General features: G+C 40.4%; 3 protein-coding genes across 5 annotated transcripts in view; 2 read left to right on the forward strand and 1 right to left on the reverse strand.

The window, feature by feature from the left end:
- Positions 1 to 945: 945 nt before the first annotated feature.
- LOC143714285 (uncharacterized) lies at positions 946 to 1902 on the reverse strand. The gene has a single exon (XM_077205438.1). The coding sequence runs from the start codon at positions 1900 to 1902 to the stop codon at positions 946 to 948; it is 957 nt and encodes a 318-aa protein (XP_077061553.1).
- A 3361-nt stretch (positions 1903 to 5263) lies between these two features.
- Positions 5264 to 53080, forward strand: LOC143708499 (matrix metalloproteinase-16-like). 2 transcript variants are annotated; one of them, XM_077200074.1, is made up of 10 exons: positions 5264 to 5688; positions 22048 to 22196; positions 28517 to 28636; positions 34752 to 35071; positions 40167 to 40328; positions 43506 to 43723; positions 43803 to 43941; positions 44997 to 45147; positions 45241 to 45356; positions 50836 to 53080. In XM_077200074.1, exons 1-10 carry the CDS (start codon positions 5569 to 5571, stop codon positions 51201 to 51203), a joined length of 1863 nt encoding a protein of 620 aa, XP_077056189.1. In that variant the 5' UTR covers positions 5264 to 5568; the 3' UTR covers positions 51204 to 53080. The 2 variants fall into 2 exon arrangements, with proteins under 2 accessions (XP_077056189.1, XP_077056190.1); XM_077200075.1 differs by having other exon boundaries at positions 5285 to 5688; positions 34752 to 35056.
- A 15122-nt stretch (positions 53081 to 68202) lies between these two features.
- pter (phosphotriesterase related) overlaps positions 68203 to 72089 on the forward strand; it is a 12618-nt gene continuing 8731 nt past the window's right edge. Inside the window, exons 1-2 of one of the 2 annotated variants that reach the window (XM_077200500.1) lie at positions 68203 to 68294; positions 70781 to 71225. In XM_077200500.1, the coding sequence (XP_077056615.1) occupies positions 70794 to 71225 (432 nt within the window). In that variant the 5' untranslated portion in view covers positions 68203 to 68294; positions 70781 to 70793. Of the gene's footprint in view, positions 68295 to 68412; positions 68470 to 70780; positions 71226 to 72089 lie in introns of those variants that run through there. The other variant, XM_077200579.1, reaches the window with a different exon arrangement.

The raw sequence follows: 72089 nt of genomic DNA on the forward strand, positions 1-72089 counted from the left end.
CTTTTGTCTGTGAACCTATACACACTTATTAATATATCATTAATCGTATCAATAACTCATTAATATAACGTAAACTTGCATAACAACAGGAAGCATTCCCAGTTATGGGAATGCAGGATTCATCAATAAACCTGTTCAGTATTTGTATAACTTTCCAGACGTACACAGTGTACACCTATACTGTACACATGGTATTTTAAAGTTGACATTTACTGAAATAGCTGGGCCCAGATGTAAAGTCGTTATATACTATATACGTAATAGTAAGTTGTGGGCTTGTCCTTTTTTATGTAGAAGCTGTAATGATAATACATGTGAACAATTTACAACACACACAACCTTTGAATGTAACGTGACTTGTCCATTTTTCTTTATAACTCATTCATTGTAATTATTTTTTGGGCAGGACGGAGGAAACGAAAGAGGGAACAGGAGCATCTGACTGTCCTGAGGGAGATGCAGACATCGGATGTCAAGCAGCTGGAGTTGAACCGGGCACAGCGGGAGCGCCATTTACAGATGGCACTCGATGATGCAGCACATGCCCGAGAACTAGAAGCGGCTTTAAGGAGAGAGGAGATTGCTGCAATGTCGTCCTTCAACCAGGCCTTTCTGGGAACCCTGGGCCAGCTTGTCCAGGCACTGAACCGGCGGGATGCTGTTCCACCGCCCCTGGACTGAAACCCCTTTGTTTATTTTAATTTAATGTTTGCACTACATGTAACATATGTATATAGTTGGATGTGTGAATTTATATTAATATTATATTTTTTTTCTATTTGTATGCATGTTTAAATAAAACCTCTTTGAAACTTATTACAAACAGTGTCTTTTGTTTGATGGTTTGCTTTTTTACAAGGGTTTGAACAAGTATTTTCAGATTTTATACTGTGATAACCTTTAATGAAAAACAGCAGAGACAACATTTAATGATAATGTATTTATTTAGCAATTAAAATAACGCATCAGACCCTCCCGTACATCTCTGCCCTCCTCCTCAACACCCTGTGCCACTGGCACCACAGGCTCTGCTGCTGCAGGTGCATCCCAGTCATTGTCATAGTCCTCTCCATGACTCTCACAAAGGTTATGCAAAGCACAGCAAATAAGAATCATAGATTTCACGATTGTAACATCACAGTCATTTCTTTTCATGAGGCAACGCCACCTTCCCTTCAGTCTACCAAAAGCGTTTTCAACCACTACCCGTGCTCGACATATTTTTTTGTTGTAGATCTGCTGTTCTATTGTCAGCCGTCCTGTGTCAGTGAATGGCTTTAGGAGCCAGTTCTGCAGGGGATAGGCAGAATCTCCCAGGATGTAGTAGGCAACATTCACCCCACCAATATTCCTAGTGTAAGCTGGAAAGTGGTTGCCACGGCTGGCTAACTCCCACAATGTGGACAGTCTTAAAACACGAGCATCATGCAAGCTGCCAGGCAGTCCTGCAAACACGTTCCAGAACAGTCCTTTTCCATCTACAACACCTTGAAGGACGATGGAGTGCCAACCTTTACGGTTGAAATAGTCACAGTGGTACTCCTGTGGTGCCAAAATGGGTATGTGTGACCCATCAATAGCACCAACACACTGCAGGAGCCCCCATCTGTTCTCAATGTAGGCAGCCATTTCTTCAAACTTCTCCTGGTCTGGGTAACGGATTTGTTCGGGAACCAACAACGTTTCTGCAGCAGCAGTGAACTCTTGAACACACCAGCAAACAGTTGTTATGCTTACTCCGAAAAGATGGCCGACAGTTCGGTACTCTGAACCAGTCGCAAGCTTCCATAGAGCGATGGCCACTCTCTTCTTTAGAGGAACACACTTGCGGAAGCTTGTGTCTTGTCTCTCCATCACTGGACGCAGTTTGTTGTACAAATATATGAATGTTTCTTCCGACATTCTGAAGTTCTGAACCCACTGCGCGTTTGTGAAACCAGGAACAATAACATCCCACCACTCGGTAGCTCGGTTAAAAGCCCAAACAGACGGTCTGCCGCGGCGACTTTGCAAAGCGAAACAGATCTGAAACACATAAACCATGCACATTTTAGTACGTAATACTGGTAGCTGGTAAAGTTGATTAAATACTTTGCATATAGTATAGTATTTACACGTATGCAAACGTTAGCTATGTTAGCATAACTTACCCTCTTGCGTTGGCTTTGAACAACCGGATTCGTCTCGTAGTCTGAACTCTGTAGTAATTCCCAAACTCTCCTGTTTTTTTCAGCAGTGTTTCGTTTTGCTGCCCTCAGCCTCTCATGAAACAACGTTTGTCTTCTTGATGTGAGAAACAGCCACATCCCGAGGATCAAAAACAGCATACACTCGATTTCCTCCATTGTCCTGTGTGTGTGGGTAGCGGATGTGTGTCGCTATGATGACCGGGTACTTTTTGTGGCGGTACTATCTGCAATGGAAAACAGAGCGAAAAGCGAGCCGAGGCGAGCCGAGGCGAGCCGAGGCGAGCTGTAACTGGTAATGGAAAAGCGCCATAAAACATGGGGGAAAATTATATAGTGGCTGATCAGGCCATTCTGACACAAAAGGGGGTAGACAAACACATAATATATAAACAAACCACAATAACTACAACACATGTTAAACCAATGCTACCTAATATGAACTAAAGATAAATCAATTAAATAATCATAACAACAAAGTATAACTAGCAAAGAAAAGAACACAACTCAAAAATGAAATACTCTGCCACCCCCATGATTTGGGAAAACATGGCGCAGTCCAATTATCCATTTCCCTACTTAAACAACTACGAGTCAGTTGAAAGTCCTTTTGCCTGTCAGCCAGCCAGAGACCCCCCGCAGCAACTCCCCGGAACTGGTAACTCAAAAAGAAAGGTATTAATATCACAGAATGTAACTTAAGATAAATTAACCTGAAATTAGCTAAATTGACAAAGTTAACTAAATGTGTGCACCCAAATGGAAAACTAAGTCAAATAACTAATAAAACTGTTTTTACAACTAAAGTGTGTCCAGTTATTTATTTGTATAATATATAATGTGCTCAAAACAAATGAAAGCGTAACCACCGTGAGTTGTTTCCATGTGTGGCTGCTAGTGCAGCCCTCACACCTACCCAGGAATCATAGCGGACACCCAATCAGATAAATGAGGGGAGGATTTTCTTGGCTGTTTGACTTTCGGTGGCATGATGTAATCAAGCCTGTCCCAAAATACACTCTTGTGTGCCCTCATGGACTCGAGGCCTGCGCCCCTTAGGTCTGCCCTTCCTGACGTCACCAAGTATGAACTTGAAGGAGGTCCACAAGGCCGGAGTGTGCCATTTGGGATCCAGCCTAAGAAGACTGAGGGCGCTTCTCAATACTCGTATTGATGCTTCCTCTTTTCCTCGCTCCTCCATCCTCTAGCCCGAAAACCGATCAAAGATAGCCATCTTGAAGGACATCTTAATCCTCTAATTGCACAGTGAGGAGGTGAGGAGGGACGAGGAGTGAGGAATCTTCCAGAGGAGTCACACGAGGATACACCGGTTTATCCTATTTGCGGAAGATTCTTGTTGAGAAACCTGACGCACGTATAATATATATACACCCCTTCACATCAGTCACACTTTTAATTTATGCTTTACTTTTGCCTTTTAAATAAGCCATATATCACACATATTTCAACAGGCCATCTTGCTTTATTATTAAAATCGCAACTACTGTTTCTTACAGTACGTTAAAGGTCAACTGAAGTGCCTTGGAACGCGCAGGTTTGTTTGATGCGTTGACGTATTTCCACTGAAACAGGAAGCTAAGGCGGGACGTATTGAATGGCTCCTCCCCTTTTCAAATAACCAATAGCGTTTAGTTTACCTCACAGACTGCAAGTCGTACTTGACAGCACAGTGGAAGCGAATCAGAGCGCTGATGATATTTCGGATTCTAGAGCGCATTTGATTGGACAGAAGATGTGATGAGAAGCTGAAGTCCGCGGTGATGTCATAAAAATCTGTGATCCATTTTAGCGGAAGTGAGAGAGTGTAAGTTCAATTTCAGTCGCTCACTTTCGACGTAGTCGACGTGTCGACTGATTGGGATCCCTCTTAGGGAGCGTGTCATCTTCGAGTTTTGATAAAACGAGCCAATGCACATTAAGGATAACATTCATACTAAAAACTAAAATAATTACATTTTGATTTTAGGTTGCCTTTAATGCTTTTTTTTTTTTTTAAAGACTACTATAGGCCCTACTCCTAAATGCAAACTGAAATTGTTCCACACAGAAAACAGTTTGTTTTAAGTATATATTTATCAAAGTATCCTACTTATCTATATGTTTTTATTAATGTGCAAAAATGATGACCACATAAAGTGTTAGCTGTTTTTAATTTTTTGCAAGGTCTGTCTGCTTTATATATGGCACTAGATGTATTGTGTATTAACTTTGAATTTAATACTAAAATTACTATCATGTTGGGGTTTCCATGTTTCATGGGGACTTTCTATAGACATAAAGCTTTTTTGTACAAACCTTATTGGGCTATATACTGTAACCCTAAACCCATCACAGGAAATTTTCTGCATTTTTACATTTTGATATTGCTATCTTTGACACACACACACACACACACACACACACACACACACACACACACACACACACACACACACACACACACACACACACACACACACAAAATCTGTAATTTTTTTTAATATAGTGAATCACCCCCATCTTGTGGTGGACATGCTAAACAGATATATAGGTCTACCTTTCAAATCTCACATTTTTCTATGTGATACAAATTAAATAATTAATTAGGTTATTTAATGTCTCCAAATGTCCAGAACATTTTTTGAATAGCACGTTTTTTTTTTTGTAAAATAACAAACAAACAAACAAAAATTATAATATATTTTACACATTATGTTGTCATTCAAACTACATCGAACAAAGGAGGAAAACATGAAATCAAATGGAAGCACGAGGTACATTGCACTCAAACATAGAAAATAATACATATGGAGATAAAAAATAATTATTGGCTGTTCTGCCCACTCCTCTGTAATCAGAGATCTAATGTTGTTATTATCATTATCTTATTAAACAGAAGGATAGGCTACTTGACGATTGGAAATACTGACGGTGTGTTTTGCCAGAAGTCACCGCCAGTGTCCGCCGTTTCAGAGTCCCGCCTACCTAAAACCCATTTTTACACCTTCATTGATCAGTGATTGACAGGTGAGAAAGAAGAATGAAGGCAGAATGAATGGTGCCTATAGTCAACAAGCATCACTGCCCAGTGAGTCAGAGCGCATGCGCAGTGCTTACGCTCTGGATGCTGCTCAATATAGAAAAGCAAGCTGCCTGTTTGCCAAAGTAACGATTTAAAGGAGAAGAAATGTCTCGAAATAGTGCATCAGATATGCAAGATGAAATAAGGATTGCCAGCCAAATGACAAAATGTGCGGACGCCAATGCTTCTCCGCGCTCCGATCGTTTCATCTTCGGTCCAAAATGCCACTTGCTTAAGTGACATACGAGGATAGAGGCATAAACAGTCATTGATAAAGGGATATAAAGCAAATCTACAAATATGAACGTTACGTTGCTTAAAAAGCGAAGGCTGGACTGTGTGTATGCGGTGCTGTTTTGGCTCCATCACGGTGTGTGGATGTGCTGTTCCGCGGCCGAAGAGTATCATTTTAGCGTTGAGGTAAGACTGGCCCAACATCAGCATCTTCTGCTTGTGTGTTGACAATAAGCTTTTACTAAGACCTATAAAATCATGGTATTGCAGCCAGGTCATAAATAAACCAGGACAGCACAGAATCACGTTGAATCACTTGGTGGATCTGCACCATGTGCCGCCTGATTATGTGATATTGAAGGCTATATATATATACAGCTGTTCTATTCTAGTCTAGTCTTATCTGTGCTCAGTAAACAGGAATGCAATTCTATTCTGTGATACCTAGTATAGTAAACAGAAATGCTGTGCTGTTCTGTTCTATTCTAGTCTACTCTGCTTTACCCTATATTCAATTATTCTGTGTACTGAGTTGACAAGAATGCAATTCTATCCTGTTATATTCTATGCAAGTCTATGCTGTTGTATTCAGTAATTTTGTATGCAAAGTAAAAATGAATATTCGGTTCTATTCTATACACCAAATTACAGAATAAATTCCATTGGAATAAAATGGACTATAGAGTAGAATTGAATAGAATAGCATTTTGGTTTGCTTTGTATTACTGAATAGAGCATATAATTCCTGTTTACACTGTATTAGAAATTAACAGAATAAAATATAATCCCTATCTATTTTGTATACTGAATTATGGAATAGCAAAGTGTAGACTCTCATTCCTGTCTTTTTAGTTTACCAAATTACAGAATTAAACAAAGTAGATTCGACTAAACAAGAATTGGAATATAATGCTTATTTTCTTTGATACACAGTAACAAGGAAACATGTTATTTTATTCTGTATTAAAAAGTAAATTGAAATCCTATTCTATTCCATTCAAGTCTAGTCTTATCCTATTCTGTGATTCAGTGTACTAAACAGAATTCTATTATTTTCTATTGTATTATGTAAAACAAAGATAACTGAAATGCTGTTCTATTCCATTCTAGTCTATTCGATTCGGTGTACTGAACAAAATAGATATAATGGAATAAGTAAAATTCCTATATATGCCATACATTGAAATGCTGAATAGAATTAAGCATATTTGACTAAACTAAAATAGAATACAATGATACAATTGTATAATACCATTCTTAGCCATAAGTAGACATGAATTCTGTTCTGTTAAATACTGATTTAACCAATTCTGCAATTGTGCACTAATTAAACAGGACTTTTATTATATTCTATTATATTCAAATATATCATATTCTATTCTGTGTACTGATCGATAGTATGAAGTATGTCTCATGCTTCATACTCAGTCGTACACTGTTATGCAATTTAATGCACAAACTCCTAACAGCTCCTAACACTGCACACTCATAGGCGAGAGAGAGAGAGAGAGAGAGAGAGAGAGAGAGAGAGAGAGAGAGAGAGAGAGAGAGAGAGAGAGAGAGAGAGAGATCAGGAACAATCAGAGCTACTGCTCCTTCCTCCAGTCCAAATCCATTCCCTCAGAGATGAAAATGACACGCCTCTAACGGGCCATGTGACAATCATTAGGGTGATGGAGAAAGCAAGACCTTGATTCACTCAGTGCTACTCAACTATAGACTCTTGTGATAATGTGAAGTACATAAAGATTTTGTAAGTTGCTTAGCAAATCTCCCCCAAACTCCTCTGGGGCGAAATGGGTGCAAATGTGATGTTTAGTGCTGCTGGCAGCGCTGGTTGACATTGAGAGAATTTGTCACCCGCCTGGTTCTGTTTGGCTGGGAGGCATGTAGAGATGTAGAGGGCGCTGTGCCAGGGGATCAGCTCGTGGTGGACATGCTATTGTCATGATAATATTGATGCTGTTTCGGAATAGGCTTTATTGATGATACTGTCCTTCACAAATTACAACAATGTTGGGACAGAACCATCAGAATGCTAAATGAATGGTCTTCACTCTCTCAGTAACTATAACCCCTTGTTCTTCTCAGCTCTCTGCCACCCATGTACTGTAGCTCCTGTGTGGGTTTTTTTGCTGGCAGGGCTGCAGTTGTTGGCAGCAGTTGTGAGTTGAGTGCACAGGTCAGTGGTCTTTGGGGAAGAGAGAGAGAGAGTGAGTGTGTGTGTGTGTGTGTGTGTGTGTGAGAGAGAGAGAGAGAGAGAGAGAGAGAGAGAGAGAGATGAGTAATGACTGCTCGGAGGGGGGACTTCTGATCCCCGAACTAGGAATAGACTAGAGAGCACAAGGTTCAAGGATTCAGCGGAGAAATCAAGATTGGGTCCCCAGGGCTTTAATTACTCACGTCTTTCGCATACAGGTGCAAATGTGCTTAGCTTAGTGCTAACTTGGTAATGACATTTCATGTAGCTCTGGGTCTTTATATGATTAATAGAGAGTCAGGGGTTGTTGCTACATGCTATGGACCACTGAGATACTGTAAACAGTCATACTGGTTCAGATAAGGCGTGTGGGTTTTGTAGATGATAAGTAATTCATTTTTAATGAAGTTTAAAATGCATTTGAATCTGTTATGTCATGACGGGGTCATAAAACCAGGGATCATGAATTATGAAAAAGGATGAAAAAAATCCATAGACGTTGGGTATGTTTACACGACAACGATGTATTAAAAACAGAGACGTTTTTTCTCTTTTCGCGTACAGGCGACAACGTTGTCAAAACAATCCCTGTTCACGCGGATCTGTGAAAATGACTAATAACGCTGTATTATTCATGCCATGCCAGTAGATGGCGATGTCACTTTGTAAAGAAACTACGCGCCTATAGACTGAACAGGTAATACGCATGCGCACAACGTCACCGGTTGCACAAATTCATGTTTTTTGTACACTGAGACGATAACGGTATTGTTTCCAAAAATTTGCACTTTGAAACCCGTTTTCAAAAGTGTGCATTTTCAGGCCCTCAAAACTCCGTCGTCGTGTAAATGAGTTGCAAAAACCCATAACAAGTTTTACGTTTTTAGTTGAAAACAGTGTCGTGTAAAATACCCTTAAAGGGATATTCCAGGATCATTAGAAGCTCAAGCAACAGCACTTGTAGCATAATGCTGATTAATATGAATATTGACTTGTCCCGTTAAAAAAAGCATTACAGTAAAGTATCAACACTCTCTCATGACAATTCGTAACTGTACATTTTGAAGAATTGGTGGCGAATTTGTGAAAATCTACACCCCAATGATAGTTTGGTTCAGGGGTGGATCTTCATGCTTATGTTTTTCTATAAATCATATGTTTTTGTACAAATCAAGCTGTACAAATTCAGATTGGGTTGGAAGTTATTAGGGCCAATCTGAAAATAGTCGCCGTCCCGTAAATAATATGCGTTTAAATGTTTGAATTTATATGAAATTGTACAATTGTAATTGTACAGATTCATAAAAATTTAACACCAATTTGCCAAAACTTTAAATAGTATGTTTTCTCAGGCAAGCACATGCAATGAAGGTGGATGGGGCCCAATAGTCAGGGTTGGGTTAAGGGATGAGGCGAGGACACAATGGTGCAGAGATGGGCTTGCATGTTCCAACGAACATTCGCAAACAGCATTGCAAACATACAGTATGTTGTTGGAACTACAGCTCTCGAGCTTTGGACAGAAGCATTAATGTCTTGTTAAATGATTGCAGACGGCTGTACGCATCGATTTACTGCAAAAGAGTAACACTTGACCTAACACATGACGCATTGATGAACGCAGAAGTACAGAGGATACAGCAAAATAAAATAAAAAATACCAGTCACAAATTAGAAGTCTAAAACAAGAATTTGTAAAGAGAAATGTCGGAGGAGCTTGAGTTTGTTGCCCAATCCTGTTTGTTTGAAGGCTGTCAAAAGCTTACACTACTCCTACATCATGGATATTTTTCTTACACAAACGCATCGCTTCACTTCAGAAGGTCTTTATTAAGATGTATGTTTGGGCATAATTAAAAAAATCAAACAATATGGATAAATTCCATATCTCTGTTACTTACTTTGTGGAGAACAGAAGATGAGTATCCTTAACTGAACAGAGCTTCTCACACTTACATGTTCTGTTAAACTAAATAGAGAAAAAGACATGATTGTTAGGAAATTATTGTTACAATATTTAAAGTTATAATTTATAGACATTTTAATAAAGACATCATTTACCTGTTGAGAGAGTATTTTGACAGTCTGTGTAGTAAGTGAAGTTGTATAGCTGAGCTCCAGAAAATCAGTAAGGAGGAGGCTTTGACAGTTACAGATTTGGAAAACAAAAAAGTGGGAATAAAGAACCCTACACTCTAACACAAAGAACCATTTCAGCATATCAAGGGTTCTTCAGGACGATACGGTACTAAATAGAACTGTTACTCTACGTGTAAAGAACCATCTTTTTTTAGACTGTAGGATGACTTGAGGGTGAGTATAACATGGGATAATTTTCATTTTTGGGTGAACTATCCCTTTAAATAGACATTAATAAAATGTATACAATTGAAATATACATTTGAATCTATATTTTAGCGTGTTAACAATTGATTTTTGTAAAATGTGCAAGGGAACTCTGGAGTGTAACGTATGAGGGAACCAGAGATTAATCAAAAATCAAATAAAGGAAAATGACATGGAACAAAAAACAGTGAAGTAGACATTGGGTGATATGTTCGTTACAGCAGCACCTGGAGATCTCGAATAGATTTATTATCAAAAGTTATTCTGGGGTACATTTTTCCCGCTTTACCGGTATGCTTTACTACCATATGATGCATCGTTGAAGAAATAAAGTAGCCAGTCACAACTGTTTCCCGAAACCTTATTGTTGCATATTGGTCGTTCAACCACGTTGGTTAATGATGTCACGCACATGGTGGAGTAGGCTAATAGGCTTACTACTTTTAATTAATCCGTTTGAGATTAAATTAATGCTAGGTGTTTTGCTATAAATTACATGCATGGCATCTGAGGACTATTTCTCATTTTCCTCAGTTATTTTTCTTTATTTCCAGATTCAATTAGGCTCATTCTTACTTACTAGAGCACGTTCGCACATGCGCACTCTTCAAAAACGTTACTTTAAATCTCTTGACAAACTTAAAGACATAAATGACATTTGTATGTATTCTAAATAAAAGATACAGATTGTAATGAATGTCAGCTTGCTTATTTGGCTCAAGATAAGGATTTATTAAGTCAATGTCATGCAAACAAGAAACTCTGCTTCTAACCACAGGTCGAGAGCTGTCATTCCAACCACACAACTTTGTGATGCTGTTTGCGAATGTTCGTTAGACCGATGTTTTCGGGAAACACCGACTCGTTGAACCACTGATAACGACGGAACTTGCGACCATAGATGGCTAACGCTGTTTTTTTTTTTTGTCTAACGACCCCAGCACGTGACATCATTAACGACAGTCCTATATTGTTGAACCGGTGTGGTGCAACCATGTTACTACATTTTCGGGAAACAGTTGTGACTAGTTGATTAGTTTCTCCAACCATGCATCTAATAGTAGTAAAGCAGCAAGTTATATAGTTGTACAGGAAATGTACCAAAGAGCATTAAAATATGTGAAAAATAACCTTTTTTTTTTTTACAAATCAAGCATGAAAACCTATTCTAGTAGACCCTGAAAACAAAATCAAGACTACCATAAAATGTACCCTTTAAAAACCACTTAGCAACTAAATAGCAACATTTTGGCAACCGTCCACAACAACCTAGCGTCATTGCTGTGAGCTTTGTATGGACAATCACCAAAAATCTGTTTGAGTGTTGTGAGAAGAGAGTGGAAATAAACCAGATTTCACAGTATCGCGTGGGCCTGAAACCTATCCTCATGATGTGCACCATACACTTACTCATGTGCTTGCTGATTAAATGCATAGAAAGCAGATAAAGGGGGTTGTTTGGCTCAGCAGGAAGTTGCCGAAAGAAAAGAGGAAGGAGGGAGAGATAGACAAAAGCAAGAGAGAGTGGTATATTCCTGGCTTCTGGTTAGTGGGCAGACTATGTAAGCAGCATTTGAGGTTTTACCTCTCTGCCATTGGTTAGTTTTAGCACTGACCCCTAGGAAACTAAAGGTGTTGCACCCGGGAAAATATAGCAGCTAATTTGCACAAAGAATGATTTGCCTGGAAACAGTAGCACATTTTTGGATGCAACTGCATTTCACATACCGTAATTGCCTGTAATTGACTTCATTGATTGGCTTTTGCTGCAAGATGCAAATGGGAGAGAGAGAAAGAAAGTGAGAATGAGCTACAGAGAAAGACAAGTGAGAAAATTCTGCAGTGGAAGGAGAGGAAAGACATGCTCCCTTAAGCAGAAACAGATGAAGTCCTGAGCAGTTCGTGTTCATGCAAAGCATGCAGAATAAAGTCAAATGTTTAAAGAAAATTGAATGTAAAAAATGATACAGTAGAAAAACCTGTCAGTGACTATAAGTGGTAACATTTTATTTTAAGGTGACGTAGTTACATGGTACTATACATGTACTTACTATAGAAATAACAGTAAACTATGCATATTTACAATTAATTAACCCTAAAAAAACGAACCATTACTGTACAGTAAGTATATGTAGTTAATTTATATTACTCAGTTCTTGAGTAAGTACAACGTAACTACGTCACCTTAAAATAAATATAACCCTATAAGTTACCTTTACTCACGGTTAAAACAATTTTTTAAAGACAATACATTTAATTTTACTTTAAAATACATAGGACATTTTAAAATGTATAAATTACCTTATAAGTTACATTGAACATTTATAGTCACATTAAAATTATTATATTCTATCATTTAAAGTCTCCCCTGTGGTGAAAATCCAGCTTTTAATGTTGTTTATATGTCTATTTGGTGTTTTTAATATTCTTTAAGACAAACCATGGGCAAATTCATAAGTTAAGACCATTGATGAGTATTTTCTCCTTAAAACTGCAGTGAACCAAAGACAGTCTCAAAAAATGCGATTTGAAATGTTTCTGACGTCACAAACTACCTTGTAACCAATCACGTCAATGTGTGATCGTCAACAAGTGGATCTCTGAGCTGGTGTGAGTGAGTGGAGGCGGGGCTAATTTGCATATTTATAGAACTGCGTATACTAAATGAGGCAAGGGTGTAGAGTTACATTCAAGCTATTTTAGAGCATGCTGATTTTTTTTCAAGGAAAAAAACATTTAAATATGCCATTTTGGTGATCAAAGATGAGTTTTAAAGGATACAATTATTGACTACACGGGGACTCCAAAGACATAAAACTGGGAACAATAAAATATGCAATACAGTCAAAAAGCCACATCATAATGACTGTAACACTGACAATTGTGTTGCACTCAAAGCTGCAAGTTGTCTACCATAAATGTATCAAAACCATTTACAGCATTGCAGACATTATGACAAAACAGACACTTTGAATGTGACTGTACTCATAGAATATGTAAAAGCACACAGTCTCGTCTCTCACTCTGTTTTAAGAAAACCTGTATGGGGTTTTCATCTTTAGTGGATACACTCAAGAGTCATAAGGTACTCTGTTGTTCCAGCGTCCTCCAGAACGATGTTTTCATCATCATCTTCTCGCCATACCCTTTTTCTGTCTGTTATCTGCCATCTGGTATAAACGTGGCAGCAGCTTCAGGGTACTGATCATTTTCATGTTGTCATGGTAGGGTGAGATGTGCGGCAGGATGCACTCCACCACCTCCGAATGACTAAGCACTCTGAACATCAAGAAAACCTGAGCTGGCTCGCTTTTGAAATCAAATCTCATGATTTAAAGTTCTGCTTGCATATGTGTTATGAGAGTTCAGCTTTAGCCCTTCACGAAGATTCACGTCATCTCTTTGTTTAGTATCTCTTCTCTCAGTGGGTAATATTCACTCTTGTCAGATTCTGTCAAACAGTGATGATTCAGGTTCTTTTAAAGCATACTCATTTCATTAAGAAAGCCTCTAATATTGTAAACACTATACAAATCCTGGAACAATTTGATTTAGATGAATTGGCTCATTTGGAAAAAATGTGTATCACTGTCTACATTTACGAAAATATTAATGGTCCATCAACTTGCAGTGTTGAGTGAGTCAAGGCAATTAGGCAAGTGGGTAATATACACAAAATAAATAATACCGTTTTCTCCATAACAATATATATATATATGGACAGTATAAGAAGCTTTATTATCTCGAATGCAGCTTAAATATGTTTTATTAAAAAGTGTAAAACAAAATCATTACATTCACCCAGAAAGAATAATGTTAGACACCCAGAGAAATATGGTAATATAAGACATGGAATCAATTATTAGGTAAAATATGTTTAAAAAAAAAAATGATTTTACAGTATGTTTATAAAGTAACAGAAAGTGCACAACCAAAAAAACAGTCCTTAATAACAAAACTCAGGAGACACAGGAAAATTACAAAAAATTCAGGCACAGAGTGAAACCAAACTAAGGGTATGTTTACATGACAACGATATGCTTAAAAATACTGAGAAGTTTTTCCTTTGAGTTTTCCGAGCACAGACACTGTCAAAATGATCCCCATTCACACGGTTCCTGGAAAACGACTGAAAACGACTAAAACCGCTGTATTATTCATGCCAGGCCAGTAGATGGCGATGTCACGTTTGTCAAGAAACACTACGCTCCTAGAGAATGAACACGTGATACGGGTGTGCATGACATCACCATTTTCACAAATTTGCTTTTTTGTACTTTACACAGTGACGATAACGGTATCATTTTTATCAATAAACCAACAGACTCTTCAAGTTTTCAAGAAACTGTAGCATGGCGGCCTGTACACAGCCAGCTAGAATCTTTCCGTCCTAACCACAGCCAGTTGCTGCTCCTTTCTGTTGCTTCAGATACGTTCTTTACTGTGCGACGCAACTCTTGGCCACTGAATCCGACGTCTCTGAGGAACCGGGTTGTAGAGTGTGCCACAAAACCTCGACAACCCACTTCCACTGGATAAACCTGGACTCTCCATCCTCGCTGTTTTGCTTCGGAGGCCAGATGAGCATACCGCAGTTTCTTCCTTTCATATGCCTCATCTACCGCATCCTCCCATGGCACTGTTAATTCTATCAGTTGAACAATGCGTGCTGATCCAGACCACAAAACAATATCTGGTCGTAGGTTAGTGGTGGCAATCTCAGGTGGAAAAATAAGCCGTTGATCAAGATCAGCCAGCATCTTCCAGTCCCTAGCAGCTTCCAGTTGTCCTGGGCGAAAATTGGTGTTAGCACCTTTTCTTGGTGGTTGCTCGCCTGGGCGGAGGAATATTGTCTTCTGCGTGTAATGTTTTGCTAGAACAGACGGCAACTAATTGGTCATACTACGCTTGCCTTCCAATGCTAAAGCCAAACATCGCAATACTTGGTCATGGCACCAAGTAAACCGATCCTGGCTAAGAGCCACCTTACATCCTGTCAAAATGTGCCTTAATGTGGAAGGTAATGAACTCAAAGAACAAGAGGGATCCTCTCCTACCCAGAGGTTTAGGTTCTGCGGTGATGGGAGAACATCATATATTGACCTAATAAGGAAACTGATCCTACTCTCATCCATTGACCAAAGGTCTTGCCAGCCCATTTTGCGTTGTTCCACACTCTCCCATCTCATCCACTCTCCCTGCTTGGCCTGGGAAATGGCCTTTATACATCTCATCCTCTCCTCCTGCTTTCGCACCTCGTTGACTACCAGCTTCCTCCTTTGAGCTGGGCCTGCCTTGTGCCATTTAGGAGGAGCTAAACTGAGCCCAAAACCCCCTCTTCCATGCTGTACCTGTCCCACGATATCCCCAATTTGAAGGTCAGCCTTTGCCTCTACTACAGATTTCTTTGCTGACCACTTTCTACAAGTTTTTACCACAGGGGCTGCCTCCCTTACACATTTGTCTCGTGACTCTGCTAAAGTCATTTCCAGTCTGACCTTGGCACACTTAAACTCCTCGGTTAAAGCAGAGACTGGCAGCTGCAATACTCCTTTACTATAAAGTCCCACTCTGCTGAGGCAGCGTGGAACTCCCAACTATTTCCTGATGTATGAACTTATTAACGCTTCCAGCTTATCCACTGTTGTCAAAGAAACCTCGTACACAGTCAGTGGCCACAGCAACCTTGGCAGTAGACCAAACTGAAAGCACCAGAGTTTCAGTTTGCCTGGTAGAGCACAGCTGTTTATGCTCTTCAACCCTTCCACTGCTTGTCGTCTAACTTCTCCCACTCGAACTGTGTCCTTTAGATCCCCATCGTACCATCTCCCTAGACTCTTCACTGGCTTCTGAGAAACTGTTGGTATTGCCTCACCATTAATGAAGAATGTTTAATCTACTACCTTGCCTTTAATTATTGAGATGCTCCTTGATTTAGAGGGCTTAAATTGCATGCGTGCCCATTCAATATTATCTGTTAACTTCCCCAATAACCGATAAATGCAGGCTACCGTTGTAGTCATGGTTGTCATGTCATCCATGTATGCTCTGATTGGTGGTAGTCGCATCCCAGAAGCCAAGCGCTCTCCTCCTACTACCCATTTTGATGCCCTAATGATTACTTCCATTGCCATGGTAAAAGCCAGTGGAGAAATGGTGCATCCTGCCATTATTCCAACCTCTAAGCATTGCCATGTAGTGCTGAATTCTGGAGTTGAGAAACTAAATTGCAAATCTCCAAAATAGGCTTTCACTAAATTTGTTATCGACATTGGTACCCTGAAAAAATCAAATGATGCCCAAAGAAGCTCATGTGGCACTGAACCATATGCATTAGCCAAATCCAGGAATGTCACGTGGAGCTCCTTCCTCTCCTTTTTAGCTGATTGAATTCGTTGCCAGATAACACTGATGTGTTCTAAGCATCCTGAGAATCCTGGAATGCCCGCTTTTTGAACTGAAGTGTCAATGAAGCCATTCTTTAATAGGTAGGTTGACAATCTCTGAGCAATAATGCTGAAGAAAATCTTGCCTTCGACGTTTAATAGTGAAATAGGGCGATACTGACTGATGCTTGTAGCATCTTTTTCTTTGGGTATAAAGACTCCCCCTGCTCGGCGCCATGCTCTAGGTACAACCTTCTTCTCCCAAGCCACTTTTATCAATTTCCACAGAATCCGTAGAACTCCTGAAGCACTCTTGTACACTCTGTACGGAATTCCATTAGGCCCTGGAGATGATGAAGCCCTTGCCTTTCTCACAACCTGCTCTATCTCTTTCCACTTAGGTGCACAGACCTCGATTTGGTATTCTGGTGGATTGACAGGTGGGATGTCTGACGGAAGTGACATAGGCTCATGCCTTTTTGCATCTGTATTAGTTTCCTCCAAATATCTCTCTAGCTCAACCCTAGATGCTTTTAAAGTGCCGTTCTTCTCACTGGTGAATAACTTTTCTTTTTCTGCTGCAGTCTAGACAATCCAGGAGTAGTTTGTACTTTTTCCTTCCTTTTTTCCACACCAAACCTCTCACTTCCATATCCGTAAATGATGTCCCCAAATTTATCCAGCTTCTTTTCAACTGTACCAGTTAATCTTTCCAATGCAAAGCATAGATCTGTGTTTACCATGTCCCATGCAGTTTTCTCACAAGCTCTTGGCCATCTAACTCCAGGCCTATGCCCGTTGAGGTTCTATTCTCTCTTATGCTGGCTAGTCTGACCGGGTTCACAAGTATCAATGTGTTCATCACTAACTGTGCAAACCCTCATCTCCTCTATGACAGGGGTACTGATATCCTGCGAACTGTGGTCTGCTTCCTGTCGCTGGATTTCATTCGACTGACTTTACTGACTTCGTAAGAAGTACTGATCAATGCGAGGCCCTTGTCCCTTCTCCCTCAAACATTTCATTTTCCCTTGATGAATCTTCAACCCCCTGACCGTTGTCGCCTTGCTCCAGCCACAGACACAAGCTTGGAGTTCAATGACTTTGCTAACTGCAGAACCTGAACTAGTCTTTTGTGAAGTACTCTCCATACTCATGTCCGTTTCCATTCCAACGTCGTTAACCATGTTGTCCAACATTGAGTCATCTTCCGCCCCTGCTCTCGCAGACTCTAGGGGTATTTTTCTCCTGTAAATACCGAGCTGGATACTGCCGACAAGGGTAACTAACCCTTACCAGCCTCATTGGGGTCTCTTTCCTCCTGTCAGCTGTCTCTCCAGGCTGTCACAAGGTCTTTCCCTTGTTGCCAGCAGCACTATTCACTGCAGTCACTGGATGTATCCAGATCTTCATGATTTCCATTACACGAGAGTAGATGTTAAAAACTTCATGCTGATTTGTACTCGACTTTCCCCAAGATAAGCACCAACTAAGACATAGCTTTACAGTAACCTATGCTTCTACATCCATTTACGCTTCCTTCCATATGGTGATGTAAATCTCCTTCTGTCTAGTGTTAACACGCGTCAGCACACACAAAGGCTGCAACCAGAGTGCGGTCCCCCCATGACAACCGTCTGGATTGAGCTGAGTAGGGGACATCTCTAGGGTCTTCAAGTGGGCACCTTCCGTCCTCAGTGTTTCGTCGACTAGCCCACGACACCTCAAAAGGGCTTGACAGTGACTCTGGCATCCCAGAATCACCCCCCTCCATCCCCCACTCAACTCAGCCCAGCTTCCTGTCCTCTACTTACCTCTTGCTGCTGAGACCTAACCACAATCTCACAATCTCTCCGCAACCCAACCATACGCGCCAACCCGTTTGACTAAGGCTGTCGAGCCCCACTGGTGCGTTAATATGCAGTTTCAGTGGCAACGGTTCCGTATGGCATACCACCTACCACAAAACACAATATCTGCCCAACCACCCGTCATTCACGCAATATACACAGGAAAGTAATGACTGTAAATACTATACAACCTATACAAATAAACCAACAGTTGCTGCTGAGACCTAACCACAATCTCGCAATCTCTCCGCAACCCAACCATACACGCCAACCCGTTTGACTAAGGCTGTCGAGCCCCACTGGTGCGTTAATATGCACTTTCAGTGGCAACGGTTCCGTATGGCATACCACCTACCGCAAAACACAATATCTGCCCAACCACCCGTCATTCACGCAATATACACAGGAACGTAATGACTGTAAATACTTTACAACCTATACAAATAAACCAACAGACTCTTCAAGTTTTCAAGAAACCGTAGCATGGTGGCCTGTACACAGCCAGCTAGAATCTTTCCGTCTCAACCACAGCCAGTTGCTGCTCCTTTCTGCTGCTTCAGATAAGTTCTTTACTGTGCGACGCAACTCTTGGCCACGGAATCCGACGTCTCTGAGGAACCGGGTTGTACTGCATCCTCCCATGGCACTGTTAATTCTATCAGTTGAACAATGCGTGCTGATCCAGACCACAAAACAATATCTGGTCGTAGGTTAGTGGTGGCAATCTCAGGTGGAAAAATAAGCCGTTGATCAAGATCAGCCAGCATCTTCATCTGATTTGAACGCCGATCGCACGGATTGGAGCGCCGGATCCGCCATTTTTGCCCCCAGGTCCCTACTGTTAGAAACCAGCTTGCGGGCTCGAGGCCACACGAGAGTCTCAGGCTGAACAGCAGGGAAACGAGGAACCCCTGGGGCTGGCTCTGTGCTGGAACGAAACTCTGGCTGGATGGTTGTCACGACGTGACGTGCAGGCTTGGGAAGACTAATGTGGAATGCAGGCTCGGTGGGGTTGGCGTGGATTTCAGGCTGAATGTCTCCCACGGTAAAAATTGAGCCGCTCAACCAGAGGGCATGGTCTATGTATTGAGCCAGGGAAAAATGAATCTTCCCACCTGGCAAACAAGACCGGATAGGTTTATTTAAACCTATCCTAAATAAGTCCTTAATAGCCACATCATTGAAGTCCAACAGATGAGAGCGTTCACAAAACTCTACCACATAATCCTCTATGGTGAGGTCTCCTCGACGCAGGCTCAGGAGAGACAGAACTGCTGGATCCATACCGTCGAATATCTGTTTCCTGTTGGAGGCTTCCACTGGAGGTTTTTCTTTTTCTTTTTGTGGTTGGTCGTTCTGTCAGGGTTGTTGCAGGATGCCGAAGACGAGGACACGGGAACTGAAGTATAGTTGATATATTTACAAACTAAACTTAAAGGAACAGACAGAAACAAAGGAAACTGCAGGACTTCAAAAACACTCAACCTTACATCAACGACGACCAACAAACAGGGGAAAAACAACGGGAAAACACAAGGCTTAAAAGAACTGGGACTAATGGGATAATTAACTTATCACAGGTGAAGAAACTGAACACAAACGAGGAGCGGGAAAAACTAACAGGACTGAACCAAAATCACAGAGACAGGGGGAAACCAGATCACAAAACAGAACTTAAACACATTGAAACATGACAGAACTGGAGTAATGATGCTGAAAATTCAGCTTTGATCAGAGGAATAAATACATTTTAATGTATATTCAAATAGAAAACAATTATTTTAAACTGTAACAATATTTCACAATAGTGCTCTTATTACTGTATTTTTTTATCAAAGAAATTGGTGAGCATTAAAACAGACTTCTTTCTAAAACATATTACCGACCCCAAACTTTTGAATGGTAGAGTACCTTGTATTGTGCACATTTTAAACTGGACTTGTATTTTTTTCTTTTCTCTCTGTTTTTCCCTTTCTTTGTTCTTTCTTTGCTTTGTCGGCTTAATAAACAATTAAACTTGTGAAAAAAATATAAAAACAAATCTTGGAGATATTGGCTCGTTTGGATGAAATTCCTTCGGTTGGGGATGTTGGAACACTGTCGAATATGAGAATATGTTAATTATACGATCATGTTTGCTTGATGCTTCATTTTTGCACCTAATGTTTTCATTACATTGCTTTATTTATGCATAAACACAAGTTTGAGAGCGCCTGTGTGTTTACCCGCAGAGCAATCCTGGTTTTATTTGACACACATTGAGTATATTAACGTGGCAAACATTTTTTCCACCTTCATTGACATCTTTAGTGCGCATCAGTTTGGCTGAGCTCTGTATTTATAGCTTCACAAGAGAGTGATTACAACACACGGAGGATGACAAAGTTGCTTCTATCTATGACTTTTTATCACCATGGTTACACCCTGCCATCCCAGACCCCTACGGCTCTATTGCACATCTGTGTTTTCTTCATATAAATTAGTAATGAGCCCTTGTGTTTGTTAGAGACGCAGAGGCTGATTAATGCTGGAGAATCAATTTGGCTCTCAACCGTTTTTGCTCTCATAATGAGAACTAGGCCTACAATATAACCTAATGTCCTTTACACGGTACAACAGTAACATTGTATTTTATATATATATATATATATATATATATATATATATATATATATATATATATATATATATATATTTACATATACAAACATTCATACTGAATTATTGATTTAAGTGGCTGCAGAGCACTAAAACGTGCCTTTAGTTTGCCTTTTGTTTATAGATTGTTCCAAAGCATATTTGACCTCAACAAGTACATTATCTTAAAAGCTCTTTCCAGCATAATGTTGTCTGGAATGAAATGATCTTCACATGTACCTTCAGATTATCTACTCGAATCACTGCTCTCATAGGACGCATTGCAACAGGCCATTACTGTTCATTTCAACAACAGAGAGAGTTCATAAAAGTTATTTTGCTCACACATTAACGTTAGTGTTCTCTAGTTGTGCTTTTTAGTGAATTCAGTACTATATTTTAACATACTTCTCTTTCTATTTCTGTTATTTCTGTCACCACAGCTAATAATTAAACATGTGCTTTAGTATGTAAGTGTACTTCTCTAAAGCACAACAAAAGATTAAAAAGTAATTATTAAATACTCTTTAAAGTACAACCTTTAATTTAACATTATTACAGTGTACTTAAGTGTGTTAAGAAACAGTCAAAAAATGTACTCTCTTTAAGTACTCTTAAGTGGCCTTTTATTTCAATAGTATTAGATTATCTATAAGTACTTTTTTTAATATTCTTTTAAAATTTGAAGTACACTACAAGTGCACATTCAATACAATTAGGCAGACTTCTTTTTCACAAGTTTAAGCCCAGTATTTGTCCTGTATGTTTGCCTGGTAATTTACACTTCTGATGCTGTGTATGCATATACAGTACAATATTTAAACAGTCCTATTCATTTATTATCATGTCAATTATTAGTTGGGCCTGTGCAATTCATGGTAATATTAATCAATTGCAATGTTTTGTTACTTTTGTTTGATTACCACCTAGTCTCCAATATACAATCCTGGTCCTCAAGCAAAATTATCTGAGAACCAACGTAAAATGAAGCCCTAAACATAGACTTCCTTCCCAGCCTTGTGAGGGCATGTTTGGCTCCTCATTGTTCTGTTGCTTAAGCTACAGCTGATCCTTGGGGTTTAGCTGTGGACATGTTGTCAGGTTATGTTTGTTCTGTCTCTTGCAGGCGTGGTTACAGAGGTATGGCTACCTCCACCATACACAACCTAACATGGCCGTCCTGCGATCAGTGCAAACCATGCATTCTGCTATTGCTGCCATGCAGCACAAGTACGGACTAAACATCACAGGGACCCTAAACAAGGACACTGTAGAGTGAGTACTACTGCTAAGCACACACATTCACTGTTACACTGAAGCAACACACTGTAACAAAACACCCTTTGTGAAACTGAAGTACACTTTAGCATGAACTTTTAAAAAGAGTACTTATTACGGAAATAATATTGTGCATTGTTGAATGTACTGACATGCACTAAGTAAGCTAAAATACACATTAAATGTAATTTTTATTGAAACTTGCACTGTATTTAAATTCTAATTACCCATTTGTAATGATGAAGATGCAGTTTAGTACATTTAGACACATTTTAACTTTAAATATTGAATAACACAGTTAAAATTATAATCAAGTATTTCACATGTTACTACTTTACTAGTGCTTTAGTATGTTAGTCAACACATCAAGTGTTCTTCTTTAAAGCATGACAAAAATTATTAAAACTTTTAATTTAATATGATTACAAAGTGCCCATTCTCATGAAACCATGACATTTTAGCATGATTAAAAAAATTATAATAATTTGAAAAGGAAATCATATTTTCAAGGTCGAAGTACTAGACAAACCAAATACTATGGGTATTGAAATGGCATATCCTTAAACTATTACCTCTAATCCTAAGGTTACAGCCTTACAAAATGCCAATAAGGTTATTAGCCTAACCCTAAAGCATTAGAATACCCTGTTACAATAAGTCTAGGATTCATGAACAGCTATTTCACCTTGTTACATTCCAAATGTTTCAGGGTTGAGTGTTACTGAGTGGTAGGTCAACACAAAACTATTTTAATATCATCACACCACATGTGTAAACATAATGACATGTATACAATAAACTATGTACTGTAGTGCAAAAATGTGGACTAAAAGAAATACTGAAACCATGATATTTTTATTCCAGTAAAAGTTTTCCAATAAATATTCTAATTAAACTGTAATAGTGATGAATAAGGACATGCAAGTTGGCTGATTTTCCAAAAATTCCATAAAACACTAAGCATTAACTCTATCAAACAATTATGACGAAGTCCAGTATCTGTTTTCCATGGTAATTGTTATCAGTATTAAGTCATATGGACACAAATGTTTCCTGGAAATGCATCAATTAAATTGTGTCACTTTTTCTTTGGACTGAAAGTTTCGACCTTGGTCTCTGATGTTTAGCTTGGACACCGCATGCCATTTTCCAATCAAAAATAGTACATTTTCTACTGCTTTTGTAAGTGATTTGAGGAGAAAAGCACAGTGTTATAGAGCATAACACTCTCTGTTTGACTTGTAGTCAGTTTCAATCTGCCTTTAAACAGTTCTTTTTCTTCTCTGTGTTATGATTTATTGATAATTAAGATCAGGCCTCGTTTTTCACATTCAGTGATATAAATAAATATATCATCTTTTATCTAAACATCCTGTGTAGTAGGTTTGCAAATGCTAATTAATGTTAGCTGTTATTGTGAAATTTCATCTCTTTATGTAACATGCAGTAAAAAAAAAAAGATTGTTATGAAAGACAACAGCGGGTTTCAAGAAAATTTTTTCATGAAGTTACAGATAATGTGATTTTGATGACTATAATTTGGTGCTGAATGTCTGTGATATTGACATTGTTACGTTCTCTTGTTTTATTCTGTCTAGTCTTAGTTTTCATTGTCATTGTTTGGTTTATTCCTAATCACTAATCCGTTGTCATAGTTTCTAATTAAGTACATCTGTTCCCAGTTCCTTTGATTGGTCTCCCTGTGTATTTTAGCCCTTTGTTCCCTTTGTTCAGAGTTCAGTCTTGTTTAAATCAGTGTGGTTGTGCTAAACTTGTTCCTGTGATCTCCTGCGTGTTCTTTATTACATTTATGGATTTATTAAAGACTGTTTTTGTTGTCTTTGTGCGCTCATTACAGCCACAATGTGACAGAAGATCGAACAAGAAATAGATCTTCTTGCGGTCAGAAAATAAAACCCTCGAGGACCACACAAGTGACTTTTTAGACCAGGCGTGCATTACCAACTTCCCTGACCACTCCCTGTGTGTGTTTTTCCTGACCAGCTTAAATGAGCGGTGTAAGGCAGGCCTGGCCTAATGGTTCTCGAAGGAAATTTACTGCATTTGTGGAGTGGGTGCTGGCTAACAACAACTCTCCAACTCTCCAATCTGCCAACGCCAGCCACACTCCTGACCCAGAGAATCTGCAGAGAACCACCAACAACACCCAACATGGTGTTTATGCCTGAGTCCACCGCAGACTCAGAGCCCGAGCCCTCCATGGATAGAGCGCCAGAGCCGACACCTGAGCCATACTTCGCCCGGGAGCCTGAGCCCAATAGTATGTCTGACCAGGTGCGTGAGTCGGCAACATCGTCAGTATCAGTGGGTGTCATCAAAGAGTTCGAGGGAATGGAATAGAGCCCTACCCATACTCCCGGTGCTGAGGGTGAGCTGTGCAAGGTTTCTATGTTATTGTGTGAAGAAGAGTGATTACTCCGCAGCCTCCCATCCCCCCCGGTCCCACTAAGCTCCAAATCTCCTGCATCTCCATTGGTCCCTCCCTGCTCCAAGTCTCCTGCATCTCCATTGGTCCCTCCCTGCTCCAAGTCTCCTGCATCTCCATTGGTCCCTCCCTGCTCCAAGTCTTCTGCGTCTCCGCTCGTGCCGCCCAGTTCCAAGTCTCCTTCATCAATGATGGTCCCACCTAGCCTCCCTCTCCCTCCTCCTCTACCTTAGCCAGCCAGTCCTTCGTCCCCGCTTCCCCTGGCTCCCTTCAGTTTCTCTGCATCTCCTCTGTTTACTCCACTCTGCTGTGCGGATCCACCTCGAGTCTTCAGCTTCGCCTTGGCACCTGGATCCCCTGTTTTGGCCTCGGGCTGTTAAGCCCATCACTCCACCTTGGCCTGTCAACCAGTCGAGTCCACCTTGGGTCCAACCACCCCCACCCACCCCCACCCCTAACAGCTCCACTCAGCTTCCTTGTCCCTCCGGCTTGGCCTTGGTCAGCTGTCACTCTGCCTGTGCCATAGAATTCACCCCCTTTGGCTACGCCTCGTCCCTTCACCACTTCTGCTCTGTCTGGCTCCGCTTTCCCTTTGGCTCAGCTTTGGTCCTCAGTCACATCAGCTCCACCTCAGTCCTCTGGCACCCTGTCGTATCCTCGGCTATACCTGACTCTCCAAATCTCCTGGCTCCACCACTGGTGGTTGGACCGCTGACTTCACCCTGGCTCCTGCCACCATCGGTTCCACTGGTCCTCCTTGCAGTGTTTTGGGTTCCCACCTGGCTCCTCCTTCATTCAGAATCAGAATCAGAAAGAGCTTTATTGCCAAGTGTGCTTGCACACACAAGGAATTTGTTTTGGTGCTGAGGCTTCCAGTGGACTATACAAATACAACAAGAAACATGAAACATAATACTACAAATTATAAGAATAAAGAATAAAAATATAAATATATGAGAATAAAAAGTATCACAGTTATGTTTAGTCAGAATAGACATTTCCAGATTATGAACATATTTACAGTGTTTTGAATATTATAATAAATAAATCTAAATATAAGTATCACCTGAGTAGTAGGATATTGCATTAAACAGTGGGAGTATTGCACTTAAAGGCATATGCCTTGGGAGGCGTGTTAACTGTTCAGAAGGGAAATGGCCTGTGGGAAGAAACTGTTCCTGTGCCGAGATGTTCTTGTGGCCAGTGATCTAAGTCTCCGTCTTGACGGTAACCGTTCAAACAGGTGGTGACCAGGGTGAGTGGAGTCTGTGATGATTTTACCTGCTCTCTTCCTCACTCTGGAAGAGTACAGGTCCTGGAGGGATGGCAGGGGGGCACCAATGATCCTCTCCGTAGTCCGGACTGTCCGTTGTAGTCTCCTGATGTCTGATTTGTTAGCTGAACCAAACCAGACAGTGATGGATGTGCATAAGAAAGACTCGATGACGGCTGAGTAGAACTGAATCAGCAGCTCCTGTGACAAGTTGAACTTCCTCAGCTGGCGAAGGAAGTACAGTCTCTGCTGGGCTTTTTTTAGAATTGAGTCAATGTAATTGTCCCACTTCAGATCCTGAGAGATGGTAGTGCCCAGGAACCTGAATGACTCCACTGCTTCCACAGTGCTGTTCATGAGGGTGAGTGGGGGGAGTGCTGAGCTGTTCCTCCTGAAGTCCACGATCACCTCCACTGTTTTGAGCGTGTTCAGCTCAAGGTTGTTGTAACTGCACCAGACAGCCAGCTGTTCAACCTCCAGTCTGTAAGCAGACTCGTCACCGTTCCGGATGAGACCGAAGACAGTGGTGTCGTCTGCAAATTGCAGGAGCTTGACAGAGGGGTCTTTAGAAGTGCAGTCATTAGTGTACAGGGAGAAGAGCAGTGGGGAGAGAACGCACCCTTGAGGGGCGCCAGTGCTGGTGGTGAGAGTCCTGGATGTGTGTTTCCCCAGTCTCACTCGCTGCTGCCGGTCCGTCAGGAAGCTGGAGATCCACTGACAGATCGAGGATGGTATGGAGAGCTGGGTCAGTTTGGCTGTGAGAAGATCAGGCATGATGGTATTGAAGGCTGAACTGAAGTCCTCAAAGAGGATCCTTGCATAAGTCCCAGGTCTGTCGAGATGTTGCAGGATATAATGCAGTCCCATGTTGACTGCATCATCCACAGACCTGTTTGCTCTGTAAGCAAACTGAAAGGGATCCAGCAAGGGTCCAGTGATGTCCTTCAGATGGGCCAACACCAGTCTTTCAAACGACTTCATAACCACAGACGTTAGAGCGACAGGTCTGTAGTCATTAAGTCCAGTGATTTAGGTCGGAATAAGATGAACCAAACAGTGATCAGAGAGCCCTAAAGCTGCTCGTGAAACGGAGTGATACGCATTCCTTATTGTGGTGTAACAGTGGTCCAGTATATTACTGTCTCTGGTGGGACATGTAACGTGCTGTCGGTATTTTGGTAGTTCACGGGAAAGATTTGCTTTGTTAAAATCCCCAATAATTATTAGAAGAGAGTCCGGGTGCCTTTGTTCCGTTTCAGATATTTGTTCAGCCAGCTGTTGTAGCGCCGCACTCACGTACGCGTCTGGAGGGATGTAAACATTCACGAGAATGAAAGAGGAAAACTCCCGTGGCGAGTAGAAAGGTTTGCAATTAATGAAATGGGTCTCTAAGTTAGGAGAGCACATCTTGTTCAGTGTTGTTATATCTGAACACCAATTTTCGTTAATGTAGAAACACAATCCACCACCTCTCGTTTTACCCATTAGCTCCGCGATGCGATCCGCTCGGAACAGCTGGAGCCCGGCAGATGTATTGCGTTGTCCAGTATGGCTTCACTCAGCCAGGTTTCAGTGAAGCACAGAGCAGCAGAGTTAGCAAAAATCCTTGTTAATCCTTGTGAGGAGAAGTAGTTCCTCCATTTTGTTAGGAAGGGATCGGAGGTTCGCAAGATGAATGCTGGGGAGTGCAGTGCGCAGGCCGCGCTCGCGGAGTTTAACCAGCGCGCCGGCACGCTTCCCGCGTTTGCGTCTGACCGCGCGTTTGAACAACAACGCTGCACCTCCGACGAGAATGTCCAGCAAAACGTCTGAATAATCAAAAACTGTATAGTTTTCTGGGTTTGTGAAAACTATACAGAAAACTGTATAGAAACTGTATGAAAACTGTATAGAAAACTATACAGTTTTCACAGTTTTCATTCATCTCCTCCCTGGCTCCTCCTTCGTCCTGGGTTTCCCGTCTGCCAGTTCTGCATCCTCCTCCCAAGCCCCCGCCCATTCTCCTCTTGTTTCGTTGTTTGCACGAGGACAAGCCTACCAGGGGAGGGTAGGGGTAATGTCAAATCCTTGTCTTGTTTTGTTCTGTCTAGTCTTAGTTTTCATTGTCATTGTTTGGCGTAGTCCTAATCACTCATTTGTTGTGGGTTTCTAATTAAGTACTCACTTGTTCCCGGTTCCTTTATGTATTTAAGCCATTTGTTCCCTTTGTTCAGTGTTGTTTATGTTAGTGTGGTTGTGCTAAACTTTATTCCTGTGATCTCCTGCATGTTTTATGTTAACTTTTTGGATTTATTAAAGATCTCCTTCGTTTTTGTGCGAACACAATGTGACAGACATAATTTTTTTGTGTTAAATATTTTTATGCATCTCCAGCATATATATACATACACAAACATGCACACACACACACACACACATTTTAAAATTCTGATGAGTGTTCTGATGAATGAACACAGAACTGGCTATTTTTAAATCCATTAACTCTTTTATAGTTATGCCTTAAAGCTGTAACTTTAGCTAACTTAGTGTTTTTTGTTTTGTTTTTGTTTTTTGGATGAAGGGCAGAAATAACCTCACTCCTCTTCTCTTCTCCTCTAGCTGGATGAAGAAACCCAGATGTGGGGTGCCAGACCAGCTTGAGGGCAAATCTGGATCCCGCAGGAAGAAGCGTTATGCACTAACTGGACAGAAGTGGCAACGCACACACATCACATACAGGTTAGAGAGAGACATGATGTCTCTGTTAGTGCGCATGACCTAACAATTTGAGCTATAAATATAGCTCAGACAAGATCTAAATGTATAACAGCTCTCTAAATAAGTTTTTTTAAAGTGTATAGTATACCCATTTACATGATTATTTTTATGATATTTATTTTCCATAAGGATATTATGGACACAACAAAAATGAAGGTATTTTTTTCAAATAAAAAAAATAATTCTGTAATTATTTAATCACCTTTATTTTGGTCCAAGTGCATATGATGTTCTGCTGGCACTTTACAATAAGGCCCTATTAGCTAACATTAGTTAATGCATTAAACTAACAAACATTAAATAAGAAAGAGCAATACATTTGTTACAGTCTTTATGAATCGTTGATAACATTACTTAAAGTAAACCATGTTAGCTAACGTCCATTAAATAATATTAATGTAAATCATGTCATGATCCAGCCTTCTTCCCCTTGATTTTCCCTAGTCTTGAGGCTGGATCATTACAGACCCATGTTTTTTGTACAAGCACATGGCCTTTTGTTTTGGCCATGTGCTTGTGTTGTCTCGTTACGTAACCCCGCCCCCTTGTTACCCTCGTCTTGTCATTATTGTCTAGTCAGTTTCACCTGTTCCTGTAATTAGTGTCTCCCTTATATGCCCCTTGTGTTTGCTGTCCGGTGTCGGTTCATTGTGATTTCTACCTGTGTGTTAACTTTCCTGTGAGTAACTTGTGAGAGTTTTTGTCTGGTGAATTACTGATCCTGTTTCTGTGGTTAGTTTATGTCTAGTTTGTCAGTCCTAGTCTAGTTTAGTCTGGTCTAGTCTTGTCATTTCTTTTGCTGTTCATGTTTTGCCCCCTCGTGGGTTTTGTTTTCTCTGTTTTCTGTCTATAATAAACTTTTTGTCACTGCATCCTGTCTGCGCCTGGGTTCACCTTCCACCGTCATAAAGGAAAAGACAAGACTGACTGCGACATTGACACAAACAAACAAAACATGACAAAAAACAGCAAAGGCATACATGAAAAAACAATGACAAGGTTGGGATGACACAATACAAATAACAAATACGGGAGGGGGGGCGGAGGGACATGAGAGATCATGGGGGATTGTCCAGTGTGCATAGGTGGAGGAACGTGAGAGTTCATGGGGGATTGTCCAGGGTAAATAGGAATGCTGGGGTTCTTAGGTCCACGGGATGAGGGCTGGGGACAAGGAATCAGGGCAGGCTTGGACGGGGACACATGAGGAAAAGTCTTGGGGCAAACAGTCCGGGGTTTAGTGGTGACAGGGGTGACCGGGGATTCAGAGGTTGGGTGACAGTGGGAACCGCTGCAGCTGGCTGAGGAGCGAAGACATGGGGTGTGGCAGGTGGTGAAGGATCGAAAGGAAGGCGCTGCGTCTGGCTGTAAAGCTTGGACAGGATCCGCGTTCTCAAAAACAGAACCGGAGCCTTAACTCTCCGAAGCAGACTCCTAACCAGCACTCTCCATCGCCGGCTCAGAAACAAAGTTATCTGCAGTAGTCCCGGAGACAGCCTTCTCTGCAGCAGGCCTCGAAACAGCGCTCTCTGCGGGAGACTTGGAAACAGCGCTCTTCGTGGGAGACCTGGAAACCGCACTCTCCTCAGCTGTGGGTATAGGACTTGAGGACATGACAGGAATCTCAAGGATTTTGACTAGACAAGACAGATAGTCAGACAAAGTTTTGGCAGCAACGACGACAGGCATCTCTTGACAAGCAGAAACTGCTTGCAGAACCTTCCTAGCGGCAAGATTGGCTGCAACTCTCTCAGCAGGTACTGGGACAGCGCTTGCAGTAGAGGGCCCTGGGATTGCGCTTGCAGCAGCGGGCTCGGGGACAGCGCTTGCAGCAGCGGGCTCGGGGACAGCGCTTGCAGCAGCGGGCTCGGGGACAGCGCTTGCAGCAGCATGTTCTGGACCAAGCAGAAACGAAGGACGGGAGGCTCCCTTCCTCCTCTTCTTCCTAGGTCGCGGTGCAGAGGCCGTTGGCGGACTGGTGAGTGGTTGGGGAACCATGGCGGGATCTGTGTCTGGGGTTGGAAGATCAGTCTCTAGGAGGGCTGATTCCATCACGGAGGACTCTGATGCTGACTCCCAAGAGGTCCGTCTCCCTCGCTTGCCGAGTAGACCTTCGGGTCCGGATGATGTCTCGGGAGTGGAAGTGGGAAGCTTGATTCCCCTGGGAAACAACACCTTGGACACAACCCTCCGGAATCACTGGCAACTTGAATGGTGGTGATGACAAGAAGGACCCCCGGGACTCTCTCCTCGATAAACAATCCACCATATCAGCAAACGAATGGCAAACCAGCCTCTCCCGTTCAGCCAGGGGTGGAGGAGAGTTGAGACCCCCAATGAGGTAGCGTTTTAGGAGGACATCAGGCAGGTAAAACCTCCTCTTGTTGGCGAACCGGGCATACTCCCTCAATGATAGCTCTCCCTGGGAGGGAATCGGGAGTTTGCCCCTCTTAGAGTCAGCGATGGACCTGTGCCACCAATCCTTAAGATCATAAGGGTTATGCTTGACATAAGAGGACGTAATGTCTGCTGGGTTCGGTCTTGGTCGGTTCATTCTGTTATGACAGTGGAAGGTGAACCAAGGCGCAGACAGGATGCAGTGACACAAAGTTTATTATAGACAGAAAACGGAGAAAACAAAACCCACGAGGGGGCAAAACATGAACAGCAAAAGAAATGACAAGACTAGACCAGACTAAACTAGACTAGGACTGACAAACTAGACATAAACTAACTACAGAAACAGGATCAGTAATTCACCAGACAAAAACTCTCACAAGGTACTCACAGAAAAGTTAACACACAGGTAGAAATCACAATGAACCGACACCGGACAGCAAACACAAGGGGCATATAAGGGAGAGACTAATTACAGGAACAGGTGAAACTGACTAGACAATAATGACAAGACGAGGGTAACAAGGTGGCGGGATTACGTAACGAGACAACACAAGCACATGGCCAAAACAAAAGGCCATGTGCTTGTACAAAAAACATGGGTCTGTCATGATCCAGCCTCAAGACTAGGGAAAATCAAGGACAAGAAGGCCGGATCATGACAAATCAAACCATATGTTTATTTTCCATAATGATATTAATGAAAACAAATGTAATAATTGGAATTTCAATCCATATGAAATGCATATTTGTATGTTACAATTATTATTCAATATACATCGACAGTCTTACATAAGCGTGTATGTTTTAACATTACGTCCCTGTTGGGCGGAAACATTGCATGTCCAACTGCTACTTTTCAAGAAAGGGAAAAAACACTGTATTTTTTTAAATAATTAAACACTGTCGGAGCATCTGAAATCACATACTGTCTGAGTAGTGACCATAAATTAAAATTTACCGTATTCAAAGTATGTTCTATAGTATGAATGTGTGTATGAATTTAATCCAAATTTATATCCGCAATGTTGTTACTGTCACGTGACCTACCAGCACCAGTTGCGTCGCTTCACCGTCATTCATAAATCCTCTTCCGTGGCCTCATGGGATAGTAAAGTGTCCATCGAATATATCTCGGCAGAAGTAGTAGGTCATCGGGGGACTTTTCGCCTACTGTTATTCGAATACTATGAATTTGGGAATACTACTCTGTTGGTGTACATACTTTGGACTTACTGCTCTGTTGGCGTACTTCACATATTATATAGGGAAGTATTCGCGATGGTGTAAAGTATTTGAGTTATTGTAATTAGTTACTGTACTTAACTGAGAATCAAAGATATTAGCAACTTTTACTCTCTACTTTACTGCATTTTTTAATTGAAGTATATGAAACTCTTTAATGTAATATTTGTGATGAGTGATGTTACTATTTTGCATTTTTATTTCTGCTACACAAGAAGTGATATCACTATCTACAGGGCATTGGACGTACTAAAACTTATGCGTTTTGTCCTTACTCATCCAAACTTGTCATCAAGGCTACTTTACGTGAATGCGAGTGTATTAGCAGGTAGTTGTCATTTGGCCAAAATTTTTTTAACAGAAGTTTCCTCAGGAATCACTTAAAATAGGTGGACTGTAACTTTAAAGCTGCAGTCAGCAAGTCTGGCAGATTGAGGGGACTTACTGTAGACAACATTTTCTAAATTTTCTGCTCGTCAGTGCGTGTATGTTGTAATGTGCGCGAGGGTGGAGGGGGGATCTGTGGCGTGTACACGAACTGTGATTGACAGTCAGATCTCACACAGCCCTGCGCTGATTGGACCAGAAGAACCGGGAGCGGTGGATTTTTGCAAAACAAATAACAGGCTCTAGGTGGAGGTAGAAGCGCGGGTTTTTTTCTAAAACCGGCTGATTTATGTTGTTCTGTCAAAGCATAGTGTCGGTTTCAGTGAATATGATCAAAAAAATCTTGCCGACTGCAGCTTTAAATAAAGTTAAGGCTAAAAGGTTTGGTTACTATTATTTGAGATGAGGAACAGTTTAATGAACCTTGATCAACCAACACCTAATAGTTTGGAACAGCAGACGTCCCTTAAATCATCCCGTCTCGGCCATCCTACAGTGGATCCTGCACTCCAATGAAGACACAGCACACAGCCAAGCATATAATAACCTCCAGCATTTACTCTTTAACCTTCAAGAAACATATTTGAATTCCCTGAAGATTACCTTCTAAAGGGCTCGGAGGAAATAGAGTGTTCTCTCACCTCAATTTAGACTTTCCAGGTTACAGCGGACGATAACGGAAATGATTTATTCAAATCCTGTTTTTTTTAATTGATGGGCCACCTATGCAAATGGAATGTAAATGAAGACAGGCTTGGCAGTGAGTGACTGGCTTCTATAGAGAAAAGTCAGCTGAGATTTTCAGGGCCTCTCAGTCTGTTAGAAGAAGATAAAGACTTCAATGTGGGGAATTCAGCAAAGATGCCAGTCTAAGGGCAGTCGGTGAAATTCACTTTGGAAATGAAAATATACTCTCTCTTCTGTGATATTAACAAATCATAATGGTGAGGGTCTTTTACTATGATATTTGATAGCGGTGGATTTTGATCAGTGGGAAGGTTTTGATGTTAATATCTGATTAAACGGAAAAAAAAAATTATTCTCACAATGACACCATCTCAAATCACCCCATTAATAGCACGCATGAAACGAAGATTTGCTAAAGATAATACAAGCACTCTAGTAGAGACAAACTCCTCCTGGTACCAGAAGAAACTGCAACATAACCCTTTACATTTCTTACAATATTATGCTTAATGCAACTACTTTAACCATTTAGTAATAAAGTGAACTATCCGGCATGGGAATTGGTTGTTCTAACAAGGATGTTACACACAACAGCCTCTAGCTTCAGTTGCTAGTGCGCCTCTTCAGTTGCTAGAGGCCAGGGGAGGGAGGTCTACTTGTACAGCTCTTACTAGCGGGCCTCCGTCACAGCTTTAGGGATTTTTTAAAGTTTACTCAACTGGAAAATATAGTTATATCAGCTTACATTTGGTCTGTGCTTTCAGCGAACATATAAGCTTTATATATTAAAAAGTAATCATGATGTATACTCGTGGATCCAAGCATTTGAGGCTAAACTAAATTAGGAAATTAAAAAAAGTAACTGAAAGTTTATTTCTCACAATTGCAAGCATATATTTCACAATGTCTTTATTTCTTGCAATTATGAGTTAATAGCTCGCACAAAAAAAAGAAAAAAGTCTTGCAATTGCGAGGAAAATGTCAGAATTACCTTTTTATTTGTTTTCCTTAGTCGAAACAAGCTTCCATAATATCGCATTACTGATGTAAAATGCTATTTTGGCAGGCTTTAGACTAAACAACTTAAATTTTTCTAACTCATGTATCAGTTAATTTGTCGATTTATGTAATGCCAACTTTTTTTGCATAACTTTTAAAAGTTTGTCTGACAAAATGGAATTTGCTTAAATCACAACTAAAAATGTATATTTTAGATCCTTATAGAAATTAAAATGGATACTTCAGCCAAATGTTTTTATTTGTAATCATTTAATCATTCCTCATGCTGTTCCAAATGTAGTGTTAATTTTTGCTAGAGAGTTCAAGTCCACTGCTAAATAACCACTGTTTGTTTTTCTAGCATTAAAAATGTGACTCCCAAAGTGGGAGCACGAGAAACACATGAAGCCATTCGCCGGGCGTTCGACGTATGGCAAGGCGTCACGCCGCTACGCTTTGAGGCCGTGCCCTACAGTGCTCTGGAGAGCGGCAAACGCGACGTCGACATCACCATCATCTTTGCCTCTGGTTTCCATGGTGACAGCTCTCCTTTTGATGGAGAAGGAGGCTTCCTGGCACATGCTTATTTCCCAGGGCCGGGCATTGGGGGCGACACACATTTTGACTCAGATGAACCCTGGACGCTGGGCAACCCAAACCATGATGGTGAGAGAACGGCAGGTTAGGCCACATTTTCAATTTCAACACTTAACAAACAATCCAGTTGCCATTTCAGCAGAAATGCAAATGTGACAGAGCAGCTAAATCTTTAATGGCATCTGGAGACTTTTACAAGCACCACTGAAAAATAAATGACTTTAGGAAGTGTTATAGCTAAAACCAACACCAATTCTGCAAAACAAGACTCACTTAAAGTAATTAGTGCTATAATTTACAGGCTGAAATTAGTGTTTTAATGAACTGCCATTTGTAGCTTTTTACATATTAAGGTGGAGAAATCACTAAACTGCTGCACCACCTGTTCGTAGTATCTCAATGGGGGATTTTCTAAGCAGTTTAAGCAGCCACTAAATGTACTCAAGCTATTAGTAAAGTATGTAATTTGCTAACACCAATAAAGTTCTAAGTGTTAACGTTAGTTGATGCATAGCAGCATAGGTATCATGAACATTACTTTTACAGCCATATTTATGATCATTGGCAGGGCAGAGTAATAGCAGTGAATTCTGAACACATTTTGTTTTACAGACCCCAAGTTACCACAGACCAAATCTAAAATTCACATCAACACTGTTTCTGAACTCGATGAAATGCCTACTTTGTAGTCTTCCAGGAATGAACACATCACAATATTAATCATTAAAATAATTCCTGCCCGAGCCATATGCAAGTGCCTGGACATTTCCAAAACACGCTTGAAGCAGTTAACTTACCACAACACACTGGTCCACAGCCAATTAGAGTGCTTGTGCTTACCGGAAGGAGTGGCTTCATAGAGACAGGAACTGAACAGAGCGTTACTAACAGACTGTGAAGAGAGTTGCTGCAACAATGTCAAATATGTGAAAAATAATGTTTTTTATTCTTCTGAACATTCAAGCATGAAACCCTATCCTAGTATACACCAAAGACATATAAAAATAAAATAACTGGTTTCTATTTTAACATATTTTTTAAAAGTAAAATTTTTCCTGTGATGCAAAGCAACTCGGGTTACGAATGTAACCATGGTTCCCTGAGAAGAGGAACGAGGCACTGCATCCTAGGATGCTAATTGGGAATGCCTCTGGCATGACCGGTGTCTGAAGCACGACAATATCATTGGCCGGCGACAGCCTATAACGTCACTACTGGTATGACCAGAGTATAAATAGGGTGCCTGTAGTACATGTCATCCACTTCTTGTCTGAAGGAGACATGGGCAGGCATGCCTGAAGCATGGCAAAGGGACACAGTGTCTCCCTTCTCAGGGAGCCATGGTTACATTCGTAACCCGCGTCATTCCCTGTCGAATGGGAACTTGCACTGCATCCTAGGCACTAATGGGGAACGAATGCCCACGAATCCTGAAGGAATGAGTGACGAATTGCTGACATAAGTCAGTGAACGGAATGGATCCGGAGTCACCGTCCTAGCAGTGCTCACCAGCGGTCATCGTGACTCCGTTCCCTAGGGCCAGACACCCTTGCTACATAGAGCTTAACTCACGGCCTGGTATTCAAAGAATACCTTAAACTGAATATGGCCAAGGATATAAATATATATCCGGCCTCAGCATGACGACTCTCTAAAGTGAGAGGAAGCTTAGCAATGCCAACTTGAAGACAATTAACCAGGGATGATCCAAAAAGAGCCTAGAACCAAATCCATAGCCTCCATGAAGATAGGTTTCAGATAATAACCATCTATAGCGAGGAAACCTAACTTCGCTCTGCGCTAAAAGACCACCTCACCAAGGAGTCTCATAGAGAGCCACACAACTTGGACCGGTTATGTAATGCGGAGCTCTGGGGAGCGGAGGTCTCAGCATGACAACTCTCTAAAGCGAGAGGAGACCTAGCAACGCCAACCTTGAAGACATTTAACCAGGGAGGCTCAACAAGAGCCTACAGCCCAGTCTACTGCCTCCAAGGAGCGCTCAGAGCAGAGGCTTCAGCATAATGACCCTCTATAGCGAGAGGAAGGCTAGCTATGCTCTACACTAACCAAGTGTACTCACCTCACCAAGGAGGCTCACAGAGATGAAGTCTGAGATGAAGTATGCTGAAGTCACAGCAAGCTCATTACAGGGAGCGGAGGACCTTGCCCATAACAGGGAAGGTTCTATTCCATGCTCATCCTAAATGACCAATGGGAGCTACCAGCTAAGGCTAGTTACAACCATTGTAAAACCTGTAAAATGATTTGGTCTCTATAGGCTCCAGCACTTTGAGGTGCCGTACAACAGGAGTGGTTCGCCCAAGGCAAACAGAGACCAGAAGAGCTCCCAGCAATTCTTGGTCGCAGATCAAAAGAAAGTATAAGGGGGCTAGGGAAAAGTGCTAGCTGCACCATTATAAATCCTCAACTGAGACTCCAGCAACAAACTGAGCTCTCTCATCGGGAATTGGGAATCCTACTATTGAAAACTACCATGAAAACATTGCCATCAAGGGGAGCCAGCTGAGGGCTAGCTGCGACCACTCTGAAACAATGTCTTCGTAGGATCTCAAAAACTCTAAACACTCCTAAAGGTGCCTTACGACCAAGAAGGGTTCACAATCTGGAGCGAAAACCCACTTACTGTCGGGTTCTCGAGATCAATAGAGCTCATCCCAAAACTGTAAGACACTTCAAGACCCGACTCAGGGGGAGGGTTCTGTGCTTCAGTCAAACCCGAAGAAAAACGGAATGAACAGTCACTTTTTTAAACAGTAAATGTATAAATAAGTGTTAGATTTTGTATGGTCTGTGCTAACTTGAGATCTGTAAAAATGTTTTCTGGGAGATGGTACAGATCAAATCTAATGATCATTGCTTTAATTGGTATCTCTGTTCATGTATTTTTGCATTCACTTCCATTACTTTGCCCTGTTGAAGCATTACAACACATTTTTATTAATTTTACTACAGACATGACAGCTTTCTATAACTGCCTATAGAATCATGTGGTAAACTGGATTCTACCGGTTTCTCAAACTTTTCTAATGATCATGGTAATAAATGGTGGTCATATATCCAGACATATATCCATGTGATGTAGTCAAGCGCACAGTCCCTATAAAACCGGCCTGCGAGATGGGCCATGTAAATAGTGTTCAGCACATTTTTGATTCATGGTATGATTTTCTTTAGTGAATCAGGTGCTAAAACAAGGCAGGTAAACAATGCTATCATTGATCTCAATTGATTCTTAAGTTATTCTCAAATTATTCTTCCCTGAATAAATCTGTGTGCGCGCGTGTTCATGTTTGTGTGCATGTCAGGTGTCAGCTTTGTTTGATATGTAGTATTTGCATTACGGTTGCGCCCATTAAATGAGAGGTAATCAGATCCATCTCTTCACTGCGAGCCGCACTTAGAGGCACTCAGCTTTAATTACCTGGGCCGACTGGATGCAGAGAGCTTTTAAGATGCTCATCTCCTTTCACAAAATGTCTCAGTCGAGACAGTAATGAATGGCTGCGAATACATTCGCTACTGGCATTTTTTACTGCCGCCTGCACTCTTCGACTGTTTGTTTTGCTGCCATCTCTGATGTTACACGTGCCTGGCATAATAGCTTCCTGTGGTTTCAGCCAGGCTTCATTAGAGTCACCACAGTCCATATGGACAACACTGTGGTTTTCTTTATGTTAAGGCTGATTGCCATCAGCATGTAATATAAAATAACCAGCAATTAGGGGATTATTTTTGATGAGTCATTTGGAAAGCCTCCACAACATTCACTCACTGTTACTAGATCTGTTTTGTGACGGGTCAGTCAAGATGACAAGATGACCCTTTACACAAAGTGCAAAAAAAAAGATAGTTTACCCAAAAATTCTACATCACATACTTTTCCACCAAGATGTTCTACACCTGTATGACTTTCTTTCGTGAGTGCAACACAAAATGAGATAAGACAACTGCTCCTTTGGTCACCTTTTATGTTAAATATTTTTATATTAAATACATTTTATATTAAAAGTGTCATAACAATAGTCCATATGACATGTGTGATTCTATATTGTTTTGAAACCAAAAGACAGCTTTTGTGAGAGAAAAAGATCTGAAATTCCAGTCTGTTCAGATCTGTACACTTTATATAGCACATTTTTAAAAATAGCAATTGTTACGGAAATAATATATTAAAATATTATACTTAAGTGCCAACTGTGTGTAATGTTTTCGGACAGATTTATTGCTTGTTTGCAATTAAATCCAAATTTATTACAGTTTAAATCCATATTTAAATGAACTTTAGAGTGCTTTTGACCCACTTACTATAAGTAAGTAGGATCATCTTTATATGTAATTTCATAGTTACTTCTATATTGTCTTTGAAATATGGTAATGGTTTACTGCCAAATGTCATGGCAAGCATTTGTGGTAAACTAAAATATACTTTAATGTAATTTCGATTGAAACATGTATGTCATGCATGTCAATTTATTTGTAATTGCACATTTGTAATGATGAAGTTGCAATTTAGTACAATTAAAATATATTAACTTATGTAATATAGAATAACACACTACAGTTGAAATGATAATTATGATACTTTACATGTGCTTTAGTATGTTAGGCAACACAGTCATCAACATGTGTACTTTTTCATTCAAATTGAATATAAATAATATAAAATATAAATATATTTAATATAAAATAATTACAAAGTGTGTCTCTTTTTGAAAATACACTTTATTTTATTTATATTATCTGCCAGTACAGTTTTCAAAAACATACTTTTAATATTTTCCTTATACCACAAGTGAACATTCAAGACAATATTTTTGCTGAGAAAGATATCTTGCATAACATTTTCATCCTTCATTAGTTCAGGATGGAATATGTTTCCAGTTTTGTTGTATGATTTAAAGCAATGTGGGAACTGTTTTGCATTCTGTTTCCAAAGCTACCGTCTCTGTAAAAGCCCCCACACACCGTAAACTTGCACATTACAACATTAAGATGGATCTCAGGTCAAGCACTTGTGTAGTGACTCATAATGCCTGATGCTTTTCACAAATAAGAACAAAAGCATGACAAAACAACAACAACAACAACAACAACAACAACTACAAAAAAGCAAATCCTGTGAATTGTATTTTCACTGTTGTTTTCTACTCCTTAGGTAATGACCTGTTCCTTGTGGCGGTCCATGAGCTTGGTCATGCTTTGGGATTGGAACATTCGAATGATCCTACGGCTATAATGGCTCCATTTTATCAGTATATGGACACTGAGAGCTTCAAACTGCCTCATGATGATCTCCAGGGCATCCAGAAAATATATGGTGCGTTTAAACCTGTTAACAGCATTACTATTACTTTTTTTTTTTTTTTTTTTTTTTTTTTTTTTACAATTACTAGGACACATTTCTCCATATCCGAGGCATATCTTGCTGCCCAGGTTATTATAAAAACATGGTGGTGGGCTTATTTGATTTAGACCAGCCTAGCAACACCACAACAAACACCCATAATACTCAAACAACCACATAGCAACACACTAAAAACATGTTTATTAAAAAAGTTTCAATTTGTATTTTGTTACTAAACTTTCAAGGATTTAACAGAATTTTAACAGGCATAAGAAACACAAGCATATCCTTTTTGTAATGGTTTGCAAATATGTTAAATAAGGGACATTGAAAGTGATGTTATATTTTTGATCTATTGATTTATTCAAAGTTCAAGTTCAAGTTCATTTTATTTATATAGCACATTTACAACAGCCACTATGCTGAACAAAGTGCTTTACAGAACAACCATAAGAAAATAAAACATAACATAACATAAAAGCAATATACATAAAAGCAGCAAAAGCAGCAAAGCTAAGAGCAACCTTAGAACAGGAGTAGCAAAACAGAAATCAATTTGCTATAGAGAACAGGTAGGTTTTTAACAGAGGCACACTCCCCTCTACGCTTGAGTCTAACGCGGGGGACTACCAGCAGAGCCTGGTCGTGGGATCTTAGGCTTCTGGATGGAGTGTAAGGATGAACAAGTTCGGAGAGATAGGCAGGAGCTGTGTTATGTAGAGATTTAAAAACAAAGAGTAGAAACCTATTCTCTGTCAAACTGGCAGTCAGTGAAGAGATTTGAGAATCGGAGAGATGTGGTCATATTTGCGGCACTTATGAATAAGTCTGGCCGCAGCATTTTGGCCTAACTGAAGACAATTTGAGAACTTGATATACCGCAATATAAGGAAATGCAGTAATCTAGCCGGCACGTAATACATGCATGTCAAACAATGTCAGAACAGAAGCTTTTAGACCCACCCAAGTCTCTAGTCTAGCTAAAAGTGTAGGGTGGTCAATGGTATCAAAAGCTGTCGAAAGATCTAAGAGAACAAGAACCACAGTATCTCCAGAATCAGTAGAGAGATAAATATTGTTTAGCACTCTCAGGAGGGCGGACTCAGTGCTGTGAGCAGTCCTAAAACCAGATTAAAAAAAACTCATAGATACAATTATTTGACAAAAAGTGTAGCACAATTTTCTCCAATAGCTTAGAAATGAAAGGTAGTGAAAGCTTCTTGAGCAGAGGAGTGACGTAGCCACTTTAAGAGGAACAGAGACACTTGAGACACTTGTTGATAAGAGATACCATACCTGGCCCAACCGAATCAATGGTTCATTTAAAAAATATCGGGTGAATAATACCATTAGGACAAAATGAAGGTTTGAGCTTGATAGTCACGTCCTTCAGTGTCTGGAGGTTGATAGGATCAAAAACCTCCCAAAAACCAGAAACAAGTGACAAGATTTGGGGAACAGTTAAATTAGGGCAGAAGTCTTAATTTAGTGATTTTGTTAATAAAAAAATCTTTGTAAGTCTTCACATAGAGCATCTGAGGCAAAAGACAATGTGTTAACAGACGGATTTACAACTGATAAGCAGCTTTTGCAGACTTGGCAGCATTCTGGTATGATGTTAGAGAGTCTTTGAACATTTGGAATGAGAAAAGTAGCATGTCCCGTTTCCATTTGCGTTCAGCCTTTCTACAAATTTGTCGTTGGTGACGAGTGTCAGAGTTTTGCCACAGTTCACATTTTGGTTTGCACTAGTGAGGCTTAAGGGGAGCAGTCACATTTGCTACCTTAAGCCAGGCAGAATTTAAAAGGCTAAGATGTTTATCTGCATCCAGGTCAGATAATGGTTGATCCAACTGCAAGTGTGTGCATAGATCAGTAAAGCACAAATCGAAGTTTGTGCTAAACTGTGGAGAGTAGAACCGCGAAAATGTTACAGGTGCAATAGTGAGTTGAGAAACCTCCGGAAGAGAAAATAAAATAGGCTTGTGATCGGAGAGCAGAAAATCTGAGAACATAATATCAATGACATCGAGCCCATAAGATAGTACAAGATCCAACGTGTGGCCCTAAATATAAGTAGAGTTTTTGATCCACTGCGATAGATTAAAAGCATCTGTTAAATTAAGAAACTCCTGTGACAAGGAATTTGAGAGACAGCAAACGTGAATATTAAAAACGCCCACCAGTTGGAAGCGATCATAGTTTGTGGCAATATTGCCGATAAGCTCAGTAAATTGCTGTATAAAAATCCTTAGTAGAATGTGGATGGCAGTATATCACCCCTAGATAGACTGGGCCATTCCAGTCTTGTTGGAGAACTGAGCTTCAAAGCTGGGGAAGGCTGTTACAGGGACAAACCGGCAGTGTGAGAGTTATTTAAAATTGTTATTATCCCACCCCCGCGTCCATTTGGACGAGGAGAGTTAAAAAATGTACAGTTCGAGGGAACCAGTTCTAAGAAGGGAGTTAAATCAACAACCTTTATCCAGGATTCTGTGATGAACATAAAATCCAAGTTATGTGAAGAGTAGAAGTCATTTAATAAAAAGGTCTTATACACCACAGAGTGGGCGTTTATTAATGCCATCTTAGGTGGAGGAATAGTCACGTGAGATGAAGAGGCTTTTCTCAATGAGCACGGAAGGCATAGTGGTTCAAAGACATATTAAAAACTGCAATTTATACATACAATGACATACCTTTTATATGATGAGCATGTTTCACCATCCTGATGTCATGCTGAAGAAAAATGCCATTAAAAAGAAATAATTGATAAGAAAACCGTATGTATTTCCATTACTACTGGAGCTGCCAGTTTCAAGTGATTATAAAACAGCAAGAATAGACTATGCAAAAGCAGAAGCCCGTCCTGTGCACTCAGTGTCCGAATTCACTCACTTGTTTTCATTCACTCCTTCAAGTGAACTCTATTAATGGAGTAATGTAGGGAATAGTGAATGAGAGTACAGAGGGCACACTGCTAATGGTTAAGTCATTACATTTGTTGAAAATGGTATAATAGTTTTTCACAACCACATGAAATACAAAGTGTACATTTATTTGCCACATGTGTTTTCATCCAGATTTTGAAAAGAATTTTCCCTTTTCTTGACACTTATTTGTGATTTAAATTGTTCATTACTTCTGCAGGTCCTCCAGACAAAAACCCTCAGCCAACACGATTTCTCACGACCGCTACGCCTCCTCGCCTGCACCCACCGACTGACCCTCGAAAGCAGGACCGCCAGGGTCGCCCTCATCGCCCTCCGCAGAAGTCCAAACCCGCCCACCCCAACTCCAAACCCAACATCTGCGACGGAGGATTCAACACTCTGGCAATCCTCCGACAGGAGCTGTTTGTCTTCAAGGTATGATTAATGAACAGCTTCACTGAGAATTAGTGCCGTATAAATTGTGAGTTTCCTAACACCAGTGCGCTCTTATTAGGATCAGTGGTTCTGGAGGGTGCGAGATAATTCTGTGGTGCCTGGATACCCAATGCAAATAAGCTACTTCTGGAGAGGTCTGCCTCCCAAGATCGATGCTGTCTACGAAAACAGCGAGGGGAGATTTGTCTTCTTCAAAGGTAAGACGTTTCTCCTTCTGACTTTTAAATCTTACAGCCTAAATATAGATGTGAATATGTGAAGGAGAGGCCTTAGCTTTCAGGGTCTGTTAAAACTGTGGGAGTTTGTTTCTGCCAAGGTAATTGCGACGTTTTTCTCTCATAATTCTATTTCTGTCATGACAACTCTCTGAAAGATTGGCATGGCAAAGGATATGGCAATGTTAATGTATTGACGGAATAGATCTGCTACGCTGCTGCTGCTGCTGCTGCAGAGCAAGTACAGAGACTTGCTACTGTTAATACATTCACAGACATTACTGTGAGCAAGGAAGACATGTTGCTGTTGTTGCACATGTAACATACATGAAATAACTCCAGTAGCAGATCTATACAGGTGGAGCTGGGGAAGGTGGAGGGTTTCTGAAGCGCACTGCAGACTGCCAACAGCAAACAATGCTAAGTATTTGAATGATGAGCAGCAAGCTCATTGGCTGCTGATGCCACAGCAACCAATCAGCTGCGCTATGTACAGTAGATAACGATGTGATCGCTAACAAATTGAGTTAAGGACCTAACAGCTTGCGCCATCTAGAGTTTCATGACAGAATTTTTTCAGAGACAGAGTTTTTTCTCAAAATTCAGTTTATATCTCGCAATTCAGATTTTTTTTAACACAATTGCGAGTTTATATCTCACAGCTCTGACAGAAAAATTTCGAGATATAAATTCTCGCAATTCTAAGAAATAAAGTCAGAATTGCTAAAATTCTGAAAAGTCAGAAGTTTATATCTCACAATTACGAGTTTAAACCTTGTAATTCTGACCTCTTTTTTCTCACAATTGCAATTTATAAAGTCTGAATTGCGATGTATAAACTCACAATTCTGAGAAAAAACGTCAGAATTGTGAGACATTTTTTACGTTTTTATTCCGTGGTGGAAACAAGCATTCTTATAAAGCAGCTATAGTTGTCATCAGTTTTATTAGTTTTCAAATTATTATTATTATAAGAAGACAATGACATTTATTCAAACACTTTAGTCAATTTTTTCCATTTCTCCGTATTTCTGAAGGCAACCGGTTCTGGGTGTTTAAGGATACAACTCTGCAGCCCACATATCCTCAGAACATTTCTCTTTTTGGCAATGGAATGCCTACGCAGAGCATTGAAACAGCTGTTTGGTGGGAAGATGTGGCCAAAACCTACTTCTTCAAAGGCGATAGGTCAGTTTTATAGCTTCCAGGCACAGTGTACAATAGGACCCAGTGGATACCCCCTTCAATGGATTGTTCCATAACGTCTGTTTACTGTTACAGGTATTGGAGGTACAATGAGGACATGAGGACCATGGACCCTGGATATCCGAAACCTATTACTGTGTGGAAAGGCATCCCAGACTCTCCACAGGGAGCCTTTGTGGACAAAGCCAATGGTAAGTGTCACAGTGTCTGGTTGGTGTTCCCTGGGTATCCACTAGAGGTCCTCTTCCCCCACGGTGTCATTCACTTTAGGAACTGCATTCCCCACAATCCTTGTCTGTCTCATCATTGATTATCGCACGCAGCTGTTTTCACTCACCCTGTTAGTATCTGTGTATTTATACCCTGTCTGTTCAGTCATTGTCACGGAGTCTAGTTTTATGTCACCACACTTCCAAAGTCTGTATCTGCCCGTTTCTTGTTTTTGTCTTGTGTTTTGGATTGCCATATTAGATTTTTGACCATGCCTGGACTGGCTATGAGTACGGATTACCCTATAAATAAACACAGCAATTGGATCTCTCGTTTCTCGTGCGTGTATCGTGACAGAAGGAGTCCGTCACAGAAAGGATCCAGCAGTATGGGTTCCCGTATCCTTCCCCCAACCATGAAGAGGGAGAAGAGACAGCAGGGGCGAGGGCTGTCATCTGGTGAGTCAGAGCCTCGGATGACGCTGTTCGATTGCTGCGCGCTGTGGACCCGGGGAATGGAGGAGACCATGGCAGTCGGCGGTCAGTGGGGAGGAGGGTACCCCAGAACTGCGACTGGCAGCTCGTCTGCGACTCCAGCTGGATCGCAATCATTTAGAGGAACCCGGTTGGTCCGATTCTCAGGGAATCGTGGAGCCCATGGAGGGGAATGTGATGTCGCGGACACCAACATCGGTCTGCCGTCCAGTCACCCTTCAGCCAGGTTCCTGTGCACGTGGTTCCATCCAGCACAAAACCTTCACCGCTGGTTCCATCCAGCACAAAGCCCTCATCGCTGGTTGCGTCCAGCACAAGGCCATCACCGTGGGTTCCGTCCAGCACAAAGCCCTTACCGCCGGTTTTGTCCAGCATGAAGCCTTCGCCAATGGTTCCGTCCAGCGTAGGGCCTTCATCGATGGTTCCGTCCGGCCCAGAGTCTACACATCGCCGTCAGAGACTGTGGAGGAGGGGGAAGACCTCCAGCCGTCTTAAGAACCCGGAGGCCGTGCCCGAGCAGCCCGCCGTTTTTCCAGAGGTTGTACCAGAGACCGCTCACGTCACGTCTGCGGATCCAGAGACCGCTCACGTCAAGTCTGCGGATCCAGAGACCGTTTTGCCCAGTCAGAGACTGTTCACGCTCCGTCTGCCCAGTCAGAGACTGTTCATGCTCCGTCTGCCGAGTCAGAGACTATTCAGGTCACATCTGCCCAGACAGAGACGGCTCACGCCACGTCTGCCCAGTCGGAGACAGATCGGGAGATGCCCATTCACGTGGATGGAGGGGCACTGATCGGCTATTTAGAGCGTCTAGCTCAGGTTCCTGGAGACGCCCATTCTCGTGGCCCTTAGTGTCTGCTGTTCCTGAGCCGGAGCCAGTGTCTGTTCCTGAGCAGGAGCCAGTGTCTGTTCCTGAGCAGGAGCCAGTGTCTGTTCCTGAGCCGGAGCCAGTGTCTGTTCCTGAGCCGGAGCCAGTGTCTGTTCCTGAGCCTGAGCCAGTGTCTGTTCCTGAGCCGGAGCCAGTGTCTGTTCCTGAGCCGGAGCCGGTGTCTGTTCCTGAGCCGGAGCCGGCGTCTGTTCCTGAGCCGGCGTCTGTTCCTGAGCCAGAGCCGGCGTCTGTTCCTGAGCCGGAGCCGGCGTCTGTTCCTGAGCCGGCGCCGGCGTCTGTTCCTGAGCCGGAGCCGGCGTCTGTTCCTGAGCCGGAGCCGGCGTCTGTTCCTGAGCCTGAGCCGGCGTCTGTTCCTGAGCCGGCGTCTGTTCCTGAGCCGGTGTCTGTTGCTGTTCCTGAACCGGGTTCTGTTCCTGTGTCGCCCGAGTGGTTGTCTTCGCCCGAGGGGTCTTCACCGCCCTGGCCGCCCGAGGGGTCGTCTTCGCCCTGGTCGTCACCGCCATGGCCGCCCGAAGAGTCTTCACCGCCATGGCCGCCCGAAGGGTCTTCACCGCCCTGGCCACCCGAGGGGTCTTCACCGTCCTGGCCACCCGAGGGGTCTTCACCGCCCTGGTCGCCCGATTGGGTCGTCTGCTTCGCCCTGGCTGCCCGATAGGTCGTCTGCTTCCCCATGGCCGCCTGATGGGCCGTCTGCTTCGCCCTGGCCGCCCGATGGGCAGTCTGCTTCGCCCTGGCCGCCCGATGGACTGTCTGCTTCGCCCTGGCCGCCCGATGGACTGTCTGCTTCGCCCTGGCCGCCCGATGGACTGTCTGCTTCGCCCTGGCCGCCCGATGGACTGTCTGCTTCACCCTGGCCGCCGGCTAAACCATCACCCCTTGCTCCTGTTCCCCTGCATGGACCTGGCCCCCCATCCCTGCCCCTGATCCTCCACCATTCCACCACCCACCTGAACTCTTGTGTTGTTTTGAAGTTGTGTCGTGGAGCGTCCGGTAGCCGCTCCGTAGAGAGGGGGTAATGTCACAGCGTCTGGTTGGTGTTCCCTGGGTATCCACTAGAGGTCCTCTTCCCCCACGGTGTCATTCACTTTAGGAACTGCATTCCCCACAATCCTTGTCTGTCTCATCATTGATTATCGCACGCAGCTGTTTTCACTCACCCTGTTAGTGTCTGTGTATTTATACCCTGTCTGTTCAGTCATTGTCACGGAGTCCTTGTTTTATGTCACCACACTTCCAAAGTCTGTATCTGCCCGTTTCTTGTTTTTGTCTTGTGTTTTGGATTGCCTTATTGGATTTTTGACCTTGCCTGGACTGGTTGTGAGTACGGATTACCCTATAAATAAACACTGCAATTGGATCTCTTGTTTCTCGTGTGTGTATCGTGACAGTAAGACATTGAAATGGTCCCAGCTAACTGTGCAGCACCTTGTAATAATACTGGACATCAAAATAAATCATTGTAAGTGCCATAAATGCGTTTTCATTGGTGCCATAGTCTGGTGGTTTGACACACTGAGATATGACTTTTTTATGTGGGTGAGGCAAGTTTTGAGTATGTTTGCATTTTATACTCTTTTAAGTAAAATTGGAAAAAGGCCAAAACATATTATTTTATTTTTATATTTTATATATTTTTTTTAATTACAAAATGAAATATTATGTTTTGCTTAACTAAATCCACACATTAAGATGTATAAAACCGGGGACATTTCCTAGTTCAATAATTATTATTATTATTGATATTATAATTATTAATTATTATGATGTTTGCAGGTCTAACTGGTTTTAATACATTTCACCAAGAATCACACAATGAAAAATACCAAACAATAAACATACTATATACAGTAATTATATATTTTTAACTTTTCAAAGTTATTTTAGATTTGTGCTTTTGGAAATGGATCATTGGCTAAAACTTAAGGCTAATTAGGCTTATTATTTTGCATTTTAGGCTCATTTTAAGCACAAGGTACATGCATTCTTCAAAATATAATTGTTTAGTGGGTTTATTATTATTGTTATTAATTTATATCAGGTGTATTTTCACCAGTGTGTGTGTGTGTGTGTATGTATGTGTGTGTGTGTGTGTGTGTGTGTGTGTGTGTGTGTGTGTGCGTGCGTGCGTGCGTGCGTGCGTGCGTGCGTGCGTGCGTGCGTGCGTGCGTGCGTGCGTGCGTGTGTGTGTGTGTCAATTACTGCGTCTTGAATGTGGAAGTAACATCTTGAAGTAACAGTAGTACTTTAACATGAATAGTTAGTATGTAAGTAGTACCGTAAAACCATAAAGATCTGCTTTCACTCGGGTTCAGTTTATTAAGGCTAAAATAGCGGTGTGCGACCAAGAAAACTGGGACAGTACCCAGAAAACGTATGTCGGGTTTTTGTTGAGACACCTGAATGTAGACTTGTCTTTTGGAAACTCCTTCCACCCTAGAATCCCATCAGAGGCGCAGAGTTTAAGTAATTGGCTCACTCTGAGGTCCTGAGCTTCAGACTTTGTGTTGGTGACAACTGGCAGAAAATAAAAAGTTTCTTAAAAGTTGTGTATGATGGCTGTAGTCTGTGCTAGTCCTCACCTGATCTCTGAGCTCCTTCGGTGTGATAATTGGCCTCACTGTGGCCAATCTCTTTGAGTTTTTGAGGAACAACTAGTTCTAGGCAGCATTTGGGTGATTTATAACTTCAACTTCTACTTCCTCATAATTGAACCAATAGTTGGCAAAGGGGACCTTCAAAAAAGGTTTGGTAGCTTTTTACTAAATGTATACCTTTGTTTTACTTTAATTGGAATGTTTTTTTTGTGGGTTACCACTTTTGTCAAATCTGATAACACAATAGTGCTCTTTGAATACCATAGTACATTCTAAAAAAACATGTTAAATTTTCATTTCAAGTATATATTAGTGCTGTCAATCGATCAAAAAAATTAACGAATTAATCGTTTTTTCTGTAATTTATCACAAAAGTTTTTAATATATTTTGACATATTGTAATAAGTTCACATTTAATCTCGAAATTAACGTAGAAACAACATTAAGATAGTAGTTTGTATTTTAAATATTTGTTTAATGGCATCTGTTTATGAAAGAAGGCCAGTATCACTGATAAAATACTGTTACTGATGTCTTTATGAAATAGATTTTTTTCTCTCTCTATTTTAGCCTTTAATTATAGGCATTCCACATTATAGTATAACTGAAAGCTATATTTAACATTTATGAGGCTTTAAATAATTTAAGAACTTTTAATTTAATTCAACTTAAGACAATCTTCACATCAACCCATTAATAAATGTCATATTTACCTGTGCCCTTCAATATATCAGGGTTCAACTCTTTCTATTGGCCCAGTCAGACCACTTCAGATTGTTACTTGCCCTGTCAAAATGCACAAAAAGTTATGGTTTTTGACCCATGTAACCTTGTAAACAGTGCTTTAAGATTTTCAGGTAGGTTTAAATATACAGAAATTGAATAAAGTTATCAAACACCTCAGTCTTCACTGCAAAAAAAATAATTTTAAAACTTTAAAATGAAATATAGATGAATCTGTCTTAAAGCTGTGTTATTCAGTCAAGCGCATTTTTTCTTTTTGTCTTTTGTTCATTGATTAACATTAATGACAGACATCACAGCAGCAGGTTTATTAGGCTGCTGTCACTTTAAGACCTGCCACACATGATGCGGATCCTTTTTCACACAACTCTTTAAGTACATTTAAGACTTAATTTAACTCATTTAACTATGCTTGCAAGGATACTTGACAAAATGGGCATTTTTGCATTATTTAGTGTGTTTTGTCCATTCAAGCGTGGTCTAAATCGCCTTTCTGGTGAGCACAAGAAAGTATAATATAATATAATATAATATAATATAATATAATATAATATAATATAATATAATATAATATGCCTATAATTATAGTAACATATAATTGACTTTTAATTACATTCTTTTATTATCTAAAATCATTGTACAAGCAATGACTGGATTGGTTGAAATTTCTAAAAGTATCATATGGTTATGTTTTCCATCATGTGTGGTTCAATATGAGCTGTCTTCCTTCTTCCCTAAGGATTCACATACTTCTACAAGGGGAAGGAGTATTGGAAGTTCAACAACCAGCGGCTGAGAGTGGAGCAAGGCTACCCTAGGTCTATCCTGCGGGATTTTATGGGGTGCGACGGTTACGCCACCGAGCCCGACTGGGACTGGAGCTCCCCACAAGAAGAGGAACCGCCGCAATATGACCACGATGATGACGTTGATATCGTGTTGAAGCTGGAGAGCAGCGGTGGAGTGGAGAAAGCGGTGGCCATTGCCATCCCCTGTGTCCTGGCCCTGTGCATGATGGTGTTGCTTTACACCGTGTTCCGCTTCAAGAGGAAGGACACGCAGCGCCACATACTGTACTGCAAGAGATCCATGCAGGAGTGGGTCTGAGAAATTGAGGTCCCACTCCCACTGATAAAACTATTTCCGTCTTAAAAATCCCCTCAAAGGTCAAAGTAATTGGCAGAAGTGAAGGACAGCATAAATGGACAGCATGCCAACTTCCTTCTCCCATATCAGACTTTGAAGGTGGCAATGTATTGTTTTTGTATGGTTTTGGAACTCTTTGTGGCTTTGGGCGGCCATTTTGGTTCCCAGAGTCCTGTGCTGGAGTGAACTCTTACTCTACAAACCATAATTATCAACTTTTCAATTGACTCAAGAATTATTTATCTTCAGACTGCTGATCTCGATACTCCATATAACATGTGAAATCACCCGTCACTCCGAAATACTTGCTTGTTTTGAAAAACTGATACCCAAACCAAATATGCCCTTAGTGTCCAAAGAGGATTGCTTCATTCACATGGGATATCCTGAGATGACTGGATTATCGATCATAATTTGAGTTCCATTCAGCTGCATTCATCTGCAGAATATATGGGATCTGTTTGCTTGGAAATCAGAAAGGGCCTTGACATATAACATTGGGGCTACATGCAATATTTCGTCGAATGCCTTAATCACATATTGAGTTTATTTTTCTGTATGTTAGTGTACATGTGCCTGTGTGAATGTGGCCCCTTTCCAGTACTTCATTTGTTCGTCACTGTTTTTTTCCTTGAGCAAGGCACCTAACCCCCAATCGCTCCCCGGGCACCACTCAAGGCTGCCCGCTGCTCCGGGTGTGTGTATCCACGTTTGCAGTGTGTGTGTGTTCACTACTCACTACTCTGCTCCTAATGTGTGTGCACTTACTTGGATGGGTTAAATGCAGAGGTCAAATTCCAAGTATGGGTTACCATACTTGGCCTTCACGTGTCACTTTCACTTTCACTTCACTTTTTTGACGCTCTGCTGACCAATGAGAACTTGCAGTACGATAGTGCCGCTGACTGTTGAAAAGTTTAATTGAAAACGAGTGTATGGCTGCCGTCCATGTTCTGTATTGCTGCATTTTTTCCAGACTTCAAACTACAGCATAGAAAATTTGACTTTTGGGTATGAGCTTCCAATCAAATCGTAGAAAATGTATTAAGCGGAAGGATGCCGTTTAGCAGAAATTCCTAATGATCCTTCCTGATGCTCTTAAGAATCAGATTATTAATAAAAATCACTGAAATTAACTATATTTGCATTTCCTGAAGACAATACTTGTGCTTGCAAGGCAGCAAGAGAATAGTGCTAAGCTTTTGGGTAAGTTTAGTTTCGGGCTTTGATTCAGTGAATGCTGCATCCCAGCCACTAACTGTATGATGTATGCATGTAACTGAATCTTCTGTTGCCGTCTTCAAAAAACAACCTGTAATATAAGATAGTCTTTGCAGTGTAAAGTCCACTTCGGTGTAGACGCGAGCGCTTAGCATATGCGTACAGCTGATCGTATTGCTATATTCCATTTGATAGCAAGGTGGTTCGACACAGGCACACTAGAAAGTTTGATCTTTGTTGTGTGCCTGTGCTATTTCTTAACAGAAGTTATGATTGATCACATTTCTTTGTATCTTTTAAACTAGAGCTGAGGCCGTGTATCTCTTTATTCACTCGCACATGTGCTTGTCAACGCCAGCATTGTTTTTGTGGTTTCCAGTGGTTTGTTGCTGTTGTTTTTTTCTCTTCTGATTCTTTTTCAGACAGTGTCCTGAAAAGGGCACCTTGTAGACCATCCAATTAGTGCAAAATAATTTGTTGAAAAATGTGCGAGATGAGCGTACAGCACTGTTGAGGGTAACATTACAAGTAACGTGAGTTACATAAACAGATGACTTTTTTCAAGTAACGAGTAAAGAAACGCATTACTTTTTAAATTTACAACAAAAATAAGAAAATTTTCAAATAAGTAACGCAAGTCACTTTTTTGGTTACACTTTTTTTTGCCGTAGTTACATTGTACTTACAATAAGTACTGATTAATATTAATTAACTACATGTACTAAATATAGAGTTAGGGTTTTGGTTTAGGGTTAGTTACTATTATATATTATTATACTATTATTTTATAATTATGAATAATGTACTGTTATTACTATAGAAAGTACATGTAGTAACTACGTCACCTGAAAATAAAAAGTGTTACCACTTTTTGCCCTATTTATTGAATGCATACTTCCCCAATCCAGTATGGCTCCACAGATGAAAGGTTTGTTTGAGCTGCGCCCTACAGGCGTGAATTTCCCTTTTGCCAAAAAATTGAACTTAAAAAACAAAGCAAGCCCTGCACAGGTGAGACACAGTAATGCAAAAGTATTGTAACATTACTTAAACATTAAGTAAAACAATATTGTAACATTAATTTTAAAAGTAAATTTCCCCAACACTGGCGTACAGTATGCAAAATGATGCCAAGAATAGGCCAATCAGGATGTCTATTAATGCAGAAAACCGACCAATCCATTTATCATTATTATTAATACACAAATCACTTTGTGACAATAAATGTCTGACTGTACATTATTCCACTTTATTTTTCATGGCTAAAATAAACAAACTTTTACATGAAATAAATAAATATGTGGACAGATAAAATATTGATTTGAGTTGAAATTATTTTTTAAATGTACCTTTATATTATCCTGTAGCTTCTGCTAAGAAAACAGTCAATTACTGTCAGGGTTTGGGTAGGTGAGAGTAGCGAGGACAATGACAGGAGAGCACATGGCACAATGAAACACATGACAAGCCATGTGCTCACACCAAACATGACAAAAACAAGACCATGGCCAGTAAAGCAAATCACAAGCCATGTGCTCACACAAAACGAGACCTGAACACTAATGAAAACACTCATAAGCCACGTGTTCACACAAAACATGACAACATGAAAGCATGCAGCCAGTGAAAAACACAAGCTGGACAAGCTGTACACAAGCTGCAACACAGCCAAGACAAAACATGACATGAAAGCAACATGAAACAAGGCACACAGACAGGACAAAACAGGAGTGTCAGGGCTCTGACACAAAACCAAGAAATTGGCTAGACAGAAGTGACAGAACCCTGACAATTACAATACAGATAACAATGCTGTGATTTAACAATCAGAAAAGAAGAATAAAATAAGAAGTTAACTTTTTGTGTGGAGTTAATTATTTCAGTGCTGCCTTGCAAACACCCAATGTTTATCTGGAAATGTCCACGCTTGAGTGTCATAAAATGCTCTTTTCAGGCATGGGTTTGGGTAAAAAAGCATTTGTTGCACCGCTAAAAGGAAACTGAGATACTCCAATCAGAGGAATAGCTTTACTGCTTAATGATGACCATGTGAAAATATCTGTTAGCATGATCATTCTCAAAGCATATATATCTGTGACTGAACACATCAAATGTTGCCGTTTTATATTCCTTTTGAGTGTTTCTTGGAAGTGGCGAATATTGTCACATGTCTTGTTTTATATTTTCTTCTAAGAACTGATCTATAATGGACTATGGTGTTTCTCACCATGCCATCAGCATCAGCCATCCAGTTGAACAATACTGAGACGGGAACATGAATTTCCATGTGTGAACTGTTGTTTTCATTATTACCATAAGAACATCTCAAGAATATTCCCCATTCTACCTATGAGGTCACTTGGTCCACTTGGTCACATGCGTATCTGAAAATGCTGTATATATATCTCATGTAGTGTCTTTATTATGGACATGAAAGGCAAATTATGCAGTACGTCAATAATAAGATATTATCTAAGATGTGGCGTGTGAATCATTCTTGTGAACACTAATGAAGAAGTTAACAAAATGTATCAGGCAACCATAAGACATTAACATGTAATTTATCACTGAGATTCATGAAAGTTGTTCGGATGATATAATTAAACAATTATATATTAAATAATAATGTTGACTCTCTAATGTCACAACTTTATATTGTAATGCGGGGTAAGTATATTGTCTTGGGCTCGGTAAGTTTTATTATGTTTTTGAAAGAAGTCTCTTTTGCTCACCAAGGCTGCATGATCAAAAATACAGTAAAAACAGTAATATTGTGAAATATTACAATTACAAATAACAGTTTTCTATACTGTGGTGGCAAAGCTGAATTTTCAGCATCATTACTTCAGTCCTCAGTGTCGCATGATCCTTCTGATATGATTATTTGATGCTCAAGAAACAATTCTTATCATTATCAATGTTGAAAACAGTTGTGCTGCTTAATATTCTTGTGGAAACTGTGACACTTTTCCCCCCAAAAGAACAGCATTTGTTCTAAAAAGACCTCTTTTGTAGCATTACACGTCAGTCACTTTGATTAATTTAATGCATCCTTGATGAATAAAAGTATTTATTACTTTATATTTATATTTTTTTTATATTATTTAATATATTTATACACTTTAATATACTATAAACTTTAACTATTTATATATAACTTTTGAACAGGATATTTTTATTCGCCCTGTTGTGCTGCAATATTGTGCAGATACTACATTGCCTATTTAAAAAAAGGTAGTGTAGTATCTGCACAATATTGCAGTGCAACAGGGCAAATATACTCAATCTAATATAATAACTAGCTACGCTGATGGATCATGTTCCTCCACCCTTTGCTCACCTCACCCTGAAATGCAGTGACTGTAAAATAGGTCACACTCATGACTTCCATTTAGTGTGAAGTTCTGTGCAATGTAAAACAGAGTGTGTAATTTAAATAAATCTGGTAGAGAGCAGATTGCAGGTGCTGCCTGGTTCACTGCATCTCAGAAGAAATTTAAGCAATGAGGTTCACTCTAAAAGGAAAAGGTTAGTGAACACTGGAAGAAAACCACTGGCACTGTGATTTTGGTGGGATCATTCATTTAGGTCCGTAACCCTGAAATGCATTTGTGAAAAAAAGGGTCAGCCGAAGAGCTCAGTGAATGCAAGCGTGGTACTGTGATTGGATGCCACCTTTGCAATTAGTCAGTTCATGAAATTTTATCCCTGCTATATATTCGGTCAACTGTAAGTGGTATAATTCGAAAGTGGAAGCATTTAGGAACAGCATTAACTCAGCCATGAAGTCACTGAGTGCTGAGGCGCATGGTGCGTAAAAGTCACCAGCGCTCTCCTGATTCCATCGCTGAAGAGAACCAAACTTCCACTGGCATTAATATCAGCACAAAAACTCTGCAGCGGGAGCTTTATCTAAAAGGTTTCCATGGCCGAGCAGCTGCATGCAAGTCTCACATCAACAAGTACAATGCGAAGCGTTGGATGGTTTGGCGTAAAGCATGCTGCCATAGGAGCAGTGGAAACACTGACAAAACACGCTTCTCAGTTTGGCAGTCTGATGGGTGAGAATGGGTTTGGGGGATACCAGGAAAATGTTACCTGCCTGACTGCATTTTTCAAACGGTAATGTTTGGTGGAGGAGCGATGATGGTATGGGCTCTTTTTCAGGAGTTGGGCTAGTTGGACGGTGAAGAGCCCATTTTCTAGAGGAACCAAAGCACACCAATAACTTGTCAGATTTACACCACTGAGATAAACGGTGGACATAAAAACTAAGGGCCCCGATCTGGGCAAAGCAAATTAAGCTTCTCTTGGTCCACGGTCTAAAAAGGAGGAGGGTAAAGGGCTTGCAAAACAATGGAGTGTGCTACATTAGTAGGCACTTTACGAACATAAACCAGTTTAGGGTGAAGAAAAGCTTTGACCGTGCCGGAAGCAAACTCTAAGCAGGAGGAGGCAACATACAGGTCCTGCAGATAGCCTAAGTGAAGTGATTGAAAGTAAGAATTCCATCTTGAGAGTCAGAAATGCCTCCGGAGTTGACTTAATAGGCTCAAAGGGCGCCATAGACAAACTCTCCAATACAACAGCCTAGTCCCAGGTCAGAACTCATGCATGACATGCAGGCCTCAGCCATACAGCACCACACAGGAAACAGGACACTAAAGGGTTTCTCCATAAAGACTCAACCCTGACAGGTGCGTAAGCAGCCATGGCCGCCACGTAAACCTTAAATGTAGAGGGGGTTAAACCAGGTAAAAATAAAAAAAAAAAACATCCTGAAGGAACTCCAGTACTGAACCAACTGGAAAGTTGTCTGGCTCAAACTAGTTCTCTCTGCACCATAAAGTAAAAAGTCCCCACTTTAGAGCATACCGTTTCCTCAGGGAGGGAGCTCTAGAGTTCAGGATGGTCTCAACAACCTCAGTTGAGAAACCAGAGTTCAAGAGTTGTTCGCCCTCAAGGGCCAAACCCACAATTTCCACATCTCCTGTTGGAGGTAAAAAAAAAAATCATGCCCCCTGCTTGAGACAGAAATTCCCTCCGAACAGGAATCTCACATTGATTCACACTTGGCCAGAACAGGGCTACTAGTAGTCGACGAACCTTGTCCTGGTGAGCCTTCTCTAGAACTCCCAGGAGCAATTGAGGGACATGCATACAGACATAGCCTCGGTCCAGGACTTATTCCGTCTAGTTTCCGGTCTAGTGTTTCGATAAAATATGCAAAATTGAGAAATTAATCAAAAAGGAAACTTTAAACAGAGTCCTTTTCCTTGATGTTGACCAGAATGTTTCAATCATATTTCTCACCATGGTGGATACCATGACGAGCCTGCAAAATCTGGTGCATTAGCCTCTGTGCTGGTCCTGACAACTGTTGATGCGCCTATAATTAAAACCGTCAGTGTCTTCACATGTCTCTGGATACTCCAAAATTAGAATGGTTTGATCCCTAGTCCATAAAAAACTCCATACTCTCTTCCATTGCAGAAAAGTGAAACCGGCAATGCCCCATGATGGCGCCGACATCTTCCACTAATTATGTTGTTTGGAGACCTTTTAGTGAACGTGAAGTGGAGCTGCGGTATCAAGGTCCCGCCCACACTCTTGCAGAATCAATCGCAACCACACGCGCCTGAACTTTTTTAAGTAACAGCTCCAATTTTGTTGTCTGCTGATGGTAGTACAACCAACGGCTTGTTAAAATAAGGTAAATGCAACTACTAACCACACAGTCATATCCCGAAAAAAGGTTGGTGCCTCCGTGACTACTTCACTCAGAGAAGCTGTAAATCACAGCTGTTAATCATGATGTCAAAATATAGCTTTAGACATGGAACAAGAAATGAGTTCTGAATGTTCCTGAGCCAGGTGATGACCCGATTCTGTGTGATTGGATTGGATCTGGAACAGGCTTAAAAATTCCTCACTTGATTCACCCATCAGACCCTGATCTGGGAATGGATTACACAACGGGGATGGTTGCTACTCGATATCAATCAAGTAGCCTACTTGCTTGACATTCATGATTAATTAGTGATTTGGTAAGAATAATCTTTTAGGCCAGCTATTCTGCCTATGAATATGCAGACGATTTCCAATTTTGTGTAAATTACAGTATATGGTGCATCTCTGGGACCACAGTGTAAATAATTTGTACAGTGGAGTAATAGGTCTGGGCAATATATTTAAAAAAATATGAATATTCCTGTAATATAAATTGACAAATAAATGAACATTTGCAAGTATAAGGTAGGGTATTTAAAATTAATTATTTTAGTGTCCCAGTTTTTAACAGCCGTTTTGTTTCGCAAACACCTATCTTGATGAAAGTTGTTTGTATGAAAGTGTAATAGTAATTTCATACAGATGCACGGGAGATCAATAAGATTCCCGCCGTTTACAAAGTATAAAACTGTGTAGTTGTGCTTAAAACCAGTAGATGGCGCCCTTGCACAACTATCGGTCTCGTTCTCTGCGTTGCTGCCTGATATTTTGTTCATGACCTGAACAGGAAAATATGGAACAACTCTGGATTTGCCCAGAGCCTTGTAAAAATCAGAGAGTTACAATCCTCCATGACAGAGATGAGAGAAACAGTGTTTGAGATAACAATTTTACATGCACTTCATAAATGTGGGGATAGATGAAAGCTTTTGTTGCAGTAATGTCAAATCATATCTGCTGGTGTTTGCCCAAAACAAAACAGAGATTCCACAATTTAAAGTAAGCTGATTGATGGGACAAAAACTGAACATGAAATTGAGCCCCAATTTCTAATGCTCTTACAAATTTGTTTTTAAATAAAATCTTCCAACAAATTTAAAAAGGTTAAAAAAAAATCTTTTTATAGGGGGACTAATAATAATATTAATATTTTATGAATAATTTTTGTTTTGTATTATATATATGTTGGCTATAATAATATTTAATATAATATTTTTGTAATCTCAATTTAATTGTATTCACTAAGTCTTCTGAAGTCATATACAATAGATTTATGTGAGGAGCAGAATGATATTTTGCTTTAAAAATTATATTTTGTTGGTGTAATCTAATGTAGTCAGCTTGATGAGGTCGTATTAAATAACACTTCTGCCTTGAATATTACAACTTAATTAAGATTTACTCAACCTCATATTGTTCCAAACCTGCATGACATTCTTTTCCTGTGACGAAAAAATAAATGTCTAATGAAATGTCTTTTTTTGTCAATAGAATGAAAGTCAGTATACTTTCATTCTATTGACTAAAAAAAAAGACTAATGTTGTTCTAATGTTGTTTTAAAAAATATATTCTTTTGTGTTCCACAGAAGAATGAAAGTCATACAGGTTTGAAATGACATGAAGGCACGTAAAAGATGACAGAATTTTTTATTTTGGAGTGAACTCTTGTGAAAGAGAAGTACACTGTAGCATATTTTAAAAACATTATTGCCAATTGAAAGTGATGTAATCAGACACTTAACCACATGTTTTTTGCAATTAAATAAAAATGTACAGTTTAAATTTATATTAAATGCAATCAGTTTAACTTAAGAGTGCATTTGACCCATTTAAGTAGAAGTCAAAGGAGCACTTCACCGATGGCAAAAAAAAATTTCAATAAAACTTGGCTGCCTATGCAGTAGAGTGTTTTGTTTTGTTTTTGTTTTTAATTGGTGCTACCTAATTAGAGAAAACAGAGAAATAAGGCTGCTGTCTTCCCGTTTGCCAAATAGGTAAGAAAACTTCAACACCCACAATGCACTGGGCATGTTGCCATCCAAGGCCACTCCCACAAGTCTGCTATTGATATGCTTGACCAGAATCAAATACTGTCCTGCTTTAGTAGGAAATACTTGCTTTAGTGTGGAAAAACCTTTTTTTTATTTTTTGCCAAAATGGTGTCCACTATTGTTTCAGGGTGCAAGAATTCAAAGAGTAAACGTTTAGCGGGATTGAGTTACTTTCGGTTTCCAGAGAAGGATTCAGTGTGTTGTAGGCAGCGTCTGCAAGAATCATAAATATGGAAATTTTTCCAAATTTTGAGTGAAATAAAGCCTGTTTTAAACACAACTTACTTTGATGTCTAAATAATATATACTCTGAGTTTGTCCTCTGCATTTAACCCATCCAAGAGAGTGCAGACATATTCTCAGCCTCAGACGTCACGCTCACGGACCGTTGGCTGAACGTGTGATGTCTATGAAACACTAAACTGGAAACACTTCAGGAGTTTCGAAGTTGTCATCTGATTGGTTGAATTATACAGGATGTCCAGGAGACGTGTGTGCCGCGTTCTTTAACGGTTCTTTGCCTGGAAACAAATGCCGTGACGCCAAACCCCCTCATGGAAGAAGAAACCCGTTGTGTTTACAACTGAGACAATGAGCGCTTACCAGGATCAACCAAATGCTGGATTTTCAAAAGTATGTGAAATTTACGGCACCATTGTTGCAGTAAACTTGCACAACGTTCTTGAATTAATAACTTAAATGCACGCCGGTCTGTTATTGTAGGGCATGGCGCGAAACATGGCGCGGAACTAAACAAACTGTGATTGGTTGCGTTACATGTCAGTCAAACGTCCTCTTGGGCGGACATTGGCCAATAGAAGCTACGATAGAGTCCAGATCTTCTACTGTCAGTCTGAAGGTCTGGCTACGCGAGACTAGTGCACACACATTAGGAGTAGTGAACACACACATATACTCACACCTGAAGCAATGGGCAGTCATTTTTGCTGTGGCGCCCGGGGAGTGATCGGGGGTTAATTGCCTTGCTCAAGAGCATCTCAGTCATTTCCTGATAGTATTGAGAATAAACCTTCGGGTTACCAGTCTGACTCTCAAGCAGGCCATGCTCTCCAAGTCATCTTTCATTAGCATATTATCTGCAAGTATAGTTTGAAATAATACAAGACGACAAGGGCACATTCAGTACAATTAAGCGCCCCTCTTTTTTTATCAAGGGAATCCCTTTAAGTTCTTTTCAAAACATTTATTGTACTTTCTTGTAGACATTAGCATTGACTGGATGTAGGGTGTTTTCTATTAAATGCCTCCCAGGACAAACAATGAAAAATCAACATGAGCACTTTTGGAGAAGCTAAAACAGCCTCACTGGAGATTTAACATGGGACAGCTTTTGTCTGAAAGCTGTGTGTTTTCCGTTTTGACTTTATATTTGATCAAAAGAATAAAACAAGTCATTGACATTTATCTCTGAAGACTCAAGATGTTAACATCTGTCATCAACCCAGCGGGTGTTTTATTCTTCTGAGGTTTGAAATTGAGTTGCAAAGCACCATTTCTCATCCCCCTCTTTCCAAGCCTTGAGCCCACACTGAGAGAGCAGGGCTCTCCATAAATTAGGAAGGGGTCTTGCTGGGAGATCGCAATGGCGAATGAGGTGATTTTGGATTTTTTCCATACTTCTCTGCTGTCACTCAACTTTGCCTCCACAACACAGCTGAGTGAGTTATCACAACAGCAGCGCTAATGCAGCCCTAATGCAGATGAGCTGCAGTCAGAGGTTTGCGGCATGAAAAGTCCTGCACTCTCAGAAAAAAAGGTACAAAAGCTGTCGCCCTTTCAAAAGGTACACTGTACAAAAATATTCAGTTAAATTTACGGTAAAAAAAACGGCAGCTGTGGTAGCCAGAAAATTACCGCAAAATAATATGGTAGCAGTTTTAGGCTTCACAGACTTAACTTAAATTTACAGTAAAAATACTTATTTCATTATCTGATATAATGTTGATTCACCGATAGTTTGAAGTGCTAAAATATGTTTTGTACCGTTGTAATACATTGACACCCACTAATAACAGTGGTGACATAGTCAAATGAATCAAAGCTCATCACAAGTAGCTTTCTACAGGTTGACAAAGATAATTTTAATACATAGAAGCTGCACACTTTCATTCACACAAACACTAAACACCATCATGGTAACACACATTTTAAAAATGCAATAAACATTAATTTAACAACCTTAAATGTAACATAAAACTCAATTGTACATAACTGATTAGAAAAATCGTAGAAAAACTATGAAGGAACATAGTTATTTCGAAAAAATACATCAATGTGAAGTGTCACGCATCGAGGGAATGTCAATTTACGTTTTTTCACTATAAATTATACAATGATTTTGTACAATGAAAATTTTGTACCATTTTCTTCTGAGAGTGAAGGCAGACAGCAGTCAGGTGCATTCCAACACGGTGAGAAACATGTTCAGATTAATGCTTACTTATATACAGTATATCTGCCTATTCCTCTTGTGTTCATTCTAGTGGGAAAGTTAATTCACACCCATGTTTATTAGTCAAGATTTATCAAACCACTAAAGATTAACTATTAACTAATGTAGCCTACTGATAAATAAAGTCAAATGAGCATAGGCTACATAGAATTAGAGTCAGTTGATGAGTATTGTGAGTGTTGCTTTGTGGTTCAGTCCACCCTGAGAATTATGTGACCAACTTTGCATCATAATTGCTAGAACAAGGTCAATGACAAATGGTTTTACACCATAAAGTTTTTTTCAAAAGCGTAATTTTTAACCAAGGAGGCAACAGCGTCAAGGGAGATCTTATGAAATATGAAACGTGATGTGTGAAAACAAACACATAAAAATCAGGAACTTAAACATACTTGCATGCGCTTGTAGTTTTGTTGTTTATGCTTTTTATGCAAAGTTAGGCAACCATCATTTTAAGTTTCGTTCATGTCCATAGCATTACAGTGTCGGCACATGCATAAGCTGAAGTTTGAGATTTGCTAATGACAACTGAAAAGGAAAAAGAAAAAAAGATCTGGCCTGCTTCACTCATAAATGTATGAGGAAGCTTCTGCCTCACTGTATACAGCTATTATTTCATCTATTTTGGCACAGCATAAACTGAACTCCTCTCTCAACACTTCAGACGTGTTATTATGGGAGAGCCAAATGAATCTCCCAGTCTTGCGCCAAAGATTTGCATAAACTGTGATGGGTCACAAGTCTATCAGGCAGAATAGAGTGATTATGCTGAACTAATTCACACCCAGGGCTGCAGCACCATGTCAGCTTTGAATAATCTTCTGCCTGATGCTTCTACAGATGAGTCAAGATAAACTTTATCAGAATATCTTATTCAAACGGGCATCAAAGAGATGGTTTATCTGAGTTTCAAGAGGTGCACAACAGAGACAACACTTCATATATATATATATATATATATATATATATATATATATATAAACAAATGTCCACCTAAAATTGTTTTTTTTTTCTTCTAAAGATTTACGAAAGTAATTCTGGGAGTCATGTTCTGAGTCATGTTCTATCATGTTCCACAAAATTACAATTACAATAAATCAAACTTAATTATTTGTTCTGTGACTAGAGCTTTTAACATTCATTGCTGGGGGAAAATATTTCCTGTTAATGTAATCTGTACAAGTAGTTCAATCTAATATCATTTATAGAATATGTAATGCAATCATATCTGATATATACTGTAAAGCTTCATTGTTAAACACTTCACTTAAAATATCTATATGAGTTTCTTAGAATTTGTTTTGAATTGCAATTCTGCTTTCTTTAATTCAAATTCGAATTGTAATTCTAGATCCTGTTTTTGACATCAATTCAAATTCAATTCAAATTCAAGAATTGAATTGGAATTTAGGAGTCATTCTCAATTCAATTCTGAATTGTGCACAAGCCTGATACACACACATAATTTATATTTAGAATGGTTTATTGGCATTGATGGCTCCGTGAAGAATCTTTTACATCCATGGATCCTTTTTATGGCACAAAAGGTTATTGTGAAATATAATCGTATAGCGATGCAACCCTGCTTTTGGAAAAAATAAAATAAAGAGTGAATTCAGGCAATTAAGCTTGATTGTATACTCTACTCTGTGGGTACGCCATCAGAGCATATACATGTTCTTGGATTAAAGTAATTAAGGTAAAGGTAAGCTAATAATGTAATAATTCAAATTATAAAATAATTTTAGCTGATGCAAAATGACGCTTAATATAAATAAATATTATTGTGACAGTACCTTTTTTTTACTGCAGGTAACAAAATGCAAAAAAGACATGTGAAAAAAATGTTTTAGTTTTTCTTCTAAGGTGTTTAGACATGGACCAATTTTAACCGTCAATAATTCCGCTCAAATTAATAAATTAGGCCTAGATTGTGCTGTTAACTGTACGCAGCTTTGCTGAAATGCTTACGCAACACGAATGTACAAATATTTATCATGCCAATAAAGCAACTAAAACTGAAACTGATTGCCATTCACTGATTAGTTTATAATTGACATGTATAATTGCCTGTGTTGGACTCGCCATCTGTCCAGTGTGTTTCCCAGACACTGGGATAGACTCCAGCATATTGGCACAGTGGTATATACCTTCCAAATAACTTATTATATTAAACAATTTCCTTCTGGGTAAACTACATGTTTAACAAAAAGTCTCCCACTTTACCTGAATTCACCCTAATTTATTTTAGTGATCACGTATTATTTGAGGTGTCAGTTGTTCATTTTAACCTTAAATTAGGCTTTTCACCCAAAAATGTAAATCGTTTAATCACCCTCATGTTGTTTGAAACCTGTATGGCTTTTTTTCTTCTGTGGAACACAAAAGATATTTTGAAAAATGTTTTTGTCCATGCAGCGCAAGTCAGAACACTGAAACATTTTTGGGTGATCTATCCATTTAAATATACACTTATTTTTGATAAGGTCTTTGGTCTTCACATGTCAAATATATCTGAATTATTCTGTGATTTGATTGACGTCCTCAGGGCCAGTGACTCATTTGGGCCATTGTTTAGTCGAACCAAATAATGTCTGATTATAATGAGACCTCAGATATACCTTTGTTCCATATATAGACATATATTGTAGTCTTTGATGGGCTTTTTTATTATTTGATGTGGCTGAACCTGTATTGCATTCTTGCTAATGGATTATAGAGCAAAAGCTGAATAATACTAATAACAAACCAAATCAATGTTACGGAAAATAAGATTACTGACCACTTATAATAATCTTAATAACAGTGTGCACAGGCTTTTTATAGTCTATTCCACAGTGGATGAATTAGAGACACCAACATCTGTTTAGCAATTTGCAGTTGGTTGATACTTAATACTACCGTCATCATTCTTGCTCTCTCTCAGGACTAATTTTGTACACGAATCCCTGGTCAGATACCTCCCCAGGACCTGTCACTATTAGTTAGATCAGACTTGCACAGAGAAAATGTATTACGGCTCAACGTGCCACTTTAAAATCATGGATCAATGGTTAGATCAGGCTTTATATGTGCACTTTGTTGCATACTAATTGCTTTTCCCAGTAAAGAAGATTTGGGTTAGTCAGTTGATTTGATTGTAGAACAAAGAATACAACTTGCCAAGATTCTGATAACCATCAGGCTACTAACACATCTAGCAAATTGTTTTCATTAGGCTGTGAAAATAGCAGCAGGGCATAGAAATGAAATAATGTAGAAGCATAACAATGTCAAACTAGTTCTTAAAGGGACAGTTCACCTCAAAATGAAAACGTACTCGGTTACTAACATAACTTCGGTTCCCTGAGAGTAGGGAACAAGTATTGCATAGCTATACGCAGTGGGAACCCATTTTAAAATGCCCGAGGTCAACAGTAAAGTTTAAACATCACAATTCCCCCCAGGACCAGACAAAGGTCAGGCCCTTTATTAAGTTATAATGTTGCAGAGGCTCGGGGCCGGTGAAAGTACCTGTGCCTGCAGAGCATGGACCTCTAGGTTAAAGAATCTCACAAATGTGAACGATGAGGACCAGCCTGCCGTTGCACAGATGTCTTCGATTTGTACACCACTGGTCCAAACCCATTAAGAGGCCGTGCCTCTAGTGGAATGAGCTCTAATACCTATGGGGCATTGAAGGCCCATGGAGGTGTAGGCTGGAGAGATAGCTTCAACTATCCATCTAGAAAGTCTCTGTTTTGTGACTGGCAGTGCGGCCAGCGAAACACACAAAGAGTTGTTCTGACTGTCTGAATGTGGCGGAGTGCTCCAGTTAGATTCTGAGAGACCTGACAAGGCAGACCAGATTCAAAATATTATCATCTTCCAACGAGGGAAGAGCTAATAGCGATATCACCTAGGCTCTGAACGGTGTTGAGAGCACCTTAGCCGTGCCTCGGTCTGAGCTCGACTCTGGAGTCGCCAGGCCCAAACTCAAGGCAAACTCAAAAGCAAACTCAAAGCAACTTGCAGGTTGCTTACTCTTTGCGACTCCAGCGCTAGCAGGAGTGCGGTTTTGAGTGAAAGCGGTTTAAGGTCAGTCGTCTGGAGCGGCTCAAACAGGGGTCCCCTAAGGGCCCTGAGGATCGTAGATAGGTCCCAGGAGGGCACAGAGGGGGACCAAGGTGAGTTGAGACTCCTGGTCGACCTCTGCTTTGAAGGTGCTCCAGATCATGTGAACCGTCTGAGAGTGGTGAGACCATTCCAGATGCGGCCAGAGACAGGCTGTCGTCACCATCTTCTTCAGATGCGGCAAACGACACGAGTCCTGCCGCTTGAGAAGAGGGGCGTAGATCCGTTTGCGAGAAAAGCACCGGCACCCAAAAGAAGAGCTAGCCACGAGCGCATGATGGAGATGGGCAGGCTCTCACAGTGCGGGCAGCCACCATTGTTGAGTGCAGTCTCTGCGTGGGCGAGTCCCAGGCATGGGGCGCACTCGCTGTGTCCGTCAGTTTCATACAGAAAGGCTCGGCATCAACTACATCCGAAACGCGGCATTTGCAACAACGGCGTAGAAATTTGCTCTTTTCTTTCAGCTTCTAGAGTGTCACAACGGCCAACACACAGAAGTAGCAAAAAGGATATAAGGCTTCTCTCGTCGGATAGCCGCAGATTAACGGCGATTCAGGGGAAGGCAGCGCCGAGTTGAAGGTGCCGCGTCCGCTGATTCAGGCCGCTCGTTCCGCTGCAGGGCCTCGTCGACGGCGAAGGCTCGGAGATCAGCGAAGAAGGTGTTCACTGAAGGAGATTAAATCTGATTCTATGGCGAAATGGTCTGTTTATATAGGCATAAGACACAGCCATTCTGGCAGGTTCCGACGCGCCCTGAGCGCGAAGCGACCCGATTGGTTTGTGCGTCTCAGCCGTCTCAACATGGGTTCATGCAGTTGCTGCAGCACAGCCAGTGATTGAGCTATATGCTCTGCTCTGTGCTCGCTGTGCAGCTGCACTGCATTTTAAAATAATGGCTTCAATATTCTCGAGAAAATGAGTTTTCCCAGTGCGTATAGCTACGCAATACGAAGTGAACGTTCTCGAAAGGGAACTCTGTCATCAATACTCAGCCTCAAGTTGTTCCAAAACTGCATGAGTTTGCCATTGACTGCATGGTATTTTTTTCCTATAGCCTACTATGGAAGTCAATGCATGGCTCAACTGTTTGACACAAAGTGTTTATGCAACTGGCTCTTGGTCTAAGCTGGTTTAAGTTGTTTTCCCAACATGGATTCCCATGGAAACACAACAATTATTGGTAAAACATTCCATTTGCAACCAATCACAAGAAGGCTGGATTTCAGCTTCTGATAAATAGTTTCCAATTCCAAATGTTATGTTTCATAATAACATGCTTTATTTCCATATGGCACTAAGTGAGGATGTATTTTCCAATTCATGAATCCCACAAAGGGCCCTAGCCTTTATATAATAGTCAGTGCACTTCTCACAAACGGCAGTGAACAGAAAGGGGCGTGGCATAAGCTTGAAGTATAAAAACAGGCTAACTGTGTAAACGGAACCACATCTTCAAACTTGAGGTAACGTTACTGCATTAATTCTTACTTATGTATGTTTACTGTTTTAATTTGTCAGTTTTGAGCACTACAGATTGTAGTGTTTAAATCTGAATGTCGTCTCGCGATATGCATAAAATCGCGAGAATGTATTGCTGTTGTCAGTTCTGAATCTGCAGACTTGAAGTTGAACTCACAGGTCTTGTTTTTCAGTTTGCGTTCTATTTCAATGTTTATTAAGAATCTCTAACTGCATAATGCCGTGTGATTTTAAAATAACAGCTAGTTACACTGCATGCTAATCGTCTGTTTTGTGACTTAACGATTGTTATTAAGGGAAGTCTCGGTTAGTTCTGTGTTCAGGTCATTTTAGAATCGCAATCTTATGAACATGGTTGCATCTTGGTTTGCGCATAATCTTAACTGTTAAACTACTAGACAGACAGTTTATTAAACCAGGTAACAGTTATTCAGGCTGTTAAAAATATCGACGGCACGTGCATCTTCATGCATTAATTTGTTTAATTTACATGCATTGCAAGTGCATACTTCTGTAATCCATATTTGCAAAATAGTAAACAGCATTAAATGCATTGTAATGTCTGTAGTCTTCAATCAGTGCAAAGTCCGAACCACCAAGGTGTGTCTAACCCGTTAAATGAGACACAGCCAAGATAAGTCATTTACAGTAGCCTGATTTACACCAGCCAAGCATTCACTTCTTCAAATATGCAGTTCTTTTTTTCTTGGTTTAAATAGAGTTGGGGGCAAAAGATGTTTAATTTTTTCTAGGGGTGGGTGAAATGGCCAATCTTATATCACAATATGAGTAATTTTATTTAATGATAATGATATATCACAATAGTTATTTTTGCTTTAAATTAGTTTTTAATGATATTAAAATTTGATAGGCCTACCATTGAAATTTCATAATTCTCACCATTTTCATTATGATTAAAAAAGAACTAATACTAGCCTAAAAAGACTCTCAAGCTATACATGAAGACTTGTAAACAGTGTAAAAAGAAAGAGCAAAAAAAAAAAACTACAATAGAACAAAGACACAAATGAAATAGATCTACCTGAAAACCGTCAAGCACTAGAAATAAGAAATACTACATAAGATGTATAGTAATCAAATGTCTAAAAAAACAATGTATAGTCTTTACTGTGTAAATTAACCCAGACAGCAACATAGTGTCGGGCCCAGATCTGGCCCACATCTAGGCCGTGTGGAATACACGTGTACCAGATGGGGGCCAAATCTGGGCATATTCTATTATATTATATAATATTTCCTGCAGTTGTGTACTTAAAACATCTTTGGAGACTTTTGGGATATTGTATTTCAGAGAAATTCAAATTTCAAATATTTGGCCGTCCCGGAAAAAAATGTCACCTGTCAATGACGCAATATCCGCGCTATCGTCAGTTTCTGCTCGTACTGCCATAGCCATGTCGTAACCATGGCGACAGTTGCAGACAACTGCGTAACGTTTAGCGGCACGCTGTTCTTGTTTCGTTTAAACATTATAGACCATGGCAAGCAGACTTTGGAACAAAAAAGGAGAACTAAAATGAGGATCAATATCAGTAATGTACGTGCAAATGTACATAAAACAAATCAATGTTATATAGCTCAACATGATGAAATGTTAGAATATGATCTGTATGTTATTCTAATGTTGATCTAGCTAACTACCAGTTTCATATAGCAAACAAACTAACGCATAGAATAACATTATAACTTTCAACACACATTTAAATGCTGTTTAGCGGCGAAAAAAAAATTACATATTGTACCTTTAACCATTCAAGCTCAGTTAGGTGGCATAAAGCACTCAAAGCACACAAAAAGTTCATTCCACGAGCAGCGGCTTCATGTACTGAAATGAGTTCATTATCACTGCTTATGGTGCTTATACATTTTAAATTCAACTGTTTTTAAACCGCGATGTTTAAAAATGCATGCAAACGATAAGCTTTCGTGGCCGCGCAGCAACGTCACATGAGCGCAACCGCGATAGACACGATAGTCCAAAATAGGGATGTAAAATCGCAATTAATCGCATCCAAAGTTAAAGTTTGTGTTTACATAATATATGTGTGTGTGTGTGTGTACTGTGTATTATTATACAGTAAATACACACGCATATATTTAAGAAAATGTGTTATATAAAATATTTATATATGATTTAATTATATATATATATATATGTGTATATATATATATATATAGGCCTAAATATATATACAGAATGCAAATATTTCTTAAATATATACATGCATTTTTGTGTATTTATGCAAAATAATTATACAGTACACACACATATAGGCTGATATGTAAACACAAACTTTTATTTTGTTCACAGCCATAGTCCAAAATCTCTACCGGTTGACAAATTTCTACCGGTTAATCGTGTCTACCGATATATCCACCCCTATTTTTAATCAAATTTCACATTGTCCGAACAGTATTATATTAATGAATGTAACTGTTTGTTGGACAGGATCACTGAAACCATGTCTGAGCGTAGCGGTAAGGTGCAGACGGTGCTTGGTCTGATCGAGCCTGATCAGCTGGGCCGAACCATGACACACGAACACCTGACAATGACGTTTGAGTGCAGCCACGTTCCCCCAACACCTGGAGATGAGGGTCTCGCCACAGCTCCCATTGAGATGAAGCATCTTTACTGGTTGCAGCAGAATCCATACAGCCACCAAGAGAACCTGCTGTTGAATCAGGAGATCGAGGCGGTGAAGGAAGAGTTGCTGTGTTACCGTAAAGCAGGAGGAGGATCCATAGTGGAGAACACCACCACGGGCATCAACCGAAATCTGCCCGTTCTGCGTCAGCTGGCGAAGGACACGGGTGTGCATGTCATAGCTGGAGCGGGGTACTATGTGGACGTGACCCACTCTGATGAGACGCGAAAGATGACCGTTGAGAAGGTTGGAGCGTGTGGTCTTGTGATTACATTGCAAAACAAAACAGATGCCTTTTCTATTTTTAGAATGATGGAAATATGGGTGTGCGATGTTGAAAAAAAAATGATATCTTGATTAGTCGATATTTTTCTGAGTGTGATTTAGTGCTGGTACCTTCAGTGCTGTCCACCTGTCGTGGACAGCTGACTCCCAAAGATTTTCATATTCTTCATATTCTGTCAATTCACAGCAGTGACAGAAATGAACTTTTTTTTATTAAAGGGTGATATTTTCATTCTTAAACATTGAAGCATTTTTATCTTATTAGATGTGTACACCATCTTTTGAGTTAAATACTTAAATTTATTACAATGACGAGCCACTATAGGCTGTTATTTATTGCATAAATAATGCTGAGATTAATCATTTCTAAATAATATTTTGAAAGTTGAAATATAGTTTTTAATGAATTAGCACCTAAAACCACCTGTAGGTTGTGACAAGTCTTAATGAGTGAGTCTTTAAATTATTCCTTAAACCAATTTGTCTGATTCCTGTGAAATCTCATAATTTCTTGAGTAGGTATTTATTTTGAATAAGTAATTACTCAATGGCCGCTAAAAAATGTATGTTCTATATAGTATGAATGTGTGTAGTATGAATATAATCCAGACTCACTGCATGTGTCATGTTGTCATTTTCATGTGAACCACCAGCGCAGTTGCGTCCATAGACTGTAAAAAAATATGGACGTAGTGTCCGTGACGTCACCCGTAGGTTTCTGAAGAGTGCTTTTGAAGCCTAAAGTAGGCGGGGCCCACCGTCGCCATCTTGGTATCGCGTCAGCTCTCGTCACTCCCGGATAAAAGAAAATGGGCAAAGAGGCGG

The sequence above is a fragment of the Siphateles boraxobius genome, unplaced genomic scaffold (assembly GCF_051911475.1).
Source record: "Siphateles boraxobius isolate OS27281-9 unplaced genomic scaffold, OSU_SipBor_1 1, whole genome shotgun sequence".
NCBI lineage: Eukaryota > Metazoa > Chordata > Actinopteri > Cypriniformes > Leuciscidae > Siphateles > Siphateles boraxobius.

What these genes read in the sequence shown, in the direction of transcription:
- LOC143714285 (XM_077205438.1), bottom strand. Translation starts at nt 1,902, where the DNA reads ATGTCGGAAGAAACATTCATATATTTGTACAACAAACTGCGTCCAGTG.
- LOC143708499 (XM_077200074.1), top strand. Translation starts at nt 5,569, where the DNA reads ATGAACGTTACGTTGCTTAAAAAGCGAAGGCTGGACTGTGTGTATGCG. An exon ending in CGCACACACATCACATACAG is followed by an intron (nt 28,637 to 34,751) that starts GTTAGAGAGAGA and finishes TTGTTTTTCTAG; the next exon opens with CATTAAAAATGTGACTCCCA. An exon ending in GGGCATCCAGAAAATATATG is followed by an intron (nt 40,329 to 43,505) that starts GTGCGTTTAAAC and finishes TTACTTCTGCAG; the next exon opens with GTCCTCCAGACAAAAACCCT.